Genomic DNA, 70,779 nt, shown 5'->3' with positions numbered 1-70,779 from the left:
TTATGCTCTGCCCAATACATTATTGTGGGTTGATTGACCTTATTTATTATGAGGGTTTTGTAAACTATAGTGGTCCCATGTGTATAGAAAATGCTAAGCTTTATGTTGGGCCAAGTGCTACAAACAGTACTTTAGAATAATTGTGTTTTGTTTGTTTATACTTTTGATGGAATGTTTCTATATGTGATGTTGGATCCATATTTTTATTATTTATACACTAACATTATTTTTTAGTGCATGACATACATATTGCATGACGGATCCATAGATCCCGCTCTGATATGCATGCATGCTTGTGACAAAAGCTTATATAGTTGTGGCTTATGACGGTTTATATTTTATTATTTATACACTAACATTATTTTTTAGTGCATGTAATACCCTTAATTTAAAAAGGGATATAATTGAAATTTTACTGTTTATTTTATTATTTTCATTATTATTATTATTATTTTTAATTATTTTTGGGAGCTTACGTGACTATGTGTTGATGTGTTTATTTAATTTAATTAATTATTGATTTGCATTTATTATTTGCGATTTGAATTAGTTAGATGGATTTAATTGCTTTATGTGAATTATTTGAATTATTTAAATTGTTAATTGTATTGTTCTATTTCTTTTTCCACTATGGTAAGATTAGATTAGGGTTTTAGTGTTATTATCACCCTCAATTATGCAGCCGACGTTGGTATAATATAGGTTGGTCTATGGGCCGGATAAATTATTTAGGGTTTAATGGAACCTAGAATTGGTGGTCTATAAATATACCAGTGATGTTATGCCTAGGGTTGAGGGTTATATTCCCGATATAGAAAAGGCAGAAGTAATTTGGGAGAAGTCTGGGAAGCAACAGAGAGGGAAGAAACAAAGAGGGTTGGCCGGAAACTTTAGGATGATGTCGGTGTAAGGCAAGTTCTAATCCTATCTCTATTTCTTAGACTTGTGTTCTTTGCATTTCTAATTCAACTCCAGGATTAAATAAGAATCAAACTTAAACTGTATTACATGTCTCTATTATATTTCACTGAAGGTAGCCATGAGTTATATTACTTGTTTTATGGTTTTACGTATTTCAACACATAAAATAATTCACAAAACGGGATGTATGATGCATGTGAATTAATATATAAGGAATTAAATTAGCTTGTAACACTGGAAAGTATTAATTTTAAACTGTTTGCATGTTTAGGATCGTTTGCAACTGTATACATTTTTCATGTTTCGTATTGGCTTGTTTTACTTCGTTCTTGAATTTTTCTATCCTACTTAGGATGGATTTAAGATTAAAGGTTTTAACATATCTGGGGCATTGGAACTTAATTTTAATCAGTAGAAATCATTAGAGTTAAGGACTGATCAAACAAGACGTCACCGGAGAAGATATAGTTGACGAGATGAAGTAGAGAGGAGGGGAGAAGTTGGAGGCGGCTCCAAAAGGTTTTGGAGGCGGCTCAAAGTAACTTGGAGGCGGCTCCAAGTGGTTTTGGAGCCGGATCCATCTAGGTTGGAGGCGGCTCCAACTTGTTTGGAGCAGCCTCTTTTCAGTTCTTCAGTTTCCTGAGTTTTTGGGCGACTGTTTGGGCTGTGGTGCTCAGATTTTGGGATTTTTAAGTTCTGGCAAGAGCTATATTGAGGTGTTTTGAGATTATCTAAGTTCATATTATAAATTTCAAGAGTTGATTACTGAGTATTAAAACACCATTGTTTAGGGTGATACAGAACATAAGTCGGAATATGAAAATCCGGATACTTTCATTGGAGATGAAGAGTTTAATCGCTTAAAAAACTAATTTAGCAGATTACTATGGATGGTTACAATATGTTAATCATGGAACAGTGGTAGGAACAAGTATGTTTAAGTTTTAAATTACTGCTAGCTACGGATTAATTGACGTATAGAATTTAACTTGTTTTAGTTTTTTAGCATAAAGACATGTTAAGTCGATTGTTGTTTTGATGTCGTATTTAATTCCAATTGTTGTTTTTAAACCATTGGGATACTATTTAGTATTAATAAAACCCTTAGGATCAGTTTTAGAAATCAACTGAAGGGTAGAAAGTGGCTGGGGTCGAAGCAGATCATCGGAAACGAAGAAGGAACCGGACCAGTGGGCTTCCCCCTCTTGGAGGCGGCTCCAAAATATTTTGGAGGGGGCTCCAAGCACTTTGAGCCTGCTCTAAAAGTTTTTGGAGCCGGCTCAATGTTGGTTTGAGCCTGCTCTATTTTTTTTTAGAGCAGGTTCTTTCCATTTTAATACGTACTGTAGGTTTTCAGTTACTGTTTGGGCACTTGGGATTTCTGAACAGTTTTGAAACTTTAATGGGGTTTTCAATAATTATTTTAGGATGAAATTAAGGTCTTATATTGCATAAAATACCCTCTTTGTATTAATAGAATTAACAGTACGCTATTTAACAACTTTGCGTGTGGTTAACGGCTGGAAGGAGATTTACTGATTAGTTTTAATCTGACAGTTTAGGGTGCTATAAAATGATTCTAAATTTATTTTAAATACACTGTGAAGTCTTTTAATTAATAAATTGGACTTGTGGCATAGTGTATGGTTCTGTGCTAAAAGATAAAACAGAAGATAAATATACAACTTAGTACGCTATTACCGGATGGAAGGAATTAAATTGCTTAAATTAATTTATCGATTTATTGGACTATAATATGATTATAGAACTTATTTTAAATACATGATAGAGTCATTATTATATTAAATTGGAACTATGCATGTTCTGGATGTTAATTGTTAGAATATTAAATTATTTGATGCAATTACATGGATTAATATTGGATTTTAATTGCGAGATTTTTAATCTTCTTTCTGCAATTATTTAGATTTTGGCTTTGGATTGTAAATTTCTAAACTGTTATGTATCGGTTGTAATTTACATGGTTTTGGATTTAAATTGCTGAAATATTAAATACTCTTCTGCAATGGTAGGAATATTTGGTTTTGGACTGTAAATTACTGACTTATTATTTATTATAATTTACACGGATATGGAGGATTGTATGCACCGGTATGAGACGGTGACATACTAGGTATGGTTTAGCTCAAAGCGCTAATTCCTACCTTATGGATGTTAATTGGTGAACAGTTTTACCTGTTCTATCAATTATATGGATTTTGTGGATTGTATGCGCCGGTATGGGACGGTGGCATACTAGGGACCGACTGATTCAAAATACTTAGCCCAACCTATTTTGGAATAAGGGCACGGGTTATTAAATAAAATCCTCCTTATATTTATGAGTCGGTACGGTTGAATACGCCGAATGACTTACTAGATTTATTGTGGATGGTTAGGAACGGAGTTTAAATATATTTTTATGATACCGTGATATGAGCTTGAGTCTCAGCGTCGACGGTTAGGGTGCATATATGCAATAGGATGCGTAGCTGGCTGTGAGGGTTGAGGTATACCCTGTTTAGGGTTAGGTACTCATGCCCACCTATGGGTGCGTTTTCGCATGTTACCTTCTATTCAGGTTGAGACCCTCTTCATAGCCCAGTGAAAGTCCTGTAGTGTGAATATACATACGTACGGACTATTAGTTATGGTTGAGTTGGTTAAAATGTATATGTGTATCGAGTCTCTGCTTGGATTGTAGTAGGTTAGAACTTGTTCGTGGGCCTGACCCACTACTATTTTTCAGGTACTCATCAGTTCCAGACTTAGACTTATTCGTGCTGAGCAGAGACGGTCACTCACTCTATCGACGACGTAGGAGTATTCCTCATGGTTTAACATTGGATTTCTTTTCAGTTATTCATTTTTCAGTATTGGATTTTTAGTAGGGGTCCACGAGTTGGATTCCCGAGTTGTATTAGAAGTGGAGAAGAAGTTGGATGTATCAAACTAGTTCTTATTTATAAAATTTTTATTTCTGAGGATTTTCAATAAAGGATATTCGTTTTAGTTTCTTTTCAGCAAAATTTTTATTCGTTCCTATTATATTAATTGTATTCTGTGTTCGTTAATTGTTAATTGATTTGATGTCTTCGGGTAATCGGGCGTGGGCCTGGCCAACCTGCATCCGGAAATCCGGGGGTATCATAGTGCATGACATGCATATTGCATGATGGGTCCATAGATCCCGCTCTAATATGCATGCATGCTTGTAACAAAAGCTTATATAGTTGTGGCTTGTGGCGATTTATATTTTATTATTTATACACTAACATTATTTTTTAGTGCAGGACATGCATATTGCATAACGGATCCATAGATTTCGCTCTGATATGCATGCATGTTTGTGACAAAAGCTTATATAATTATGGCTTGTGACGGTTTATATTTTATTGTTTATACACTAACATTGTATGGTTGTTTAGTAAATGGGGAAGACATACATACTTTAGTTCCATCATTCGGGAAAGTTGAATCGATGCAACAACTATGTTGGTGGTAGCATAGAGTTAGTTGACAATGTGGACCCTGACATGATGTCTTACTTTGAATTGGAAGACATGGTGGATATGCTGCAGTTGGGTGAGAGTAAAATGTTCTACAGAGATCCTATTGGTGGGCACTTGATGCAGATAATTAATGATGGGAGTGTTATGCAGATGTTTATGGCCTACAACAGCTCATCTTTGATTAAGATTTATGTCACTAATACTGAGAATGAGGATTATAGGTTTAGTGCACAAGTTCAGCATCGGTGGACAGAATATTTAACCCAATCAATGGATGACAGTGACCATGTGCAGCCTAACAGTGACCATGTGCAGCCTAAGAGTGACCATGTGCAATCTGCAAGTGTTGAAGAGAATGTGCATAATGATGCCTTAGTTGATGAAGAGGATGAAATATATGATGGGGAAGATAGTGAAGAGTTAGATGATGTCTCAGTTTATGCACCAAGTGATGAGCTATGGAGTATCCATAGTGACTCAGATGATGAGATACATATTCCTTGCAAAAAATCAGAATTCATTGCTATGAGAGAAATGGGAGAGAAGGAAAAAATATTAATTGTGGGAATGGAGTTTGCTACATTTGCAGAATTCAAAGATGTGTTGAGAGACCATGCTATCAAGAACAAATATAACATCAAGTTTGTTAAAAATGATGGAAAAAGGGTTACATGTATATGTAAAAATGAGTATGGGTGGAGGATACATGCTTCAAAGAGAAAATCAAATGGTGCCATTGTGATTAGTACATTCAATGATGAACATAACTGCTCTGAAGTTCAAACAAGCAGACTAGCAACAACTTCTTATCTTGCAAAGAAGTATGTGCATAAGTTTAGGAGGGACCCTGAGTGGAAAAATTCTAGTTTTATGGGTCAGATTACTGATGATTTGAACCTGGTAGTTAATAGGTTCAAAATTTATAGGGCAAAAAGGAAATGTCAGCTGATGATTGATGGCACACATGAAGATCAATTCTAAAAAATCAGAGAGTATTGTCAGTTGGTATTGGAGACAAATCCTGGAAGTGTTGCTAGGGTTGATGCATTCTTTGAGCCAGATGGGAAGTCTACAAGGTTTGAGAGACTGTTTTTCTTATTGAATGCAATGTGGAGAGGCTTTAAAGAGGGTTGTAGGCCATTCATTGGCTTAGATGGCTGCTTTCTAAAAACTCATTACAATCAACATTTACTAAGTGCTATTGGTAGAGATGGGGACAATAGCTTCTATCCCGTTGCAATTGGTATTGTGGAAGCAGAGACAAAGGAGACTTGGGATTGGTTTCTGGATAACCTCATGGATTTGCTTTGCCCCCACAAAGAAATAACATTCATTTCAGACAGACAAAAGGTATGTTAGAAAATTCTTTTACAGACTTTCAGTTTAAAACTGTATTTACTGATAGTATAAATGCATTTATTGATACTTTAAAATACATTTTCAGATAGTTTAAAATTTCATTTACTGATATTATGATTTTATCATAGGGTTTGGTTGACACACTTGAGAAGCTTGAGGCAGATCACAGATTCTGTGTAAGGCACATGTATGACAACTTCAAAAAGAAGTTCCCAGGCTTGGAGTTGAAGCAAGAGTTATGGGATGCAGCAAATTCTTTCACAATGGTAAACTTTCAGGGACACATACAGAGAATCAGGGAAATTAACACAGATGCATATGATTGGTTGGCCAAGATACCCCCTCACCTATGGGCTAAGTTTAAGTACTCAGAATGGTCAAAGTGTGACCTTAACAGCAATAATATGTATGAATCATGGAATTCACACATACTAAAGGCCAGAGATAAGCCCATCATCACCGTGCTTGAAATGATCAGAAAGTCTTTGTTGAGGAGGTATCAAGAGAAAAAAGAGTACATGGAGGGGAAAATGAGGTTGTTGTGTCCAGCTCCAGCAGCTCAGCTAAAACTGAACAAGAGGAACTCAATGAGTTGTCCTGCTCACCTCTCTGGAAAAGCCATTTACGAGGTTGAAGATGGAGGAGTGAATGAGACTGTTGACTTACATAAAAAAAGCTGTACTTGTAGGGCATGGGATGTCACAGGTATCCTATGCAAGCATGCATGTGCAGCTATACAAAAGAGAAGAGGGGCAGTTCTTGAAGACTTTGTTGATCCATACTTTTATAAAGAAACATTCTTGAAGTCATATGCAGGGATGGTATATCCAATGATATTGAGAAATATGAGAGAAGTAACTAGGGTGGTTCCAATTATTCCTCCTATAGCTAGGAAACCCCTAGGCAGACCAAAGAAATTGAGGAAGAAAGCTTGTGATGAAGGTACATCAAGTGGAAAACGTGTGTACAAACAAAAGGGCACCTTATTTGTGGAATTTGTCAATTAACTGGTCACAACTCAAGGACCTGCAAAAATGAACAAGTGCAGAGAAGACCACCTAAAAGCAAAGGAGGTAGACCCAAAAACCCTCAACTTAGAGTATTGCATGTTCAAAAGGCTACTGAAACTATTCTTAATTGTAGTGGTGGTGTTGGGAGTAGTGAGAGGCAGTGGTGTTAGGAGTAGGAATGGAATTGGTAGAAGTGTTGGGAGTAACAATGTGTTGGGAAGTACTTCACTGAGTGGTGGTGTTGCTACTAACAATGTTATGGGAAGTAGAGGTGTTGAGAGAGGCAGGGGTGGTAGAGGTGTTGTGAGAGGCAGGGGTGGTGGCAGTTATATGGCTGTAAATGTTGATATTGGTGCCGACAACTTGACTGATGTCCCAGTGATGGCTAGTGGGATCAACAATGAGGTATATGCATTGATTTATATTATTATTATTTTTATTTTTTATTTTACAAGTGTTGTCAACTCAACTTTAACTTTAACTTTACCATCTTTATAGGTCATCAATGTTTCTCAGTCTCAGATTGTTGACATGCCACATACACTAGGGAATGGTACCCAAGAAAGCCAAGATTGGTGGTTCCAGGTAAATGAATTTTTAATTTTACTTCTTTTCCGTTCAAAACACATACTTGCTTAGGGCATTTTTAATTATCTTGTACCATTTATTTGTTACAGATTCCACTGTCTAAAATGTTGCCTTTGTTTCATCCAAGTTTCAATTTACCTCAGTCCAAGGTGTTGCCTTTTGCTAGTGGACAATTTGCAACTTGTCTAGTAAATCTGAAGTAATCTTTTGTGTATTTGATTCATGGATTAACAAATGGACAACTATTGTTTTTGTTTTTAACATCTGTTTGACTGGCTGCAATATTTATGTATGTATGGAGCTGCAATATGTATGTATGTATGTGCTGTGTTGTTGGGGAACAATAGAGCTGTAATATATATGCATGTTTTTAATATATGTATGTATGTGTCTCTACATAGAGTAATATCTATGCATGTTGTTTGGGAGCTATGGAACAAATTATGTATGTGTAAATTATGTATGTCTGTGTTGTTGGTGGTTGTGATTATTTAACTTATTGAATGTTGTCATTGAATGGGTGGTGCAGGCTATAGTTGGTCATTTATTGAATGGTTGGTCACCATTGAATGGGTGGTGCAGTAGGTCTGTGTATATGAGTGTTGTTGTGTATAATGTTTATGTATGTGAGTAGTGTTGGGTACAATATGGTGCAGGTTGTAGTTGTATTTAAAAAATAAAAATCAAACAGGTTGTAGTTGCTTTCAAACAGGTTAGACTTGCATTCAGACATGTTAGGCTTGCATTCGAACATGTAACACAAGTAAAGAACCACAAAACATGTTTTTGTTTACAATGTTTCACATTAGTAGCTTGAACAATACAACACAAGTAAAGAACCCCAAAAAGAAAATTGAGAATGGAAAACTGAGGTAAGCATTTTCTTTTAGGTTGGGCATATCCTGTGTGCTTCATCTTTCTTAATTCTGCTATCATGTTTTCCATCTCCAAAAGCCTGTCATCATTCACATTCATGGTTCGAGCTTGACCAATTAATGGAGAATCAGCTCTTTGCAAGTCCCGCTGCTCTCGTATCTCTGTCATAAGATCCCAAATCAATTTACAGTAATAATCAGGCAATTTTTCATCCTCCCACCTCAAAAAAAACCACATGAACCAGTCCTGTAGTTGGCGCACCCGTAAAACCTTCTACCAGGATTTCGTTGGGTAGATGACACATTCAAAGGACTTTTAACTCCACATTTACAATAATATTCTTTCACTGACCTCCCATATGGGTAACAATGGCTTCTTGAGCTTAAAGATGATGGCATGTTTTGGAGTAAATGAAAAAAAATTCTGAGATAATTAATAACATAAATAGTGTGCAGTTATGGATAAAGAAAAAAAATGAAGAAATAGAGAACTAAAAAAATAAACAAAGGAAACAAGAATTGAAGCAGACATGCATGTCGAGAGAGAGAGGGAGAGAGAACAGTGATCATGTCGAGAGAGAGAGAGACGAATTGGTATAAGGTGCTGGGGGCCTTTTATGCACAAATGCTGAGGGGCTTTTCTGCACAAATTGTGAGGGGCAAAATGGGAAAGAAAAGGGTAAAATGGGGTTTTAAGTTTTACTTTTCGTAAAAAGTTGTCAGAGGGACCTGTTATGCACCTTTTTTGAATTTTGAGGACTTGCATGCACTTTTTCAAAAAGTAGGGACTTATTCTGCACAAAGTCTATATATCAGGGGGGTTTTCTGCACTTAACCCTTAAATAAATACCAGGACTATCCTTTTAAAATTAGGGGTATTACAGCCTAGCTACTTTTATTTACCAAAGATATATTAGATTAAGTAAAAATATGTTCTCACATACGCTATAATTTTCCTTTATAAAATTTACATAAAAAGAAATATACAAATTTATTTATATTAAGCCATGGTGGTGGATTCTTTCCTCTGAGATTTTTCCTATCATTTGATCAGAAATTATTTAGTCTTATTTATTTATTTTGTTTTTAGTTCATTATTCAAAAATCATCAAATTGTTTTTAAAGTTTTCTTCCTTAAATTTTGGTTTTGATTTTGAGTTCATGAGTTTAAATCTTGAATGTGTGGTTCGACCTTGCTTATCACTATATAATTTTTAGTTTAGTCTTTTCAGGTTTTTCTTTATGTTTTGCACAAAGTGTAGAGAAGCAACAACAATATCTATAAATCTACACTCGTCAAATTTCTCTACACAACAATATCTATAAATATACACTCGTCAAATTGGCGCCACTAAATTAAAAATTATATAATGATGAGCAGGATCGAACCATACATTAAACTCATGAACTCAAAATCAAAACCAAAATTTAAGGATGGAAGAATAACTTTTAAAACAATTTGATGATTTTTTAATAATGAACTAAAAACAAAATAAATAAATAAATAAGACTCATAAATTAAACTCGTGAACTCAAAATCAAAATCAAAATTTAAGGATGGAAGAATAACTTTTAAAACAATTTGATGATTTTTGAATTATAAACTAAAAACAAAATAAATAAATAAATAAGATTCAATAATTTCTGATCAAATAATAGGAAAAATCTCAAAGAAAAGAATCCACCACCACGACTTATTATAAATAATTTGTATATTTTTTTTATATAAATTTTCCTCTTTCCAATTATAACTTAGAAAGATGAAGAAAAATAATAGCGTGAAATAACACTTGCTTAGAGAACATATTTTACAATCTGATATATATTTGGTAAATAGAAGTAAGTATTCTCCGAATTACCATTAATTGGCAAACACAAAGAATAGAACACAAAGAATCCTCCTACTAATTTTTTTTAATTGGCAAACACAAGGAATAGAACACAAAGAATCCTCCTACTAATTTTTTTTTTATTTTTTTTTATTTTTTTATTTTTTATCAAAATAAGAACACATAATAGAAGAGTAAAATAATATTATAAAGATAAAACTTACCCAATATGAAGGATACAACTATTTATAACATAGAATAGAAGAGTAAAATAATATTATAAAGAGAAAAACTTACACAACATGAAGTATACAACTATTTATATTTCAATCATGGTGGCTTCATCACTCCCTTGAGAAGGGATGTTTAAGCTACCATACTAAAAAAATAAAACATAAAATTAAGAATGCATGAAAGAAATTCAAGACAAAAATTATCAACTTTTATTATTTTATCTCACTAACTTTGTACATCAAACCTCTTCTACATATGTCCCTTTTCAGAGAATTTAAAATGGAACGATTAATTAGGAAGGAAAAATTCTAATTACAGAAGTAAAAATAAAATAAAATCTTCCTAAAATCTTGTTGCATTTCAATTTGGAATTATGCTTGATATCTTTGACTTGATGTTCTTTCCAATTTGGAATTATCTTTGTTGATTTGATAGAAAAGCTAATTTTGAATTTTACTTTGATTTGATCGTATAATTTCACATTTTTGCTATTTTTGTCCCTTTTCTTCTTATTCCGAAATCAGTCCCCTGTCAAACATGAAAAGTTCGATAAGAACATTTATCTAATAAAAAATATTAATTAATTATTTATTATTAAGTATAAAATAACAAGTTTTGTGCGCTTATCACTAATATAACTCAACTCTTCTTCTATTTGTTATAAAAATGTTAATAAAATATACATATATATATATATATATAACATAAATAATTATTACCGTACTTAAATTTATATATATATATATATATATTAAAAACGCTTTGCAACAAAATAATAATAATAATCATAATAAAAACAAATCAATCAAATCAAATAACCAGATCAAAAGAACAATTAGCAATACATTTCGTTGAGATGACAACATGTGTTCTCAAATAAATGTAATCATCTGTAAATTGTTTATTTTTCTGCCTTTTAAAAGTGTATTGTCTCTTTAAAATTCTCTCCTATATATACGTATATATATTCACGATTAGCAAGTACTCTCTTTTCACACATTTTTTGAAGGAGTTAAAAAATTATTTGAGAGGGGATGATCAGTAATAAAATTATTTTGTTTTTCATGCTACCATAGTAGAAGGCTTTACCAACAATTCACTTGAGGCACTGTTAAAATTTTAGTAAAATTATCGAAGTTTGATACATAAATAATTAGTCTTCGCATGGGCCTTAGGAAGCTTTGTCCATATATATATAATTGAGATGTACTGGTGACGGGATTGAACATGTCAAACCAATATTTGTTGTTGTACTTGTTTTTAGTGCAATTGAATCAAACCTTAGAAAACCCCTGGGCTGAGTTTGGTACAATGGAAATGGGGGAAAAAGAAAGGAAAGGAAATGAAAGAAAATAAATAATTGTGTTTGGTATAAAATGTCGGATGAAAAGGGGAGGAAATGGAGGGATTTGGAAGAAAAGACTAAAGTATAAACAGTAACTTTTATTATCCTCTCAAAAATGGGAGGAAATGAAAGAAAAACAAATATTTTTAATGAAATTTTGTTAATATTAAATTTGCCCTTATATCTATAAGAGAAAAATCATAAAAAAAATATATGATTGTAAATTCATTACATTAGTTTTCTTCCCTTTTTTTTTTTCCCCTAAATATGATTACTATCATTTTCTTTCTTTTCCTTTATTAATCAATCAAACACAACAAGTAACTAACACTATCATCTCCTTTCTTTTATTTTCCCTCATAGCTAATGTTATCCTTTCAATGAACACTATGATTAGAGGGGAAATATTGAACATTATGATTAGAAGGGGAAATTGGAAGAGAGAGAGAGAGAGAGAGAGAGAGAGAGAGAGAAAAGAGGAGGAGGAGGACTTCTTGCATGGATCCATACGTGCAAGGCATGCCATGTTAAGCATTCGGCTTGGTGAGGTCGGCTTCAGGTGCCACTTTCGAGTGCCACCATCTTGGGATAATGCAAAACCATGCTAAGCCATGTTGGCATTCCCTAGTGCCTATTGTGTGCAAGGCATGCCAAGTCCTTGCTAAGTGGGCATGGGTGTCGGAGGAGGTATGATATTCCACCTCTTATGTATGCATAATTGAAGGTTGTACTTTAGGAGAAAACAACGCTTATGTTTGAGAGAAGTCATAATGGGAAAATAAATCATTCTAAACTTATGTTTGAGAGAAGTCATAATAAAAAGGGTTAAATGCAATAAACCCCCCTGAACTATTGGCCATTTGCAAGAAACCCCCCCGAACTACAAAAAAACCCCTGAACTATGATTTTGTTGCAATTTACCCCATGACGTCATATTCCGATACCGGAAAATTTTAAAAACCTTTTTATCCTTATAAACACTACGTCGTTTTAACACCCTTCTTAGCCCTTTTTTTTTCTTTTTTCCTACTAAAAGATGTTCACCAAACACAACCGAAACCAGAGAACTAGAGAGAGAGAGAGAGAGAGAGAGGGGGGGGGGGGGGGGGAAGGGAGACCAGAGAGAGAACCAAATAAATCATAGCAAACGAAATAGAAGAAAAAGAACCCAAATAACATTTCTTTCAATACCAGTTTACACAAAGCAGAATCATTGAATTCCATTAACAGCTTTCTGATAAATTCACCAACCCAGATAACATTTCCTTCAATCCTTCTCACTTATGAAGCCCAACTTCTCACCTCTCCACTCTCAATTCTCTCTTCCCAATATACCCCTCTCTCTCTCTCTGTGCAACCCTCCCTTTTTTCAATTAAAAATTACATAAACTAAGCTTCCCGTGTTTTTTAGTTCGGCGAGGATGAACTCGACCGGTGGAGATGATGGGCTGTGAATGAAATGCGGCAGTGCTTGGCCGGTGAAGAGGTCGGCAGTGGTGATGGGCCGGCTGTGATAGAGCTATGGCAGAAAAGACCCACCGATCCCAGCAACAGAGATCGGCCGCCGCCCACGGATCTTGAATGCAGCTCAGTCATAAGCTTTAGCGGCTTCAATGGCGGTGTCAAATGTCCCAAGCCAAACCCTCGACCTGCGACGATTCGGATCTCGGATCTCCGCCGCGAACTTTGCCCCACGGCCTTCGTCGGACCCCTCTGTAATGTAACCTCTCCTCTGTATTCAAAGGTTTCTTTACAGACACAACTCTCGATGGCTGAGTCGACTCAGCGAATTCCAAAACCTCAAATTTCTTTACTGGAGGCAAATCGATCTTCAACGATGGCTTACGATTGTTGAATCTCAACTCGGAATTCGATTCGAAGTCCAAAATTTTCGACTTTGGCCTCGTGAGATCGATTATTTGTTGTTTTGATTTGAATTCAAAGAAATCATTTTCAATTTGCTCGAATAAAATCGAATAAATCACTGGTACTAACTTCGTTACAGCTTAACAAAGTGATTCAGATACAGAGCTCTAAAAAAATCAAAATTTGCGCTCCTGGTGGTAGAATCGATTGAGTCAGACACGAAGCTCAATCTCTCAACGGGAAAGAATTCACCGAGGAGGGTTTTTTTTGTAGTTCAGGGGGTTTTTCTAAGATTATGTTCATCCAAAGAGATGATGTTATTCCCTCATCCCTGAGAAGGCTCGCGGAGAAGATGAACAGTATTTCTATAAATATATATATATATATATATATATATATATGTCTGTATGTGTATATATAGAAATAAGGGTTAAAGGTGTGTTTGGGTGGAAAAGTAAGTTAAAGAGGTGGGGGTGGTATGGGCACAAGAAGGGCAATGAAGTCTTTTCATGCTTATAAAGGACAATATGGTCATAAAGTTAGATATTTTGGGTCACGTGATGGCTCATGATCGTTTTGCCGGTGAGATGCAGCCGGAGCGTCGCCGGATTGGGTAATCTACAACAAAAATTATAATTCAAGGGGTTTCTTGCAACTTTTGTAATTTAGGGGGGCCTGTTGCTAATTTGTCAATAGTTCAAGGGTTTTTTTTTTACATTTAACCCTAATAAAAATAAATAAATCTTTCTAAACCTTCAAATTGAAAACCGTTTTCCCAATTGTCTTCTAAAAATTAAAGGAAGCTAAAAATTATGAACTTAATTTTTTTTGACATATTTACAAAAATACCATTGTACAATCTTGTAGCACGCTGACAGTCCTTTGAACACCCGTGAAGCTGTCAAGGTCTTGCTAACGTCATTTTGGTAAAGCACCCCTGTTTGGAAGAATGTCAAGGTCTTGATAGCATGATCATTTCATATTCATATTATTCTTGTTCAATTAAGAATTATAAAATGACGGTTCAAACACAACATTTCATACAGAATTTTTAATTTAGTTCTGACACTAACCTTGACTTGGGGTGCTTTTACAAGTTTTTGCAAATTTACCTTTTTATCTTAATTTTGACAGTCTTAGAATATGTCAGCATAATTTGTCAAAAGAAAAAAAAAATATTTGTATAAAAGAAGACAAAAAGGTAAAAATGATATTTTGCACCTTCATTTAACAGTTGTTCCATCGCTAACACTACAAGATATATTGATGCAATTTACCTCAACAAAGTTTTTTTATTTTTTATTATTATTATTTGGAATTGGTTATCGTCGTAAACTTATTGATTAAAAAGAAAAAATTCTTCATAAACTTCTTTCCTGTGACATACAGTACAATATTTGTGTCACAGCTATAATATATATATATATATATATATATATATTCTCTTGACAATGATTAAAGATTCGTAATTAGTAAATTCAAACTTAAGAAGATAAAGTGAGACACAAGGGTCTGGCCTTTTTATTATAGATAAAACCATCACACTTATCACTAATTTGGATATGGTGTGATAACTCAACGGTAGTGCATGTGCTGCCTTTGTTGTCAAAGGCCGACTTTCGAATCCCTACTCCATCAACAAGTTACTTTAATTTCTAAAAAAAAACGTTTATTAAAGTATGATCAGGATTCTATTTTATCTCACCTATTTAAAAAATGACATAGGCAAAGTTAAAACGTGCGAGACTAGATAATGCTGATGCAACAAAACAGAAGGAATGCGTATCACGCACAGCGGGACACGGTAGCATTTGCATCGTAATTTTACAGGAATAAAGAGGGACAAATCGAAAAACCCCTATTTTCCTCGTCTCCTTTTTTTGGTTCACAACATTCCAGATTAGGGTTTGCTTTGACTCTCTCTCTCTCTCCCACTCTTTCTCACTTGAAGCTTCGAAATTCCTGGTAAGATCTTATACTTTGTCTCGTATTTGATTCTGTTTCTGCTTTCTTTATTTCCGTAAAATGTTTTCGATTGTTTTTTTTTAAAAAAACACTCTGAACTGAAACGAGTCTTGAGAAAACCCTAACCCTAACCTTAACCTTGGACTCAAGAACTATGGATGAAAACGAAGGCGGTGGTGGCTTTGGTAACGGAGGAGATCCCAACGAACAGTTCCATCGGAACGAAGCGATCTCGGCCGTCGTAGACGAGGGTTTCTTGGGCGAAGAAGATGATGACTATGAAGATCTCTACAATGATGTGAATGTCGGCGAGGGTTTTCTTCAATCTTTGCGTAAAAACGAGGATGTAGGGTTTCGAAATGAGGAGGTTGAGAAGAAGGTTGAGTCGCCAGAGCAGCAGCAGCAGCAGCAGCCGCCTCCTCCTCCTCCTCCTCCGCAGATGGTGGCGGAGACTGGTGCCTCGGTGGTTCCTGGCGTGGGGTTCGGTGGTGGGGGTGGAGATGGTGGCGAGGAGAGGAAGTTTGAGAATGATGCTGGAGGTGTTGATAGTGGGTCTAGGGTTTCTGGTAGAGTAGAGGGGTATCATAGTGCGGGGTTTAGAGGTAATGAGATGGGAGTGAAAGGACTGGCAGGAGGAGCTGTTGTACCGCCTGTAACGTCTGCTGGTGGTGGCGGTGGTGGGATGAGGATTGAATTAGGGCAGGTGTCTGGTAAAGTGACTCAGTTAGAAGAGCAAACCGTGAGTAATAATGTGCCAAATCAAAGGATTGGGCAGCAATCTCATGTTGCAGGCGTAGGGGCTGTAGGGAATGTAGGGACTGTGGGGAATGTGGGGAGAGATGCTTTTCCAAGACAAGGAGGTGGAAATATTAATGTTGCTGGTGGGAGTGGTTTTGGAAATGGCAATGGCGGTGGTGGTGGAGGTACAATTTTATTTGTTGGTGATTTGCACTGGTGGACTACAGATGCTGAGCTTGAGGAGGAGCTCTGCAAGTATGGGGTTGTCAAGGAAGTGAAATTCTTTGATGAGAAAGCTAGTGGGAAGTCAAAAGGATATTGCCAGGTTGAGTTTTATGATCCTGCTGCAGCCGCAGCTTGCAAGGATGGAATGAACGGACATGTTTTTAATGGGCGTCCATGTGTTGTTGCATATGCCTCGCCATTTAGCATTAAAAGAATGGGGGAGGCTCAGTTAAATAGAAACCAACAGACAGGCCAGTCTGCTCCTGCTCAATCAAGGAGGGGTCCTGGAGATGCCCCTGTTAAAAATGGTGGCAACAACATTGCAGCGGGTGGGAATCACCAAGGTGGCAATGACAACTATCGAGGTTATGGGAGAGGAAACTGGGGAAGAGGCAATACTCAGATGGCAAATCGAGGGCCTGTTGGTCAAATGAGAAATAGAGGTGGCGGGATGGGTGGCCGGGGTATCATGGGGAATGGTGGAAATGGTTTTGGGCAGGGTATTGGTGCAACTGCTCCTTTGTTGCCTCCTCAAGCGATGATGGCTCAAGGCTTTGACCCGGGCTTTGGAGCACCTATGGGGAGAATGGGAAATTATGGAGGATTTCCTGGTGCTCCAACTCCACCCTTTTCTGGAATTTTGTCTTCATTTCCTCCTGTAGGAAGTGTTGGTTTGCCTGGTGTAGCTCCTCATGTGAATCCAGCATTTTTTGGGAGAGGGATGCCAATGAATGGAATGGGTATGATGCCCACAACTGGTGTTGAGGGACATAATATGGGAATGTGGTCCGATCCTAATATGGCTGCATGGACCGGTGAGGAGCATGGTGGGAGAGCAGGGGAGTCCAGTTATGGGGAGGAAGCAGTGTCTGACCATCAATATGGAGAAGTAAGTCATGACAGAGGGGGTTGGCCAAATGCCATGAAAGAAAAAGATAGAGGGTCAGAAAGGGACTGGTCTGGGTCTTCAGAGAGAAGGTATCGAGATGACAGAGAACCCGTTTATGACAGGGACGTGCCTAGAGAAAAAGATTTAGGTCATGATCAGGATTTGTCAGAAAGGAGGCATCGTGATGACAGAGGTATTAGTCGAGATAGGGAGAGGGAGCGTGATCGGGATAGGGAACGTTCTCGTGATCGTGACCGTGATAGGGATCGTGATCGGGAAAGGGAAAGAGAACGGGACCGGGATCGTCATAGGGATGACAGAGAAAAATACATGGATCATCATAGGTACAGGGACCGCGAACCAGAATATGACGATGAATGGGAAAGGGGACGATCATCAAGGACTCACAGTAAGTCGCGGTTGTCACAAGAAGAAGAGCAGCGTTCAAGATCAAGGGATGCTGAATATGGAAAGAGGCGAAGACTAACCTCTGAGTAACCTAATGACATTACATCTCTTCGATTTCCTGGAAAAAGAAAAAGAAAAATGAAAACTACCTGAACTGTGGGTTCACCATGTTCACTTTGAGTCTCTTGGAAGTTGTGTTCTTGGGCATCCATTGTAACTGAACAGTGGTATATCTGGTATCTTTCATGATTTCAGATGTCTGGAATCTCCCTCTTGCTTCTTTTTTCAGGAGCATGGTTTCCTAGGCACATGAAAAAAGTAAGTTCTTTTCCTCTGAAATTTTATCTCAACATTCTGTATTTATTCATAGTTTGTGGCATATTGATGCATTATTTTTGTGGTCATGTAACTCTTCAACTCTTTTTATCTTGGTGTTCAAAGTTCTTGTATTTTACTTGGCTACCTCTGAAAATATAGACGAGATTGCTTTGGATTAGTGACTTTTGTGTGCAGGGGATTTAATTTAGTAGTAGCTTTTTGTGCAAGAGTTCATTTTAGTTGCACGTGTTAAATCAAATTGTAATTGTTACCATTTTTCTCCAAATTACGAGGGTACCTATTTTAGTTTCTAAAGGGTTTTTTTTTTTTTTTTTTTTAATTTTTATTTTATCTAAAGTTAATTTATATTATTCTATAGAAATAAGCTAGGCTTGAGTTTGTTCCCCAGTGGGTATAATATTTGTCACTACTATGTTTGTTTAACCAATTAAATGGAAGTTGAATTCTTAAAGACCTTGACCTTCCACTTCTCCACATTTGCTTATACAAGCCTTGGTGATGTTATTAAATTTCCCCCCCTAAAAGTTGCACTCTCTTACTCCATCTTTATCCTGCATCTCTACTGCCAGGTGTGTGTATTATTCTGCACCAAGTAATATGTATAAAGTATATATATATCCACATTAATTGTAGAACATAATGTGTTATTCCTGTTCTGGGCCCCCATGCCTGATCTGAAAAAGTTTATTTGGCCATAAAATGGACCTTTACCCTGCCCATCCAGGCTATACACCAAGAATAAGTCCTGTGATGATCTGGGAGCTTCCAGCAAGTAGATGACTATTCCTACCCAAAGGCATTTTTGTGTGCCTTTGTTATTGATGTTACCATTAAAAGTGTAACGGCCCCCTATAAATTCTTTCTAGAATGCTCCAGTTGAACTACAGTCTTGGGTCAGCTTTTCAGCTCTACAAAGTCACTCAAATTTAGCTTACCTTATTTATTTACTCCCTCCATCCCAAAATAGATGACCGCTTTGGGAACTGTGACTCACGTGAGGTGTCTATTTGTCATAGGATCTCAGCAGATACATTACCCTCTCTCTTGCTGCTCTGAACATTCTCGCCAACCACAATGTTTGCTGATTTATATGCGCATCACCCATGAAATCAAATCATGTTACAAATATGGTGACATATCTGTGTACTTTTCCATACAATAATATGTCGAAGTCATTTCTACTAAAGTGTATAAAAGTTGCTCCTAACAAATGATACTGGTAGCTGACTTGCATACATCAGCTGGGAAAAATTAGCTGTATTTGATTTTGTTTTAGCCAAGGCTGCAATTCTGTGCTTAAACTCATCCTTTGGTACCTCTGTGTGTTTGACAAAAATGTATAGATGTTCCCTGTGTTTCCAAAAAGTACACAGACCTCTCATTATGTATATGTTTTTAGTTACACTTTTGCCCTTCCATTAAAGGTGAAGGTTGGTCTACATTTAAAATTGCTGATTTCAGAAACCGAACCCTTGTTAATTCCTTGTTTGCCCTTGAAAGGATTGGGGAGACTATGTTATCCTCTGATAGCTACTTGAAATCACAATTTTACCCTTACTATATTATAACAAAGATAAAAGAATGTACTTTCCCTTGGCAATCTCTTTTTATTTCTCTCAACATCCTTTACCAATTTGCATCAATTTGTAGCTAAATTTACCTTCAATGGAGCAACTCAGGGCTTCCATTTCACTGTGAATAGAGATGGGGTCTAGCTAGAGGGGGAACACACACGCATATATATATATATATATATATATATATATATCATCCTACAAGACGTAGATGGAAAGTGGATTGGAGTTGATTAATGTGGTGGTGAAGACCTATATATATATATATATATCATCCTACAAGACGTAGATGGAAAGTGGATTGGAGTTGATTAATGTGGTGGTGAAGACCTTTGATGCAACCTCATGGTTAGAAGGATGCATGGGTTACATGAGATATAATTACATAGTTATTACTATCTGCCATTTGCTTAAAGTTCTACTCATTACCAACAATGCCACTACCCGCATCACTGTATCCAACTCACTCTACTAAAAAAGAGGATCTACAAATTGATGAACATGAGACATGATTACAAAGGGTTGAAAAAAATGAGATGGAGAAATAAATTTCATTTGGAATAATCTTCGCACAATTGGCAATTACTCTTTTTTTGCGATTCCATAGTTCAAAGATAAGCAATTACTATAACAATGAATGTGATTAATGTTATTCAAATGAAATGAGTTACGGGCTCCAAGGTTTCTTGAATTTAAACAAGGCAGGAGGTTTAAAAGAATGATAGGAAATAATTGAACCCTACTTCTTGTGACATGGACATGACTTTCAGATTGGGTGGATATCTTGTCCGTAAGAGACTCTAGTTGTTTCAGAGTGGTTGGAGTTGGCACAATTCCCAACCGTGACAACGCAGTAAGCCATTCAAAAACTAGATATGACCTCAAAATTTTAATAAAAAGGGTAACAACCACTGAGACAATGGGAGATGAGTTTAATTGTCGATAAGACAGTCCAGATCATCATCTAGGGCCCCTAAATGACCACTCAGTGATGAAGGATGCTTAAACAGTCAAGAAAGGATTGGAAAGTTGGAATATTACCAATTTACCATCTTTGATGAGCAAGATTAGCACATTTAGGCTTCCTGGAGTTGGTTTGTTTAATATAGGTGATTCTTATAAAGTCTTGGGATGATTGAAATATAGTATTTTAATGCACAAGTTACCTATATACTTCATTAAATTAGTTATGTTGGAAATTATGTAAGAAACATTGGCTGAGTGGATCTTATATGGCATAAGCTGTTGATGTCTGCTCTATGACCCTTTTCCTAGAAAGCCTGCTGAGAATTCTTTTTCGTTTTATCTTATGGAAGAAGGGGGGAAAACGTACAACTTGAGTGGATATAAAGTTTTGGTTTGCTAAATTTACTGTTCTGGAATGGAAGTGTACCATTTTTTTGGCACATGCATTCCAAAACTTAAAATTCAGTGTTAGTAATGGTATCCTGTGGAAATATATCTCTCTTCTACAGTTTTTGTGTCCACGATTTCATTCCATTAATTTACTCAGGTTGGTTTTCGAGTAGTTTGGGGTTTAATTAACCGTATGAGACCATGTACATGTGTTTCTTGAAGCACTGTAGTTTATGTTAGGATTTTGTATTTTATCTGATTAGGAATATTATATTTCTGAAATGCATAATTTCAACAAGATTTTTTATCTGATTCTAGAGTTCTTTATACTCAGCATATAGTGATCTGCAGTAGGAGTAGATTAACTTGTGCTTTTTTATCATCCAAAAGTGTGTTCTTTCGATGACTGATAAGAATGGCTTATTATTGACACTTAGACATTTTCTTTTTGGTTTAGCTTGAAGGATATCTAACAATGGGTGGTGAAGTGAGAGCAAAATTCTGGGCTTCTATCAAAACAAAGCTCCCGAACCTGACAAACAAGAGAAAAATTGCATGGTGTTCCCCCTTTCCTGACATTGAAGTAGAATCGGACCTTTTCATTTATTTGCATTTATGTTTTAGACAAATATCACTTGAACAAACCAATGTTGTGGTTCATTATGGCTTTGAGAATGTTGGAAGTCTGAGATGTGGTGGATTATTTAGAACTTACTGTTGAATGTTATGTAATAGGCTTTAAGACAAGATAGGTATGTTTCAATTTCACTAATCTGCCTTTTTTTTCTTTTTCTTTTTTTTTTTTGGGGTTTTGTTGTATTATTATTTTTTTCCCTTCTCTCAACTGATATTTCAACCTTGCCTTTTTTCCCCTTTAGAAGAATATGTAGAGTTTCAGCCATCCAATTCTTTTGTCGAATATGTACACTTGAGAAATGTGTAATTTGTTGGCTCGTATATATTACATGTTTTATTGTCAAATTTTTACAAGCTGCACTTTGTGTTCTCTCTCAGGTGGAGTTTCATTTTCTTCTTGTTTCTTGTTCTACTTTATTGTGTGTTGTTGTATGTTGGAATTTTTGCCTTTATCTGCAATATAATCCATAAAAAAATGAATTCTTTCTATTTATCTGGAATCTGCTTCATCAATTCTGTTTCGATAATCTGCCCTATTTGGGGTAAATAATTGTAATCAAATCAAATGCCATCATATCACTTCTTTCACATTACTAATAAATAAATCACTTCTTTCACATATCTCTTAATGTGGACAATATATTTTCCTCATGGGTACAATCATTGGTTTTCAATGTTGCAATTATTTGTATCAACTTCGATTATTAAAAGGTTTCCCCTACCTTTGAAAAAGTACTACGTTTATGAATATGCGGATTGTGAAACAAATAATGAGTTACTATTTACCAGTTATATTTATGAATAATATATTATGATATATATCATATTTAAATAGTATTTTTATATAATAAAAAAAATATGCAATTTTTATCCCTTTTTCTTTTATACTTTATAGAAGTCTCGAAATCTTGACCTGAAGTTTGGGAATTAATACTCCAAAGTCACCAAGACAGAGCTAGACCGTAATTTTGTGCACTTGTGTGCGCGTGCATTTCTGTTGGTTTACTAGGATTTGGTGCTCGAACTTGGTGAACAGTGGCACTATCGTTCGATTTTATTATTATTATTACTTTAAAATTTTATCAATATCGAACCTTTGATTTCATTTACTTGATTTTTTGCCACCAAAGTAACCCAATCTTCTTGATCTCTTCCCGTTTATTCCCAAGAAATCCAAGCAATTAGGAGAATGGTTTCTTCTTGTCATTAATTGTTTAATTTTCATAAGAATTCGGATCCTCTCTTCTGACACAGGATGTCTTGCTAACAATTTTATATCACTTATACAATAAATTTGCATGGTTTATGTAATAACAAACTTAGATTATTTACAAAACAATTTTACATCTCTTATTCATAAGCATAGCATAGCTGCATAGGAGTTGATCTTGATTCTTGTTATAAAACCCCTATGAGAATTTGGTGTTAGGACTTGTAAATCTTAGAATTATTATTCAATTTTTTTATTCCAATTCCTTGATTTTTTTATATAGAGCGCGTAAGGTGGTAATGTTGAGCTGAAAAGAAAGCTGGTTTAGGCATTAATAATGTTTTATTATAATTTCAGGATAATTTATTAGATGGTTCAAAACATAGTTAGTGAAAAATTGTACAGAAAAAAAAAATAAAATGAATTTGGAAATGTGCGAGTATAATTCGATTTTTTTTTTTTAAAAATAAGTTATAAAATTTTGGCTGAAAAAAACGAAAATATAAAATTTCAAATATGTATACGTACGAGTATAATACATTGTGTGGATTAAAAATTTGGCTATATATACATACATTATTTATTTTATTATGTATCACATCCTTGTAAAGACATTAAAAGAAAATGCAACAAATAATAAAATAAATAAATAAAATATTAGAAATAATAAAATAAAATTACATTTTATACAAATTGACACGGTCACAATAACCATGAAAGAAATAAACTAATTAAATATAATTAATCAATAATTATGACATCATAAATTCATCACAAATTAATAAAAAAAATTCTAAGAATTTCAAATAATCAATTAAGTTTATCTAAAAGTAAATAAAAAAATTCTCTGTATTTTCCATATTTTCTTGAGAACCTATATATAAATGCATGAGCATAATTTATTAAGATTAAAATTTTAAATTAAACTAGATTAGAATTTCACATAATACATTTATTCATATGCTTAAATCCTAAAAGTGTTCTCGACTCATTTTACCACTAAAAAGTGTATAAACTTTCCAAAACAAAATTTAAAAAATCTTTAAAATAATAAAAAAATATCTACAAAGATCTATTAGAATATACATTGTGTTTCATAAAGCGCGGGTATATATATTTTCCATTACTTAATTGAGGATCACGCCTTGGAGTGCTAAATACATTAAATTTAGTATAAAAAAAAAAAATTGTATTTGAAAAAAATATAAAATTAGAATTGAACTGAGCGTGCTAAATACATTGAATTTAGTAAATATATATTTGAAAAAATATAGAATTAGAAGTGCGGAAAGTAAAATATTTGGGATATGAGATATAAAACAACATATTAAATAGTACCGGCACATATTAGAACGTTTAAAATCATACGGGTTGATGGTGAAATTCACATATTTTATAGTATTTTTGAAATCTGAAAAACAAATGAAAGTATTTTTTAAAAAATCTAATAATTCGGGTATCATTGGCGAATTTACTAAGACTCGTAATCACGATCATGTGATCTGTCTAATGTAATATAAACTAAGTTTCGTAATCACGTGATTTGATAATGATAATGATAATGATGTAAGTTTTTAACGATGGAGGATGATAACTGGGCTTATACTATAGATAGATAATTATCATCATCACTGTTATGGTGTTTACTATGAGTGAAAATTTTATAAAAGAGAGAGGGTTAGGGTGTGATTTTTGTGGGTTAAATGAGTTTAGTGTAGAATATAGTATATTAAATGGAGATGGGAATCTCATACGAGCATACAAGTATATATTTTATATATAAAGGGAAAAACAGCTTAATGGAAGTTGATGCATAAAAAAAAAAATGGTAATGTCGGCCGAGCTAGTTCACGCCCAAAGGGGGCACATGTCCCTAGATTGGCCTCACCCATTATATTATTATTATTATTATTTTTATTTTTTTTTTATTTTTATTTTTTTACATATATATAGAAATTTGTACATAATGCCTCACTAAAATTATTTTAATTTTTAAAATTCTCTTTAATTTTTCCTTATTTTCCTTTTTCTCTCTTTAAATTCTTTTAATTTCCTTAAATAAGTATAATATACCTTCTCAGTTGCCTTCGAATTCTTTTTCTTTCCAAAGTTATGTCATAATATATCTAATACCATCCATATAAACAAGGGATGTATATTGCACTCTGATTTTTATACTCTTTCGATCTTTTCAGTGTTTATTAGATATTTTAATAAAGAGAGTGACACAACTGTTTCTCAATTTGTTTAGTGAGAGAGTATTTCAACTACATCTAATGATCTTTCTTAAGTGTTTTAATTTAGTATTTATTTTTTGCAAGTAAAATCAAATCTCTGTTTTTAATTAGAACTCATCAGTAAAAGATTTAGAAACAAAATGGAGGTATTTTGAAATACCTCTTTCTTCTTCTTTGCTTCTTCTCTTCATACCAATCCTCGAACTCGAGACCTAGAGGTTGGTTTGGCCACACAAACCAACTCCTAAGCCAAGAGGCCACAAGAGGACCGGTGTCTTTGTTGCTTGTACCCTAACCTTTATACGAAAGGAAAAGTTGATGAATAACATAATAAATTCCCAAATAGGTTAGAAGACTATTTTGGATAGTTTTCAGTTGTGAACTTGTCATAGTGTTTCATAAAATGAGAATTGTTTCATTTCCTTGAAATAATAATAATGGACTCTTAATAATATCCCAATAAGGAAAAAAAAATAATAATAATAAATATCATTTATACCCAGTTTCTCTCTCTCTGTCTCGGAGAATCATTCAAATTCCTTACATGTATTTATCAGCCTTACAATGCTGGAAAGGCCACTTAAATTTATTAGTTAATTCTAAATAAATGAAATGATGTCACACATATAAATACATATATTTAGCATATGTATAATGGCACAGTACCAGACTCTGCACTTTTATTCAAAATTTCAAATCTTGATCTCCAACGCTCCATCCGAAAAATATTGAAACTAGACTGGAATATCCATCTCTTTTAGTCAACAAAGGGCCTGCTATATTAAAGAAAAGAAATTCATACAAGTTTGTGTACAAAATATGCTGCAACATTGCAGCCCAGCTCAAGAAGTGTAACTCTATTGATTTCAAGCAAACAGGAGTTCGTCAGCCAGCAAATAAAACACTAACAATAATTTACAGCTGCCAACAATTTAGACACGGACGAAAACGCTACAAGGAACATAGCAGCAATTCAAATTCGGAAAACGGATTGTGAAGATAATGATAAGCTATACCATTTTTTGTGTAGTCGTGATCCATCCTGGCAGTCAGACCTCCACACATCGGTTGGAATGTCGGGTTTCTTCATCTTTCTCAACATCGCCTTCCTCCTCTTCATCATCTCCCTCTTCAGCTAGTTTGGTAAGTTCATCCTGGATCATGAGCTTTATTGAAGATTTTCTGGGTGTCAGATCTGTATTAAACCTCCCAGCTGAAATAGGGCCAAGTTTTGACACAAAAAACCAAAAAAAAAAAAATCTTACGATGGGATTTTCACATTTACTGAGAACAGAACTAGATGCAATACATAGAATTTTAATGAGCTTTATTTAGGAAAAAAAAAAAAAGAATTTTAAAATTAATAATTTCCAACTCAACAAATATCATATTAAAAATGCACGCAAATAATAAGCTGTACCAAGATGCTTCAGAATGTCAGTGAAGGTTGCCTGCAAATGAAACAAAAAAGAAACAATCTCCGTTATAAAAAATAGATAATCACCAATTAATGAATAAAATAAGCAATTACCCTAAAAAAATATTGGTTAGACATTCCCAAGAAGCAGTCCACTGCAAAGGTTTCTTAGAGGAGAAAATTTTGAAAGTAACTATCACAAACACAGCCACAGGCCCACAACCTAATAACAAGTTCAAATTCATAAGGATTTGCAACATTTAAAAAAAAAAGCAAATTTACAAAATGCAACTGGTACCCAGTAACTTTGTGCTTGCAGACTAGAACATAGGTAATAATACTTTTACAGAACTCTGATCCTACTTGCCACTTCAATTACCCACTTAATCACAATTTTGTGTGCAGCATATACAGCAAAGGTTGAAACAACATTTCTGTCACTTTCATAAATTCTTTCATTACCGTTACAACCATTATGGACCAAGAGCTGATGGATATCAGATTCTTACCGTGTTGAAGTCAACTTCTTTAAGAATTTGGCATACTGCATTTCTGAGTTCATCATCACTTGGCCTTCGTTTATCCTCTTTAGGCTTGTCCTTCCCCTTCGCAATCTTTTTTCCTTCATAAAAACGGACAAGATTTTCAGAATGTTGATTCAGGAGAAGACTTTCTTAACAGAAATCCAATTTTTACACTATTTCATGGTAAGTTCTCAATTTGAGATGATCTTTCAAGACAGATTCTGACCCATTCCTCCAGTGATGCACCATTTCATGGAAAGAAATTCTCAGTTCGAGATGATTTGAAATGACGAAGTCGAACCACTGATTAACACCTCTTCAGATCTTTAAAAGTACCAAGAAAACTAACATAGATTGAATATATTGCAAGCAGATTAATCTCAAAGTACAAGGGGAAAAAAGAAAAGAAAAAAACTGATTCTTACCATTTTTATTTTTCGAAGCAGATCGCTTTGGAGTCGAGGACTTCTCCTTGACTACTTCCTCATTTTTCTTTTTCCTTGATAACAACTTTGAACTTGTATCAGTGCTATGATCAACCTTAGAGCGACTTGAAGATGAATTTGTAGGTGTTCCTTTGGGCAGCAGACTAGCTTTTTTAGGAGTCTTAATTTTCACATTTTTAGCTTTTCCAGCAGATCTCCTATTTGCAGACGATTTTTTCAAACCTCGTTTCTGTTTTCTACCGTCATCTTGAGACTCATCTTCAGAGTTATTTTCTTTCGCCTCACTATCAGAATGCTCAGGCATCTCATCCTTGGTTCTTTCAGGAACAATATTCACATTCTTCTCTTCTTCATCGTCTTCTTCTTCTGATTCACTTGCCACTTCAGGTGTACTCCTTTTCACCTCCCTTGTAGATGTACTTTCAATCTTTCTTCTTCTCTGCAAAATACATCAGACAAAAAGGAAAAACAAAAAGTAAAGAGAAATCCTTTTAATGGAAAAAAAAATGGCAATTTACTATTATGCTCCATACTTCTTTCACCTTAAATCTGTTTGTTTTCTTTGCTTTATTGTCTTCCCAAAACTTCAGCAAAAGAGCTTTAGGAAAAACTATTTATATTTCCATCAGGTTAAAAATACATAATTGCAAGTGGCACACATACAGAATTAGGAAGCACAAGCTGCAATATGAAACATCCCTTGAGTTCAGATCAGCTACATGAATCCTATTTTTCCATTTTGCTCTTTCTAAAACCATAGCCTTGTTATCATATCTTTTCCCCTGAGAGATTCAATATGCCTAAATTAAACCCCAAAACAACCCCAGATTAGAGATGTCCGTTTCCCCTACTTTATTGCTTCAAACCAGAAAAAGAAAAATACGGAATCACAGTAATGCAACTAATTCAGTATATAATGGTTTGAAATCATGAAATGGTGCAATTTCTAACACATTACATGGACCCCCCACCTACAACTTCAATTTTGTACATTATCACATGAAATACCTCTAATTTGACAAAATGACCAACACCCATCACATGGCCACGGAAATGACACCACAGTAGTGGTAACATAGGTCATGGACCATGTAAACAAAAACCCAATTCCTTCTTAAGGAGAAACTGAGTGGGGCTACATTTTGCACCTCATTACCTATCATGCATACCGATCATTTGCTCGGAAAAATTCTTTCAACTATTGTATCATAATACTACTCTTAATGTAAGGAAAGAATGATACCTTAGCTGAGCTTTGTGACGGTGTATTTCCAGACAATGATGCACTTTCTTTGACCACTCTCCTACGCTTTTTGCCCACCCTCGTCTGATTAATATGGAGAACAAAGGTGATATCAGAAGTCAAGTCTAGGTAGCTAGACTGCTGATTCTGAAAGGTCTTTGATTAAAAAATATTGTAATTAATGCCAAGGGATTGGCTCAAGTGGGTAAGAACTTGGCCCTGGTGCCTCAAGAAGCATCAGGTCTAAGGTTCGAATCCTCTTGGGTGCAAGCAATTCCTTGATAACAAACTAGGATATATATATATATATATTATATTAAAATTAAACTAAACCAACCTGCTCTTTGTCAGCAAGTAACTCGTTAGTTGTAGCATGAGGAGCCACTAAAAAGTCTATCAGCTTCATAACAATATCTTCCTGCGTACACAATTTAATTCATCATATCCACATCCCTCGACAAGCTCACCATTTAAGAGAATCTAATCTTGCATTAATTACCAAAACACGCTTATGCTACTAAAAGAATAAATTATTAGATTATTTTTCCTTGAAGCTGTACCGTGCAGATCCACTCATCACTAAATTGGAAGATTCATTCATGATTAAAGATGGTGTATGTGTGAGCGACCTGCATAAGTATTTAAATGACCTAAAAAGCATCCAGGAAGTTTAAACAATTAACCAGTTGATATCTCCCATCACAGATGAATAATTACATCATAGAATTGACAAAATTAAGTAATTTACACATGATTTTCAGACCTAAAATTCAGCAGTAGAAGATCACCAAACCTTCCTTATATTAGCTTTGGCAGTCGGAATGTCAAGCACATCACAGAATTCCAACAATTTCTCTTTAATACACTTGTCAAATTTTTCCTTCACCTTTGTCTTTTGCTTTTCCTGCAGTGATAGTGAAAGTAAAAAAATGACATCCCAAAGTTGCTATTAATAGTGCACCTCAACATTCTAGGTCAGACCAAGGTTCAACATTCAGATGGTGTACAAATTATTTAAATGACCTAAACAAAAGGGAGAGGGGGAAGATCTTATAAGCCAAATGCATTATGGATCCTTCTTTGATATGGATTTTTTACCTCATTTTGATTCCACACAAAGCCAGAAAATTGGGAGATATTACTCTTGACCTGCAATGCCTGCAAAAGTAAAGGAATACAGTCAGATAAAGGAAAGTCAGAATACACAAGAAAAGCATATAGCTGGAAGCCTGGAACCAACTAAAAAAAAGGGCTAGCCCATTGCACGAGGCTCCTGCCATTGCGGGGGAGAGGTTGTTTAGCATTTCAAACCCATGACCTCTAGGTCAAAATGGAGCAACCTTGCCATTGCGCCAAGGCCAAACTACAGTGTACTAAATAACTACTGCAATTACTATTCATGGAGAAATCAACCCAAGAGAAAATTAATGGGGATTCAGCTGAAAATTCCCTGCTTCACTGTGTTTACAATCTGCTGTAAACTTCACTTTACACAAATCCCTTTTAGTATATTTTAGGGTATCCATATCATCATCAAGAAAATAAGATTTAAAGTTATTCATCAGGGTTTTTCAGAAGAGTGCTGCGAAACAATATCAAAAACATCGGGCTCTTAATTGCTTATTCAACTTCTTTTTTTTTTTCTTTCAGAAATTGTTTATTCAACATTTCCATCCATAGAAACATTGCACATTCTGCGTTCCCATGAATCATCAAGCTGATGCTTGATTGGCAGTTCAATCTGTAACTCTGAAACCCAGTTACATAGAGCAGAGTAATGGAGAAGGACCAGTACAGTGTCCAGCAGACATACTCGAATTGACCATATCACACAACTGCAATTGCACCCTAGTTACTACTATTATCTATTATTACATTAAATAAAAAATAAAAAATTCAAATACTAGAAATTGAAGAAAATGAAATAGCCTTTTTTTCCAGGTAAAAAATTAATAAATAAATAAAGGAAAGAGCTTTGCTCTTATACATTTTCAATTCTGAAATTAGTAACAATTTCTGCATAAAATTTGTAGTAACAGAACCAAATCAGTCACAGATAATGTCAGAAGATTGACAGAAAAAGGATAGAGCTTATTTCAAAATATATTATTAATATAATATTTTTAAATCATTCCTATCCAGTTTTTCTGGTATTTAATAGAAAAAACAAAAAGAAAACCTACACTAGGAAAAAACAAAAAACAAAATCCTATAAATCAACTGAAACATAGACTTGGCCAGAACAAATTTCTGTCATTCCATTAGCACATCAATGAATGTAATATCAAACTACATAGTGCAGCAAATTGCAAGTATTCTTCATCTGCAACTCACAACACTACTGAGTAGAAACATGAATGCGGAAGAGTTGTAGGGCTAAATTAATTTAGTTTTATAAGAACAAAATTCTATTGTGAAAGAACTGAAACAGAAAAGAATATGAAAATTCATCTGCCTGACAGTTTTTCTCTACTTTCAGTAATTTTAGAGAAGATTTTTTTGTAGTTCTATAGAAAACTGTTTTCACCTTTCCAGAATTCTTGATAACTGTTTTCAAAGAACTAAACCAAACAGGCGCATACATTTTTTTAGGAGAAAACAATCTTCGAAGTCCCTGCCACTTTTCTTGTTTTAAAAAAAATGAGACAATAGCAGCCAAAAACAGTGATTCAATACAAATCTGTGTATAAATACAAATCCCTAAAGTTGACTCGGTCATAGAAGGTATATATCTTAAAAAACGCATAACATATTTTATTAAGCCTAGGATTAGAAAAAACCAACCAAAATGCATCTTCCCTTTTACAGGATTTCAGTACATTTTACACCACAGCAATGTATTGTAAGAGAACATCACATGAACACGTCAAGATACAGACACATGTGAATGGACACGGAGGCGGACTTGGTGTAACAGACAATATCGGGGGTAACATAACAGAATCGATTATTGCCCTCTCTCTAAGTTGCACATAATCACATTTCTGAAATTTTTTGGCAAAAAGATTACAATTGAATCACTGCTAATAAAATCATTCTTCCAACTACATAAAAATAAAAAAGAATAAAGAGAGCAACAAGGCCATTATATTGGAGAATTACGCCATCCACATAGCTAGTTCAGACACTTCAGACCGTGCTTCAATAAATTAATTAGATATGTTGTTACAATGATGATTACAAGTTTAGAAGGCAAGGATTCAGAATACATCAAGGAATCTTGCAGCCAGAAGAATTTGGCTATTGTTTTAGTAGAATGACTATGGATAAAATTTTCAAATGAAGAAGAAAATTTCGCTCACAATTTAAGTTCTCTCTGTCATAGAAGCTATTACGAGTGCAAGCAAACAGACTAACAATTAGTTGATGTCATTCTAAATGCCTAATTAGATGATTTAAGTTTTTGAAATTTCTTCAACATCAAGGTAAGAATCCCTTTATGCAAAAGAATGAACAACAGGACATCAGAAGATGCACCTTACTCCAGAATGATAACTGCATTTCAAAAGACCTTCAAGGCAGCAGCTGTGTGTGTGTTGTTTGCATGTGTCTTCAAAAAAATTCCTCATAAACAATTAGAATGGTGGCAGCAAGCTGAAGGGAAAATAAAATTTAAGAACTATAAATTAGGAAAATGTAAAATTCAAATTACCTTTGCTCTCCTTCCAAATAGAATTGTATGGAGCAACTTAAGAGTGTCATCAGTCTTTTTCTTTGATAACTTATATGCCACTGAAACAGAAAACATGGTCCATAAAATGACAATTAGTTAATCTATCAGCTGCTTATAGATATCACAATATCACATACAAAACAAAATGAAAACTCAGTAAAGTTGAAATAGATTATGATAACTTGTCAACACCTAAGAGGCATTAATAAGGAAACTGACTAGAGACACAGACGACACAAATAAGACAAATATTTGAAAATCAGGACACGCACACGGCAGTAAAATATATTTCTATACACGAATAACGAAAAACATTATTCATGGCTTTTAAATCCAATATTCTATTACTAGATGAATTTTATAACTTACTATTAAAAATAAATTCGTACTTATCCCTGTCATAATGAGAAAGTCAAAACAAGGACACAGCAAATGTGTGCATGTGCATGTATGTAGATATGTGCATGTTTGTGGATGCGTGAATGTGTGTGTTTTGATGACTCCTTTGTCCTCTCCTACTCTCGTGCCTATTCCTCTACTAAAACCTTTCTAAACATTTTTTCAATACGATCAACCTTGTCATAGATTTTATATAAACGTACAATTTTGATTCTTCTTACCATTATTCTTTTTTATCCATACTAAAAGAAGTCATATGATCATATCTAACGTATAAGGTTTATTGCTCACATATTGACGGGTGCTGAGAAGTGCGAGTCCATGTGTCAGCAATTAATAAATTTATCTTTAAATTATAGCCGCGTCGACCATATACCTTGAAGTGTAGTTCAACACAGACATAACAACTTAAAAGGGTTTCGGCTTCTTAGCATATAATTAGCACTGAGTATGGTAAACTCCGAGGCCTACCTATAATACCACAAAGGAGGAAAAAATGAAAAATAAACTTTCAAGACAACTTGCAAAGATACAAAGTGATGCAGGACAGATGAGAGAATGAGAGAGGAAGAAGAAGAAGAGAGACAGAGAGAGGAGAAGAAGAAGAAACAGAGGGCAAAGAAATCTCTCAATAATAATCTTTGTAATTAATCAATAATCATCAAAGGTGACTTCTCAATTTATCAACCCACGTGTATAGAAGCATAAGAATGGAATCCTAATAAAACTCTAAGAGCCCCCCAAAAAAAAAAAACTTAAATAAATTAGGAAAGTAAAATATAAAAATAAAATAAATCATAATTCATCCACTAAGTCTAGGCCTATAATAAGTGCGTCGACCACGTGGCTCATCAGGATTTCCATCACGTTCTCATAATTTATGTGGATGATGTTGTGAAAACTGGAAATGATGTGCAAGAAATTGATGTTAGGTATTGCTTCGCCGTGGAGTTTGAGATAAAGGGTTTAGGGAAGCTTAAGCTTAAGTATTTCCTTCATATAGAACTCGTGAAGTCAAGTAGGGATATCTCCATTTCCAAATGAAAGTAAAAAAATTACTTCTTAGAATAAACCAGTATGTTAGACTATATGCACCAATTGATTAAATAACAGATTTGGGAAAGACACTGATCCTACTCCAGTAGACGCTGTAGGTACTTGAGTAAAAAGGTTGGTAGGAATGCTAGAGTTGAATCCACCAATTCAACTAGGTATTTCATGGTCCCAGTAGGCCAGTACAGCCAGTACAGCACCATCATTGCAAGATTAAAAAATAGTGAGATAGGCCGGATCGTGACTTTCAATCACCTGACTCGGCTGATATTGGCCCTAGATGCAGTAAAGTAGAATGTTCATACAATCCAACTGTATTTGCATAACTGACAATAGCATCAATAGAAACAAGAAGAAATATTCAATTGGTTTGATAAAATCCAAGTCATTAATTATCTATTTATCTTCCAAATCAAAATACAAAATAATATTTAGTAATGGGGGGATGGGACAGTGGAACTCATATCAGTTTAACCTATATAGATAAAATATGATGTATAAAAACATAATATGATTATGAATACCAAGAAAAAGGAAAAGTTAAAACTGTACCATTGGGTATATCTTTCAATGCCGTACCACGGCCCTGCAAATTTCCAAGGTAAATTAGGAAATCAACACCACCAAAACTGGCAATCTGAACTCTATTCTAGAAAGGTGAGAATGAAAAAATGTAAAACCAAAGGAACACCTTTTCAATATTAAAATCCTTGACAGCTTCTTTTTCAATGGATTCCACCAGCCTTTCCACAGATTTACGCTCGCGTACAGGGCGTTCAATTGCATAAATCACAGGAGTTTTTGGATCCTTTTTCTTCTCCTTCACTACTTTTTTCTTATTATTGACTTTTACCCCAGCATTTTTCCCTTTTCTGTGCCTCTTTGAACCCTTCTTCTGTCTACTCTCCTCTGCCTTCTCTTCCTTCCCGCCCACCTCCTCCTTGGTATCATCATTGGTTTCTCCCTTTTCTTCCTCTTCTTCTACTTCTTCTTTACTATACTTTTCTTCTTTTCCCTCTTTTTCTTTGGTTTCCTTGCTTACCTTGCCCTCTTGATCTACATCCATTTCTTCTTCCTCCCCTGATACATCCACTTTCTTCTTGCTCTCCCCGTTTCCTTTCATCATGATTTCCTCTTCCATCGTCTCGCTTTTGGTTTCTTCTTTCTCTTCTTGATTGGTTTCCTTGCCCTCTTGGTCTACATCCATTTTATGGTTCTCCACTTTATCACCATCTCTGCCATCTTCTTCGTTCTCTTTTACTTCATCCTTTTCCTCCACTTTCTTCTGAGTCACAAGTTCGCCTATTTTCTCTAGCGAGGAAGTCCCATATGCTGCTACCTCAGCGACTGTGTCTTCCATACCCATAATTGATCAAACTCAAAATAACACCTCAACCCAAAATCCTTTATTTATTACCCATCAAGCCTGGTCAAGATTTAGACCAACAAAAAACTGCATAAAAAATATCATCTTCAACTTGAGAACAAATTACCAAACAACAAAATTTCAGAGAAGCAAACATATACACACACAGACATCAAGAAGAAAAAAAATTTATTTAAAAAAATGATAAATAACAAAGAAATTTGGCATTGATTGAATAAAACATTGAACATGGAGAGGCAATAAAACCAATTCGAGAAAACAAATAGAAAACTAAAATTTTATCATGAAAACAAAAATGTACATAAATGGAACAGTTTTCAATCCCTAACAAGACCTGCAATAGACCAACACGCTTACAAGCTGAAACAAAACAAATAATTTCAACCAAAGTAACTAAAAGAGGGTATTTTTTAAAAGCATATCAAAACCCTAGTCTGCAAAATACAATCTTGTTTACAAAGAAGTACCAGAATTGCGAAGGGAAAACAACAAATTGTGAAATTATTCGAGATTTATAACTTACAGATATTTGAGCGCTCTGTTTGGCGATTCGGAGCTCTCTTTAGTTCTACTCTCTCTCTCTCTCTAGGAATAAGCAATTGTTTTCAACAAATTTTTGACACTCGAAGCTCGGAGTTGTAGTTCGGACTTTAAAAACATGGATATCATATGTAAATTTAAAGATACATATGATATCCATGTTTTTAAAGTAATTTAATTGTACAATGTTTTAAAGCAAAATGAAAAAAAACAAAAAAAAAAAATAATTATAAGAAAACAATTGGATGATTTGTAAAGATTTTTTTTTTTTTTCTTTAACGTGATTTTTCAAAACTTACAACAACTTAAAAAAAATTTGACCAAGAAAGTTATTATTAATCTATATCTATTTTTGACGCAATTTATCAATAGATAGATATATATACAAAAATAATGTCTTGCACGTTTATGAGCAACAAATTTATTCACACCAAATACAATGATTGTCTAAGGATAAAAATAAAATTGGCAAAAAAAATAAAATTAGAAATACTAATTAATTACATCCAACTGTCTCGTTTTTGTTATATAGGAAGGTAGGTACACCTTGCCAAATCAAATGACAAGACTTGTTTGAGGGCCCAAAGAAATAAAGTAATAACACTATTCTTATTTTTGTTTCATGAAATATGTGTCTTTCACATATAATATTTGAACATAAGTATGGGATGTGTCCATGTTTTTTTATTGGACACACTTAAAATCATAATTGATAGCTAAATGTGTTATTATATTATTGTTATAAGCCACCATATTTTATGTTTGCACTCTCATTATTATAAAAGTGACACTTATAACCCTAATTTTATAAGTGAGTGATTATTAGTATTATTATTATTTTCATATTATGCAATTACTCTTTCATATATCCCCTCTTTGTCTTCAATCTTTTATTTTTCTCTTTGTGATTGAATTTTTTTTTTTAAAAAAGAAAAAAATGTATGCTAAATAAACTATCTCTTTTAAACGGGCATAAAAAAATAATTATCCATGTAAATTATCTCTTTTGATAGGACTTAAGAACCAAAAAAAAGGTTATCTCTATTAAATAAATTATTTCTCTTTGACAGAACCATTAACAAAGTACACTATAAATATATATATACATATGCATATATATATATATATATATATATATATATCTTTTGAGTAAATTATTTTTTTGACAAGATCCCCAAAAAAGTAACTCATGTTAGAATAAATTTTCTATTTTGACATGACCAAAAAAATAAAAGTATCTAAAAAAAATCCAAATAAAGTTATTTTTGTTGAAAAATTACGGAAAAAAAAAAGGTATTAAAGGAAGCAAAGAAAGTTAAAAAAAACAAAGAAAAGATTGACAATCCATACTATTGTCTGTCCTAAGAAGGAACGACAATTAAATTTCACCAGCTTCCGGACAAAGACAATTGAATTTCACCACCATTGATGACCGTTGATCTGAGTATTCTGATTAGAGCGATTGGTTCTAAGAGTGCCACGTGAAATGATATATACGCATTACCTTTATGGCTTTACGTTCACATCAGACCACGATAAAGCCATCTGGGACCACTATCTGTGATTGTCAAACTCTCTTTCAGCGGTTTACCTCCACCACTCATCATGCATGATGCATGTGCTTTGCATTATAGTCAAATCCAACCCTCATCTGTTGACAAAATTACCCTCAACCCATGCCCGCGCCAGATTTTTTTATTTTTATTTTTATTTCTAGTTAAAATTAATTTATAAAAGGAGAAGTCCACACCAGAAATGAAATATAGTATATTCTTGTAAATTTGAGTCCATTTTTATAACAGTGTTTTATTTATTTATTTATTTTTATATATAAGGGTTAAATTTTATATTCGACTCTTTTAATAGACTCTTAAATTTAAGGTCACAACAAAATAATCTTATAATTGTGCCAATATTTACTTTTCTAAGTCATTAATAATAATAATAATTAATCATTTGCAAAGATATGTCGTCATTTTGAACTTATTTTCTGAAAAGATATCAAAATTATATTTTATATCCAACTTAATCTGAAATTGTTTGTTTATTTTGAAGTTATTGTCCAAAAAATATCAAAATCATTATGCATGTATAATTTTATTCGATGTTATTTGTTTGTTTTTAACTTAGGCTTCGTTTGTTTCGGCGTAAAATATTATTTTTAGAAAATATATATATATATATATTTTTTTTTCTCTGTCGTCGGTGTTTGACAAAAGTCTACGTCAAATAACTTATCGAAAATTAATGAATAAGTTATTTTTTAGTTAAATTTTAATATATTTTTTTTTCGTAAATATTTTATGACAACTAAATACTAAAAAAATAAAAATAAAAAATATTTTTTAAAAAATATTTTACATCCAAACAAATAGAGTCTTGTTTTATTTAAACTTTAGATTCGGATTCGCGCTATAGACTTTTCCAAAAGATTCATACATTTTTTTTTTCTTTCAAAAATTAAAATTAAAATTTAAAAGCATTAAAATTTGCTTTGAATGGAATTTCGGATTCATGCCCTACTTACATAGGGATGATTTAGTAATTTCGATTGACCAGCCACAGAACCGCCACGTTTCGTTCGAACAGTGAGGGGCGAGACTTCTAGGGTTAGGGTTTTTCACTGCGTAACCTTCCCTTTCTGGATTCGGAGATTCTTCTATTTGGGATTTTTATTTTTGAAGATCCGGGCATTGATTTTTTTCGGTTCTTTGATCTCTTAATTTCAGAGTCGACTCGGTTTTTCCTTGTTGGAGACTCAGTCCAAGTTCTGGGCTTTAGCGCCCTGTGGAGGGTTAAAATCCATGATCATCTGTGTCCCATGGACCCGTCTTCAGTTCAAACCAATCCTTCCATCGAAGAAGATGAGTGGGGTTAGCCATATTTTCCATCTTTTTTTATTCGGCAATCTGTTTGGTTGCTTAGAAAGTAAAGAAAAATAATAGAAGAGCAAAATAAATTCCTGATTTTTTTTATTTATTTATGTTATTTTGTTTTCAAAGAATTCAATGCCAATTTTATGGGTTTATATATTTATCGGCTATCATTCCATTATGGGTTTGTGCATTCATTGGACCTGGGTATAAATTTCATGTTTTGGGAACTCATGGTCTATTTTAATTTAACTGTGGCCTCTTTAGGATTGAACCTGCTGATTACTTGGCTATCGCTGTATAAAACACTAGTTTTATTTTATGTTTCTGGTGTTATTGTGTAAATTGATTTGTGTTGTGTAGGATAAAGAATTTTCATTTTATCTTGTGAATCCTACTGTGATTTTTGTTTGATTTGTGATTGTGTTCTGTTCATATTGTCTACCAAACGTACGCTGTATAAGGCAATTAGTTGAAGTCCCTGGCTCATGGTGAGATCAAAATAAAGTTGCCTTTACACATTGGGCTTGTTGGGTTTTAGTTTGTATTTTTTTTTTGATTTGTTCGATCAAATATTTTGTTTTAAAATATGTTACGGCAGTTGGTTAGAAGTGGCTATGATATTGAATTTCAGAAGGAAGTCAATGGGGCTTAATGTGTTATAATATTAGTAAACTTAATCCCTGGAGTCTGTAAGGAGACTGAACCTAAATTATATTTTCCCATTTTATATTCTTAAGATCTATGTTTATATTGGTTATGAAAAAAGCTTTACACTGGTTTTCATGCCACCCTCCTCCTTTTTTCAGACTTGAGATTGGCTCCATAAAGATAAGGCACTATGCCTAGGACATGGGAAAAAAAACCATAATAACTTGAGAGGGCGTAAAGGATAAAATAAGTAAAATATTAAGAGACCATGCCAGAAAAAATGACATCGGAATCTATATTTAATGGTGGGACATACAAAATGAAGGCTAAAATCCACAACCTGAATGCATGAGACATAGTTCCTTTGAACATAAACTCCTCCAGAAATACACAAACTTTGTTTCATATAAACCATACTTGCACTTATCAGAACTATCAACATCAATGCAATGTTGATAGTCTAGAAACACATATTTTGAATGCCATGGTACTTCTTGTTTTGCTCTTTTGCCAAAATAATTATTGAAGGTTCATACTTTGTGTGGCCCCCTTATAATCGAGGGTGCTGGGAGGGGTGGAGATGATACGGACCTAACCCTTAACCTTTGGCATTAGTTGAACAAAATGGCTGCTCTCAAGATTCGAACTTGCATTCTTCTCACGCTTGACAGCCCGAAAGCAAAGGCCCTTTACCATAATTATTATTATTTAATCTATATTTTTTTCGTATGATAATTATTTGCTTTTTCGAGTGAGATAGTTGATTAAGGCTAGTAAGTTAGAAGGCTAAGACAAAGTTCAAACCTTTCAACAGACATGAACTTAAGTATCAAGTATTACTTCCAAATTCCAATATCCTCTACCAGTGAACCAGTTGAGATCATCTTTTTTTTTCCTAGTTGGTACTCACACACACACGTCTCTTCTGAGACTTGAACCCCTGACCTCCCTTTGGGAAGTAAAAGGCCAATACCGCAATCATCTTCTTTTAATTCGGCACTAAATTGATATGTTGTTTACACCTGCTTTAGCGATTATGATTCCCTCAAATACATGCTATTTTTTTTTATAAAAAAAATTTGGCATTCTAACTTCTTGCTTTTGCTTTTGTTTTCTTAGTGTCTAAGGCTACTGGTCATGCATTTATTAATTTTGTTGAGGAAACTTTAACAAGGCAAAAGATGAATCTGGAAGCATTATTCTTTCATTTAAGATTAAGTTGTAAAGGAAAAAAATTGAGATGAGACTTGCAAATGATTATTATTTGCTGATGGTTTCTTTAAACTGCACATCTGATACTTCAAATTTTATATTGCGCATGAATATTAAATGAGAAAATGGGAAAATTAAGGGGCTTTTTGGAATTTGATATTTCTATAAGAAAAGTGGGGACTTTGCCAAAAAAATTTGGGTAAATGTATTTTTAGGTTTTTTCTTGAAATGACAACATTTAAAACTTGTCAATTTTTAAATTATTCCATTCAAAAAGATAGATTCTTACCCTAGAATACTATATAAAGAGTGAATGAGCCCCCTGTTAGCTGAGTGATATTTCTTGCAACTTCTGAAGGTGGAGGATTCAAGTCCTGGTTTGCTACGTGTTGGAGAAGTGAATAGAACCATTTAAATATAAGGGTTGTCCATGCAGTCTGAAAATGGAATTTTGTTTTCCCATTGTTCTGGTCTTGGTTGACCTTTGATGATGCGAGGAAAGATTTCAGGAAACTTGATCTCATTGTTTAGAGTTATTGAGGGATGACCCTCGCTTCTAAAATGAATTTATAAACATGTCCTACACTGTCAGATGCGCAGGAATCAGGCTGTGGTTGTTGTAGCTCATGAGAGTATACATTTAAAAAATGTGGTTGTTAACGCTGCAATGATTAGTCATTGCTTGATTATCTCTACTAAGACTGCAGATTGAGGCTAGAAATTATTCCACAAAATCCTTTTTTCGTTTCTGTTGTTTGATTCTTCTTCCTTAAATATCTGCCCTTTGTCGCATTCTCAATTGAACCTGGACTGGACTTCCATAGTCATTTGGTTCGTAAAGTACAGTAATTAATTTACTCGTATAATATAATACTCCCTCTGTCCCAAAATTCTTGGTTTGTTTGGGAATCCAACTTTTTATGGTTGTGGGTTTTTTATACTTTTTTATTGTATTGATAAGAGTAAAATTTCAAATTTATCCTTATTAAAAGACAAATTTGTATTTCGTAATTAGTGCACTTGTATAATTAAAAGGATAGTTTGGGAATGTTATAAAAAAATAGTACTTCGATTTTTGGAGTGGGATATGTATTTTGGGACATCCCAAAATAGAAAGATGGACAAGAATTTTGGGATGGAAAGAGTACATGTTTATGTGATTGGGAAAATGCATGATATTTACTATTTAGTGATTGGGAATAGTTATTACAAAGAACCTGGTTTTGAGTCCCAATGGGGTTTATTCAGAACTGTTTTGATTGCCAAGTGCAATTGGTTGCACTGAACTTCGGTCGTTTGTATCAGTCAGAGCCATATTAATTGGTTTCATGGCCTAAATGGTCCCATTAAAGAATTGAATGGGCCAAATGACTAGGAAACCATTTCAACTGGCTGATCAGGTCCAGTGCTAATATCAGTGCCCAAACTCCATATACTCTTTACTTTCTTGAAATAACACTAGGATCTGGTTATGGCAGGTTGGGGTGTCTATTGATATTTTCAATGCATGAACTTTCTTACTTTTCTCAGGCACAGTTTACTTTGTCTTGTGTTAATTTTGTGCTGCATCAGTAATGCTTTTATTATTTTATAATCAGCAAATAGAGCATCAATTGTCTGGCATCTCTACATCATTATATCAACTTAAAAAATTTCCTTTGAACCCCCATCACCTTCTCTGACTCACTCACAATACAATGGAACTCTATTGCATTGTGTTTTGTTTCCTGTCCTCTGGTTACACCAGCTTTGATTAAGTTTGGGAAAAAATTATAAGATTTGAAATTAAATGTCCTCTTGCTTGAAGTTTACCAATGATTGACTCAGTGTGGGGCAACTCCATGGCTATAAAGAGATGCTATTGAGCAGTTGTTGCATAGTGAGATTTGCCCATATTCTATAAATGGGTGTAGGGAGTTGGGGTAAGAGAGTCCCAATACTTTTGTTTCATAGTATTCTATCTTAAAATTTTCTTGGTGGATTTAGTATATAGCCGCTTCTTTTTCTAGATTGATATATGTGTAATACCTCTTCCGAAGAGTTGAGGCTACGACAAAATCACAAGAGAAAGTTAGAAATATTACTACCATAAATAATTGTGCTGGACCAAGATTAATCTGTGTGTGTGTGTGAGAGAGAGAGATATATATATACTACTTGCACAAAAGCAGGTTAATTTAAGCATAATTAAACTTTTTGGAATGATCATTGAAGTACTCATTCTGAAATCGGTGTAGTGACATCTACAGGATACCATCAATGACCTCCCATAATCTCTTGGTAGTTCTTTTTTATAATTAAGTAATTGTAACATGTTCATACCATAGTATTTGATTAATGTGAGGATTAATTTTTGAAAAGTTTTTCTGAAATTCAACTAGGTATATATGATCATTTGCACAGCTTTGACAATATTGTAAAAGTTGCAGACATACTGACATTCTTATTGTGGATTTACGATTTGTATTTAGACAATGATGGATTTGTGATTCCAAGCTTGGGAATAGGAGAGCCTGATCTAAGTAAAAGTGCAGCTCCAGAATTAGAAGACTTGAAAGTATCTTCTCCAAAGGTGGGCTGGAAGAGTTTTATATTATTGATTGGAAAAGCATGATTAAAATTCAGTAACTGTTGAGACCCTCATGCCTTGAAGATTATATCTAATTCCTATCTTGGTAACTCAATCACTTGTTAAAATCTTTTTAGTTGTTTATTGCCTTGGGACAGGAAAAAAAAGAAGAGAATATATACCTGGGACCCCACGGAGCTCCTCCCTCACAATCAAAGCAACAAGAGCAGAACTCCTCTGGCCGTAAGCAGCGGTTCAAGCAGAAGCTGAAGGAGGCAGATCGGAAAAACAGTGGAACTGGGCGGGAGAATAAATTGGAGAATCTGCGAGAGCTTGTGGGTAGCGGAAAAGGGCTTAACAACATGTCGAAGGGCTCCACCAGGGAATGGTTAGATCCACATTGCCACGAGTCTCAGTTTGAGAGGCAGTATCCTCAATAAGTGTGAGTTCGGTCTAATAACTTGAGATAATTTCTGTGAGCTTTGAGATAATTTTTCTGTGAGAGCTTTTCTCTGGGCAACAAGACAAGACAATATTTAAGGTCATGCGGTTTGAAAATAATCGGCGGGTTGGATGTACTGGGCAAGCTAATATTATAAATGTGATATTTTTGTTACGTATTTTATTATACTTTCCTGTATTATTTTTGTTGATGACAAAAGGGTATTTTCTTGATTGGATAAGTCAATCCCATTTTTTGTTCATCGCAATAATATGATGATGGATAGTATTTTCCAGCACCTCTGATATTTAAGAATATAAAGCTGTTCTATGAGGATTTTTCCGTGTGTGTGTGCACAGCCGCCCCATTTTAGGAGAGGAATTTTCAACTTCCTGCATATTCAAACGCTTTTCAGCAATTAGACCAGAAGCTTGTGCTGGGGGATGTTTAAGAGGCACCATCGTCCCTTTTGTTTCCTGTTCCAATGGCAGCAGATAGATATTCAGAGGAGTGGAGTTTGTATGTTTTCTTGTACTGATCTGGTTCACTTGAGGATGTTGATTTATGGAAAAACAGTGTTGATTCACATACACGAATAATGAATAAATAAATTTGTATTCTCTGTTTTATCCTTTCTTATGTAGCATGGATATATTCTTTTTAATCCTGTAACATGTAAAGCCTTCACACCAGGATCATAGATAAGTTGAAGCTTTTGTCGTTTGCTAAATATCACATCTGAACCTTAAGCTAATCAGGGGAACGCTGTTGATCTTGTGCTGCTTGAAAACGCATTCATTTATATATATATATATATAAGGCCAAATATCATGACTGAGTGAATAGCACAGCGTAACAAAAGATTTTAGCTGATTTCTTTTTCTCTTTTGATGGACTTGAATCTTTTGAAGTAGAGAATGGAAAAGAGGTGGAGACAGGAGCATTTTGTGATCCCTCTGGGATTCTTGTTACCGACCACATGGACAAAAAGATATTCATGGCTCTCTTTGGTGGATTTAAATTCTCTAGAAAGTTAGAAAAAGGACGAAGAAAATGGCAACCAGCGTCAATGCCCTTGATTATTGAGGCTACGATTTTTAATCGAGTCGGACTTTTTATCATTTTCCTTTTTGCTCATTTGTTCTTGCTCAATGTTCTTGCATGGACTTGAACTCTCACCTCTCATATTTTTTTTTTAGCTTTTTTCTTTGAAAGGAAAAAGGAAAAAGAAAATGCTTTTTATTGTTGTGGATTAATGCTAGTTGGTCATTACATTACTCACTCTAAAAAATTTATTTGCACTCAAGAGAAATTGAACCTTAAATCTATATTCACTGAGAGATCAGAACTAAGTCACTTACTCATTTAATCCAACTTTTTGAGCCTTGGGGTTAATGATCCTCGTACAAAGTAACCGGTGAAACCTCCAACTTTTTAAAAGTCATCAAATTACCCCCATTTTCCTGCTTTTGAATTAAAATTAAAATTTGTTAGTATTGGGGTTATTTGATACTATTGGGATTATATGATTATTTAGAATAGTGCAGGGGTTTTATACTTTACCCCTAATGTAATAATATATCTAACCCTGTGTTTGTTATCCCAAAAAAAAAAAAACAAGAAGAAGAAGAAATTTTAGTCCACTGAATTAGTTTCCTTTTTATCTTTTTCAATTTTAGTTTCCAAAAGAAATTCAGGCTTAATTAGTTTAATTCCAAATTTAGTTTCTGAAATTTTTGGCATTATTTTGATTTATTTCCCTCAATAAATCCCTAAATAATATAAAGCCTTATTTAGTATGATATATTTACATATCATTTCATAATGAGAACTTTTTAGGAATTTATTTTAGCCATTCACCTCATGCGTTTTGAAACTGCCCAACTTATAATTTTCTTGCCAAATATATATATCTATATATATATATATATAAACGAAATACTTTACTATTTAGTTACTTTAGTACCATGAGATGTCTATACAGAGATGGGTATTTTGGGAAACAAACTTTCCGGTTCTAAAATAAAATGATGAGAAAAGTTACCAAATCCAAAAAAACATTACAGTCCTCAAAGCATAACGTCCCCGACACAGAGAATCTCTGCAAGAGAAACTCCAACCACTCTCTCTCTATATATACAACTTTCTCTGTCTAGAAACCTTTCAGTAGCCATGGAGATCCCAGAAAAGCTTATGAAATTTAAGCTCCACATCGCTTTTGCTTCCGCTTTCTCTCTCATCAGTTTCTCTCTCGTCTATCTAGCCCCCAGATTCGTCGACGTTCTGGCCTACTTCTGGCCTCTCCTGGTCTCTACGGCTATGTTTCTCGTCGCCGTCGTCCTCTTCGGCCGGACATCGCCGCCGGTGAGTGAAGATTCCGGTGAGAAAACCGGTGCAGTGCTCTTGGATTTCGTGGCGGGGCAACCGGAAGTAGTACTAGAAAGCGAGGGAAGTTACAACTCTGAGGAGTAAAGCTTGTGGCTATATATGTAATTTCACTTTCTCTTTCTACAGTCTACTCTACGTTCTTTCTCTATCTTCGTCTTCAGTTTGGTTTGTCGACGTGAATTGTAAATTACGGTAATAATAATAGAGGTAGTTATCATTGTGAATGAGAGTAGAGCATATTTAAGTAGAGTAGGGTCATCTTTCAATTTTGTTTGAATCTGGAATTTTGGATTTGGTTGATGTGGGGTCGTGTTCGCTTACATTACACACCTATATAATATATATATATATATATATATATAGTATCATTTGGCTGATGTGAGATCACGTCTCACTGCATATATATGTATATTAAATTCAAAATTGTCATTTAATTGTATGTGCTTGCATATGGGAAGTTCAAAATTATTACTCGTATTACCCAAAAAAAAGTTCAAAGAAATTGAATTAATTATTTACGATTGGGTTCAATTCATTCTAATATTTTTTATTCTAATTGGTTCCAACTGTCCTCAACACGAGTTAAAAATCTAGTACCATCTCGTGAGTTACCTGTCCCATGCTAATGACCGACCAGGGCCAGACTTATAAGAGACAAGGGCAGTTGTTGCTTACAAAATTTTGTAGAATCCTAAGAATATGGCCTCACTTCCCTACTAATATAAATGGTGTAACAAATTCTAATATTATCTCTCGTCTGATATTATCTTTTCAAAAAATCTGATATTATCTTTTCAAAAAAGCTGGAGAAGGGCAAATCATTTTTTGAGTTTATTTAACCAATATCTTTAGGCGCACCATCCTACTCCAAAATTCTTGTTTCTTATATTTTTAATTTCATATTTGCCCTTCTATGTTAAAAACATAACTCTTGAATTTCACCAACTCCTCTCCATTTTTTGATCAATTTTGGTAAAGTGTGTCGGACACGCATATAAATGTTCGATACGGGTACGATTTCTTCATAAAAGTATCCGATGATATCATGAGATTTTCGTAGAAGTGTCCGTGTTTCATAAGTATAAATATAAAAAAATATATACATATTAGAATTGAATAAAAATATAAATTATATGAAAAAGATGTCAAGACAATTTTCAATTGCTTGCTTATGACTACATGAACACAAAATGGATAATATATATATATATATATATATATTGGTTTGGATAATATTACAATAAATAACTTCGAGTCGCTCATGAGTCACGATCACAACCACCATGTATGTGATTATATAAGTGAGTACTTTTCACTAATTATGTTTAAAACCACGTATATGAGCTATTTTATAATTTTAATAAAATAGTGAACTTGAATTATTATTATTATTAGTATTAGTATTATTATTATTTTAAAAAAAAGGTTAACATTTTGAATCACCATAGTAGGAAAGGGTCTAAAAATTCCACGTATTAAACATTTCATTCTTCTCACTTTATGCACTTAATTAGTTTTGAATTTTATTTTGTTTCTTCTTCTATATCAATAATATATATAAAAAAAATGTATTACTTTTTATAAAAAAAAAATTCAAAATTTCTTACACATCTAGTTTGGTCCCTCCAAATAAAATTTTTGCTGGTAAAGACTACTTTATTTTATCATAAAAATGTAATAACTTGGTACTCATGCTTGTTTTCTATCAATCAATCAAATTCGAATGGAATTACATTTTATGTTATTTTTGGGAGCACTAAATTTAAAGTTTGAAAAAATTTTACAATGGAGCTTTGACAAAACACATAGATGAAAAACATTCAAAATTAGTAGAAATATTCAAAATTTTATCTTCCTTTTATATTTGCTTATCAATATATACTATATTTTGAATTTTTTTAGTTAAATGATATAAATGCCAGTTATACTTAATTCATATATGAATTAAATCAATAATAAATCATTTTATAATCCTTTCATTTCTTTATTCTATGGATAATTGTGGGAACAATAAAATAATAATTGTACTGTAGGTAGATTCCTGGAAATCTAGAACCCATAATCCACTGCCCACTCATGTGTACGGTCAATATTCTTTACTGGAAAAGTGGGTCCCAAAATCCAATGGCCTCGAACTTTGTGGGCTCCACGGTTCTCCTCCTTCTCTCACTGCATGTACACGTGGATCCCACTCCAGCTCAGCTTAACTTCACATCTAATGTCCTGATCTGAAAAGATGTCTCGTATTCCTGCCAATCGGATTGACTTTTCGACCCTGATTTGACTACATTAGGCTCTTGTCAAAATCATGTGACTCCCCTCTTTCCAATTTAAATTACTGAAAGTATGTGCACTGGTTTTAATTTTTTTAAAAGAAAATAAAAAATAATAAAAATCAATTCTTGTAATTTATCTTTGATAAATTTAAATAATTTCATATTGACTCGGACCACCTGCATTACTCCACACTCGTGTGATATCGGCTAAGTCTAAGTATGATAATTTGTAATACACCAAATTTTAGAGTTGTGAGTTAATCAAGTCCAAATCCAAAATAAGAAAATATCAAAATAATTAAATAATAAATAATTAAGTAATAAATAAATATAAAAAGATAACAAAAAACAAATAAATAAAGTTGAAAGAAAATTAAATAATAATTAATCAAAAATAAAATTCAAATAATTATCTCTGATACCAATAATATAACTCGAAAATTCATACCACGTGAACTCATAATAAATCCCAACTGAAAGTAAATAAATGTCTGAAACAAATACTAAAACATAAAATAGAATTCTAAGTAAATAATTGAAATAGCGATTAAGTCTGGTTACTTTGCACGAATAATCTTTAAACCCGATATTGACAAATACTTGAAAAATAATAGTGAGCCTGCTCCCTTGAAAAGGAGCCCACCCCCCTTGAAAAGAAAAACAATGAAGTTTAGGAATTTAGTTGACGTTGGAATTTTTTTGAAAGAAATAAGCGTATTTTGGAACATTAAAAAGTTTAAATAGTGTTTTTCTATATTTTTATAATTAGTTTGATAAAATTGACTATCAAACTTAATAATTTAAACAAGTTGACATATTTTAAAATATGTATAATTAAGTAGAGTTTTTTGAAAATTTTCTTTTTTTAAATTACTATATGAGATGGCCTACAATTAATAAATACAAGTCCCAATCCAATAGAATTTGAAAATAACGCAACTTGAGATGGAGGGAAAGCAGTCCGGTTCACAGCCCCGCGAATTGTTGGCGAAGATCAGAGGTAATAACTCGCTCCAAATTAATTCATCGTCCATCCAACTTCATTTCTAACCATTCCGATTAGATTCGATTTTTTTAGGGTTTTTCCCGATTGATTTCGCAGAAATTACACGATCAATTCTTCAAGATCTCTGTAACGGACGATCGCTTCTGGTTTACATCGATCGCTTCAGAAATTATTGCACAGACTCTACTGGAAACTGGTTCGATTCCTTTTAAGTCTCTTAAAACTTTTAAAATTCAAGCCATTGTTAGGTAAAGCATTTTGGAAGTGTTTTTGTTGATTCCGAACGCAAATTTGCTTTGAGTTTTGCTCGAAATGGCAGAGAAATAGGATTTTAAGTTTTTTTTTGCTGATATAGATAAGCTTGGGCGAATTGATTGAATCAGTTAACTACTCAGCTGGAAGTGTTATTGCTTTTGTTGTGGAATTGCTTTGGTGGATTTGGGGAATTCAAATTCAATTATAAGTTCACTTGCACATCAAAGAATTTGGGAATTGGAATTGTGTACTTTTGTTTCTAGTTTCACGCTATCAGACAATGTATAAGTTGATTTGTGGAACTCAATTGATTGATATGATATCAGAAATCTCTAATCAAATCCATACAAGTTCTTTACTTCAATGCTGCGTTTCTGATGATTATATTTCTCAGATCAAGAATCTGACTTCTAATATATATATTTTTTGGTAGGTAAGAATTTGATTTGAGCTTTATTTAGAGCACTTTAAGATGATAATATCAGTATGTGTCTCATTTATGTGTAATTTGTGATTGAAGGGTTCCGATATTATTTATTTCTCAAATGAGATAGACTGTATTGTGTCAAAATATTAAGGATTTTCAATGAAAAGTGACTATTATATTCACATAATGACATATTGTTGGAGTTCTTTATTATATTGCGTATGTGCAGCTGTTGCAGCTCTGATTTGTCCAAAGGAAAGGAAATTCTTACTTTAAAGAGAGAATGCCATGCATATCGGTTGGGTGGGTAATGTTAGATATAGAATCACATTTGCATTTATAATTTTTCAAAGGAGATACTTGGCAAATGTGAAACCCCACGGAATAAAAGTCAGTACATCCATCCCCCATTCCCCCCCTCCCAAAAAAAAAACAAAAAAAAAAAAAAAAAAATTGAGGAAGAAGAAGAAGAAGAAGAAGAGAGGAGAAGGTTTAGTGTCAATTCTAAGACATTCTCTTCATTTTCAGATGTCTTGCTAAGAGTGCTACTGATTGTTCAGCAACTTCTGCAAGAAAGCAAACATGGATCAAAAAGAGATATATTTTACATGCATCCTTCTGTTTTTAAAGGTGAAACAAATTTGGCTTTAACTATCCGTATCTTCATATTCATCTTTGTTTACCACCACGATGACTTGGATGCTTGAAAATATATGCATGAAGGTTTGTATTTCAACATGCCATTTTGATTCAAACTTTGTACAAAATGCACTTTTGCTATAAGAATCAGCATGCATTATCATTTCCCATCTTTGTAGTGGATAATATAATCTGCGTCAAAATGGACTGAAGTTTGTAGTCTGTCTGCAGCTTTGCCTGGTATACCACAGTCTATAGTTCTGTTCTTTAAGAATTGAGGAAACACAGAGTCTCAATTTTATGCCAACTATTATATTCACATAATGACATATTGTTGGAGTTCAAAGCTTTATTCTGCATAAATTCTTCTTTTCTCACTACGATTCTCTCTCTTTTATTATGCAAAGCAGAACAGTCAGTTGTAGATCGAGCAATCAATGACATTTGCATTCTTCTCCAATGCAGTCGACATAACCTAAATGTAGTATGTATTGCTACCATCCTGTCAAAATTTATTTTCATGTTTTCCAGTTCAGCTATATATTTTAATGGAGGATATGGTCTGCATCAAATGCAATCTTAAAGCTTGGCTTGTCCATTAACTTTTAGACAACATGGACAAAGCTTTGATAATAATTTGAACTCATTTATGTAATCTGTTATAGAGTTAAAACTTCAATTTAGGATGATTACAGTGTTTTGATGTTGTGCAACTTTTTGATGATTATGAAATACATAGCCACAGTCTTCTCTAGTTTTATACAAAGTTTTATAAATTTTTAATGGCTGGTTTACTTGCATCCTATTAGCAGCAAAAATTCAACACAACCAACGTTTTTTAAACATGAGTTTTAAGACAAGGAAGTAAGTCTGCACCAACATATGCACTGCAACTTACCAAATAAATGCCTATGTATCTTCCAATGCTAGTAGCACACGTGCATGGTGGTTTATCAGGTATCACATAACCTAGCGTGGAACCATCACTCATGTATAAGTCTTGCATGGCTTTGTCTTCATATAGACCATGTGTGCATAAGGACGAGTATTTAAGAATTTAGCTCTTTACCATATAAGAAGACTCATATGAAAAAGATAACTAATACAAGATTTTTGTGTGTGAGAGAGAGGAGGGAGGGGGTGGGGGTGGGGGTGCACATTAAGAGAAATAAACTCATGCCAGATGGAGAAGACATTCGGATAGAAGACCACAGAAGAGCAAAGAGAGTGGACAAGGTTGGAGAGAGAGAGAGAGAAGATCCACCTAAGGCTAGCGATGGCTAGGTGAGGGAAGTGAAAAAGAAGAAAGGAAAAAGAACACATTTTAAGGACCACGTGCTATTATGCAGCTTTCTTGCAGGTTTCTCTCCTTTACACAAAGAATAATTCTGCTTGATTAATTAAATACATTTAGATTTTTTTCTTTCTTCAATTCATTGTGATACAAAAAAAGTTAGCTTGATATATGAAGTCCACTCTGTGTTTTGGGATCCATCAATTAGTAAAGAAATGTCCTATTTAGTATCTACTGATTTATATTTTAACTCTTCTTTTAATCGGAAGTGGTTCTCTTTGGCTTTGTGGTGTTGATTAAGAACATAATCAATGGTTGGCTCATGAACCAATTGAGAAAATGAGCCCAAAAAAGAGAACCACCTCAACTATAAAGGGCTTAAAATTTGTATCATCAAACATCCTCGTGTGTTGAACTATTGGAACTGTTTCATCGACTGATTTTGATGTAAATAATGTTTCATTAACACATTAAGTGGAAGTTAAGAAAATTTACTTAAGGACCAAAACAGTTTCCCTGTTGCTTGGACTATTGTCTTGTTATAGGCTGCATTATTGAAAGGATACTTGTTTTCTAGATACTCAGTCTGTCAAATTTTTTTTTTTCCCAATAAGTAATGTAAATTGGTATTTGGAAGATATTTACTTCGTTTTTTTCTTTGCAGGTATCTGTTGGAAAAGGGTGAGTACCTAGTTAAAGTTCAAAATGGATCTATGGAAGATCAGACTGTAATTGTATTGTTGATGTTTAGATTCTCTTTAATTGATGAATTTCTATCATTTTCTTTTAATATTTACGTGCTCTTCTTGGTGAACACCCCTCTTTCATCCAGCGTCTTTATATTTATATAAAGTAGAACTAGGTCAATGTTCATATGAGCAGTTCTGAACTTTTTGAGTATTAAAACTTTAGGGAAGCATCTGTCTATTATTTTTGGCAACTTTAGGTTGTCTGATAAAAATTAAAATTAAGTACTGATTTTTAATTTGTTTATTTAATTAATTAATTTATTTTTTGTCCTTAGGACTTTTAAGAAACTGGATTTTTATAGAACTGAAAATTCAAGGAATTGGATTAAAGCTTAAAATCACCTTTCACCTAGTACATTCTATATTCAAAGTCTAGTCTCTACGACTTAAGTAAATTAAAATTAAGTACTTATTTTTAATTTGTTTATTTTATTATTATTATTATTATTTTTTGTCCTTAGGACTTTTAAGAAACTGGATTTTTTAGAACTGAAAATTCAAGGAATTGGATTAAAACTTTAAATCACCTTTCACCTAGTACATTCTATATTCAAAGTCTAGTCTCTATGACTTAAAATTAGGGCTTTTTAAAGTGGTATTTTCTTATTAAGTGATGTGCACTAATAAACTCACTTAATATAAGGCAATGAGACTTTTTAGTTTTAAATACTCATTTGTTTTTAAATTTTTTTTATTTATCAAAGAACAACTTATTCCAAGTTATTACATTGAAGAACAAATATCTTTAGTTAACAAACAGAGCTTTGTCCTACTTATCCCGGATGAACCTGTAAGGTGAACCAACTTGAAATGTACTTCATCAAAGTCGGGGCTTTAAACGAGAATGATTGTTGCCTGTTAAGATACTACATGCCACTTCTGGGAACACAAAATGGTATAGAAATTATTATATGTAATTCTCCATGTTTCTAATAGCCACAAATCCTTTTTATTTTCTCGATTTGTTTTGTGGATATCATGGTTGACATTTGCTCATCATTTCTATCTTCATTGTACTTAGAATATTGTTGACTTAATATTTATTGGTGATTTGTTCCTGTTTTAGATTGGTGATGGGCTGGTTGAGATTCTCAGAAGCTGGAAGGAAATTTGATTGCATAAATAGCCCAAACAATGTAAGAGATGGTATTTTGATCTCTTGGCATCACAATCTGAAGTAAATGTATATACCTGGTTCACTTGCAGGCTCATCCCGTTCCCGTCCATGTGGAAGAAGTCAAAGGTATCTAGAAGATGAATATGACAATATAAAAACAGTCAGATAATCTGTTTCTCAGCAAAATGAATCTCAAAGATTTTTTACCATCTGAATTGAAAAATATGTTGTAGTAGAAGGTTGATATACTGGAACGAGGACGATATATTTTTGTTTATCAACACGACCGATGCTTGACACACAAGATTAAGTTCCCGATTCAAATATTTGAAGACAATATATTCAGGCATGAATTGATTTTTCTCTTAATTCTTTCATATAGATATAGTAAGTGTTGCTCAGTATATATTAGTTGTGGAGAAGGAATCAGGTAATTTTTTTTAGCAAGGTTCATAGTTTGGCTTCGTTTCTTTTTTCTTTTTCTTTGACTTTTCATTGATCAAACCACTGTTTTTGAGTTTTTATCATGCAGTATTCCAGCGATTGGCAAACGATAAGTTTTGCAACAGAAATCGCTGCATTGTCATCACAGTAAGTATGCCATTTCTTCAACCTATCCTCAAAAATCAGTTTTAACTATTTTCTTCTCCCCTAACAGGGAAGAGGCTATCCAGATGTCCCAACAAGAAGGTAGTGGCTCGTTTATCCTACCTATTGTAAACTGAGACTAAATATTTGAGTTTAGCCAAATATGCCCCTTTTTCATTCTGGTTCTATAATCTATACTTGTTTGGCCTTGTAATATTATATGCATTTTATATCTTAAATCAGGTTTTTGCGGCTCCTAGTGAAAAAATTGCATCTGCCTACCTATTGCTTGGTAGATTGTGATCCCCATGGCTTTGACATCTTGACTACATACCGGTTTGGTTCTATGGTAACGTTAAATATTATCTCTTTCTTTGTCTACTTATGCAAGTTGTGTTGTATTTACACTAGCTAATTGGAATCCAAATATAATAAGTAAATAACATTCATAATTTGTCTATTTCTGTTAGATACGAGGATATAACCAACTTAACTTTTCTTTTTTCCTTTTTATGTTTCACTCTTATTCTTTTGAACCCCATGGCTTTGACATCTTGACTACATACCGGTTTGGTTCTATGGTAACGTTAAATATTATCTCTTTCTTTGTCTACATAGGCAAGTTGTGTTGTATTTACACTAGCTAATTGGAATCCAAATATAATAAGTAAATAACATTCATAATTTGCCTATTTTTGTTAGATACGAGTGTATAACCAACTTAACTTTTCTTTTTTCCTTTTTATGTTTCACTCTTATTCTTTTGAAAGCAAATGGCATACGATGCAAAATTCCTACGTGTCCCAGAGATACAGTGGCTTGGAGCTTTTCCTTCGGATTCCGAGAAATTTGGTCTTCCACAACAGTGTCTACTTCCTTTGACAGCAGAAGGTGAGATGCGAGTCGAATGTAGTGATTTCTGAATAGGCAATAGGCTTCATCTCAGTACGGTTGCCCTTTTTGTTGTGTGCAATGAGTGCCTTTCATTTCTTGTCAGATAAGATAAAAATTGATGCAATGTTACTTCGGTGTTACCTGCTAAGAGAAGTGCCAAACTGGAGGTTGCATTCTTTGGCTTCTCTCTCTTTTATGATATTTCACTATTATTCTCAAATATTTGTTTGATATTTGATCATGATATGTGTTTATTTATTTTTCCTGCCTTGTAAGGTTGGAACTAGAAATGCTGCTGCAAGGAGGAGTGAAATTCGAGATTGAAGCATTGTCTACACATTCACTTTCCTTCTTATCAGAGGAGTATATACCTTCTAAGGTTCAAGGTGGAGTGTACATCTAAAAGGGTCGCTATTTCAAGTGAAGTAACAGTCATAATGTAGCATATGATAGGATTTCTATAATGTTTGAGACACATAGTTTGAATAATAATAATAATAATAATAATAATACAGTAGTAAAAAGTAAAAACCTTATGTACAGATATGGCTTTGTCACTCGCATTTTGTGAGAAAAATGTACAAATAACTCTCATTGGTGGTTGGGCAGTGTTTGGATGGCGCATAATATTCATATATTTGGAAGAATCTGTTATTGTATCCTAATATCTCTCATTCCAAGTTATTTGCTGATTTTTGAAATTTGCTCTACAGCCATGGGATTGATCACACAAGCTGAAAGCATGGCTTTTCTTTGTCCCTTTACAATTTGTGAATTTTCTCTTAGAATTTACTAGTCTGTTCAAAGGAATTTTCACTGGTATTGAATTGTTTGCAAGTTACCATACAATGAGGAATGCTAATGGGGAACAAGTTCGTCATTGAGAATTTTTAAATGAAAGACGAAAATTTAAATCCTTCATTGCTTTGCTCAGTGATGCTGTTATTTTGAAAAGCATCACACACACACACACACACACACATGCTGTAATGAAGGGACTTTCATTGAACTTGCGCCCTCAGAAACATTAGAACAAGAAACTGCGCTCGCATTTTCAGAACCATTGGATCGACTCATACCCTTATAGCCGTTGGGTTGAAGACCAACTTCACAGCCTCTTAATCAAAGGATTACCTGGGTGTTTGCACAGAGCATCCACGAAATATACTTGCTCCATTCATAGATGCACGACACGAGAAGATAACATAAATTGAAACAAAGGGGTTGCTTGATTCAAAATTTTAATAGTAGAAAATGACAGTTTCTTTGAAAACTATATTTTGAAAGCTCAATTTAAAAAAATTAATTGGTTCCTAGTAACTACAAAACGTACTGTATTTCTTAAGAATAAGATAAACTTTTTTTCCCACAAAATTTTTCTCAGTTATCTAATAAGGATAAATGCCACAAATGTGGGATTGACTACTGGAATTTTGAGCTATCAAAATAATCATTCAACTGATTTTTTTTGCACCTGGAGTTAATTAAGACATGAAATTGTACAAAACTACTTTTTTTATTTCTAAAATATGAATATAAATAAAAGCACATAAAAACTGTTTCCATACTCCATGTTATATAAACACAACACATTATTTGCCATAAAGTAAATAAATAAGCACAACGCATTGTTTACCAACCCAATGTAACCTTAACAACTCATTTTAATAAACTAGGAAAAAAAAAAAAAAACCTCATTTCAACATTATCTGTATTGTTCGCAGATTCACTTGTAAGCAGAGGGGAGGAAAAATTTCGACGAATGACAAATGCAGTGGCTTCAGCAACACCAGCTTCAGTAACCTCCATGCATAAACATAGCATCAAATTTTAAAATCTGTTAACTCTCCTTATTTGAATGTCGATGTTACATTGGAATCTAACCTGGATGCCCTAAAGGTCCGCGTGAAGAACTTTTTCGTAACAAAAGGCCACAATAATGGGGCCTGCTAAATCCCCTAGAGCACAGCCTGCAGAAAATGCATTACAGTAAAAATAAGTCCTAGAAGTCTTGCACAAAAATTTGAAGATGATAGTTTTGAAGAGATTGAAATTCCCCTCTGAAAAGCTTCAATAAATTAAGTGCCAGGGTGACGTTCTTACCAATCCATTGACCAGCTGATGGGCGAAAGAGGGTTGCACCAATCCCTGCCCCAATAGAAGCGAAAACCAGTGATGCACTACACCGAACGGTGGTACCATAAACCTTCTTGCCAAGAAGCTGAACTAGTTCTGCTTTATCAACCTTATCAGGCTCTTCATTAGATTTGAACGTAGCAGAAAAGAACCGGTAAACTTCAATGCCAACTTGGATGAGCCATGATGCTGCGACTCCTAGAAAATGCCCTGTTTAGACAGCAAAAGATGGGACAAAAAACAGTGAGGTTGAATAGAAACCAACAAGAAGTCCACAATAAAGAGAACCAAACTTGAATGTTTTGACCTCTGAAAGTTGTTTTGCTAACACTGTAGAAGTAAACTAAAGTTGGCATGCCTCTTCCAGCCTTACGCACGGCTGATTTTGGAACATCTGCATATGTTGATCAGAACACTCAGTTATTAACCATAAGCATCGAAATCGGAACACTGTAAAATTAGATCAATTATCTCTATTAGCCACATTTCTAGTTTATGGAGTGTACCTTTAAGAAGTTTCCATGCCACACGCTGTGATAAATAATGCACAGCAAGTCTTTCCAGAACCCGTCTAGTAGTTACAACAGTGGTCTGATACATGATGCAGAACATAGTTTAGTTAATTCTACTCCTGAATGACTAAGGAAGAATTTAACAAAGCTTAAAGGAATTTCCAAGCATAGCTTTCATCAAGCAAGAAAAAGAGGTCAGCAGCTGAGTCTAATGCCTTACCAGATCAAATGTTACAATGAGAAAATGGCAGTTTAAGAAAATGGCAGAGTTTCGATAAACTGACAGAACAAATATTCAAAAAGACAGATAACTCCTGGGTGCAGGGTCTTCTGAATAAGGAATTGTAAATAGGAGAACTGAATAAGACGACAACAGTGGTCATGGGAATAAGATTTTTACAAACTTTGAATAAGGAGCATCAACATGGCAAGAATATGGATAATGGAGTGGCAATCATTGAGATAACTGGATGAGATAGAAGTGAGTATACAAACACAACAAGGTTAGAAGAAAGGTCCATGTTGAACATTGAGAGTCTGTCTTTCTGCAGTAGCCATGATGTGCTACTTGATATATTCAAGTTGACTCATGGAGTATGTTTGTTTGGTTACGGTATAGTGTTGCTTAAAGTATACTATCTCAGCAGCAAGGTATATGGTATCTGGTGAGTAGATTTCATGAATTAATACTTTCTCAGCAGAGAACAACTAAACTTGGGTGTTGGCAGACGTCATGCTTTAGAAACAGTCAGAACCAGATTGTTGCACATGTCTTGAGCATCCAATGATCAAGTTCATTTTTCTTATTTGAAATTATCTACTAGCTAAAGGACTGTGTCATCACATATCGGGTATATTGTGTCCATACTAGAGGAAGTTCTGAACTAACATCGTGTAGTAATTAATTTTTCTGGGGTCAATATACCGTAATTACTTAATCAGGTACTAGCTACACACTCAACCCAAAGAACGAATAGTTCTAGTTTCTTAAAAAACTTAACAATTTTACAGTTTAGAACGGTTGGAATCCTCTAATATATTAGGCACTCACATGCACGGCTGATATTGGACAAAGCTATGGATTCTCCGAAGAGAATAGCACGATAAGACTAGCATTGAAATGCATAAAATACCACAACAATGCAAAAGAAAAAATGGAGAATTAGTGAGGAAAAGAAAAATTTGGGGAAAAAAAAATGGATTCTCCAATGTTGACGGTCACATTTAGGCTCCATTCCATTTGAGGATTAGCGTGGAAAAAGAAAAAAACAATGCAAAAGAAATTATTTTCCTCATTTGGTTACCATGAAAAAAAAAAATGGAGTAAAAGAAATAATGTGGGAAAATAAAATAGACAAGCAATGACAAGGATTAATTGAGATGAGTAGAGTTAAGTTGGTTTTCTAAACCAAATTACTTTCTATTTATTCCTTGAGGCTTTTTATGACTCACAATCTAACTTCTACTTTTAAACTTTTTGAGATAAGCACAATTGTTTAATTGAATATTAAGATAGGGAAAATAGGTATAAAGTAAAGCAAATACTAATAATCTCAGTACAATAATTATACCCAATCATTTCAAGGATATAAACAGGCAGTGAATTTATTATTACCATTTTTCTAAATGTCTAGTTCTACAGTAAGTTTCTTTGCAGTCAGAGAACATTAGAGTTCCAATGAACTGATTGGAACTTCTGAACAAAGATTGTTGTTGATCTAATCACATAGTCACTGCAAATACATAGAATTAAACATTCTTCGGTCCAATCAATCATAAACGTAAAAGTGCACACTTTATCATTCTCAAAATTGGTGGAGGATACTAATGATGCTATTAACTGAAATAAACCCCTTGTGCAACATTTAATTGACCTAAAATTAGTGATGAAAGTGGCCATTTATAGACTATTACCAACGCATTGTTTCTGTTTGACTCTCACATTTAGTACAATATTGCGATGGGAGAACCACAAGGTCATTCAAGATCCAAGTTATAATTAATGATCATTTTACATACTTCAAAATAGGACATGCTATCTAGTCAAAAGAAAAAAGTTCTTTGCAATCATAAAATTCTTAACTGCTCTTAAAACTCATGACTCACCAAGCCACCTTGTAAGGCTTTATAATCATAAAGTGCTAAAAGAGAAAATATGGGAGAATTTGTGAAACACACCTCGCGAAATATTTGCTTCACTGATTTCTTGAAGGGAACGACCAAATCTGTATGGTGCTCATCCGGAGTGTCCTGTAGGAAGTCATCATCATCCTCGTCCATGTTAGTGCGAGGCTCCAAAAGAGGCAGATAAAACAATAGGAAGGACCTCAATGATGTTAATGCGAAGGACTTCAAACCAAAAGCCGAGAATAGAGGTTTCAGCTCGAAGTAGTACTCTTTGGTACCATATTTCAGAGAATCATGCTGAAAGATATTTCCAGATACACTTCGTATGTTAGATATATAATCGTCGGTTATATCTGCGCCAGCATCAGCATTAGCAACTGATATGCCTGCATTACTGTACCATGAACATTACCAGTCAACAACAGAAGATTGTTACAATGTATTACAACTCCAAGCTATCTGCAAAACAGACTATTACTTCAAATACCATGTCAATTCCTAAAATAGCACCAAGCAGATCAAGAATGAGCTAAAATTCAGTTAGTGTAACATATGATCAATAATTTTTTTTCACTAAATAGATTTCTCCTTACATCAAACCACTGTATATTACCCAAGAAAACGAACAAATTTTTACACAAAGCCAATGCACAGCATCAGTTCCCTTCTCGACTGAATTAGGAAATGATGACAAAATCGTTCCTCTAAAAAAAAAAAAACCATGTTCAACCAAGAAAAAAATCAACAGCAAGATGATATTTTTTTGTCACACTTTTCACTAACACTAACTGAAATATAGCCTTAAAATGTTGATTATATGCAGTTGCTTGAAACATGATAATAGCAGCCTGCCATAACTCAGCACCAAATCAAGATAAAACCAATAATATCTAATACGAACCACATGATCCACATTTTTTTATCTCACCCACCTCAGCAGTGCCTGCTATAGCCCAAACAAACAATAAGGTATGTATACCAATCAATACAAATACAAGTGCATCTTTAAAATATCATTGTTTGCATGCAGTTGCCTCACATATGGTGGTACCCCCAGTAAAAATTTCATAACAAATTAATGCTGAAATACCTAACAGTAACTAACTGTCTTTGAATTACTGTTTCAATGGGTTATAGAGCTTGATTTGACACATCTGCCAGTCCCGGCATATTGGTGACACTTGGTATAAGATCAGCTACAAAATCTCAGATTCAAGTTGCAACCTATATTAAAAAATTGAATTTTATTGATAAACCAACTTGAATTGCAACGAATCCTTAAATTGAATCATATAGGGGATTCATGTGACAAACAAGAAAACTAGACATCACATAAATGGAGACAAGATTGGCTATGTATATTATCTCTAAAATTATAAATATAATTAAGTCAAAAATCTTTTGAATCTTTTCCATGAAATTACTCTTGCACTTTCTTTGATCCCCTCAATCTTCCCCACAATTGAATCTTTTAACTTCCTTCCGCCTCCCTTCCACTTGATCTCTCTGATTTTTTGTTCCTTTTAAACTTGGATCCACAACAAGCTCCCTCGAACTTATTGTAACTAAAATCTTCATGAGTTTGATTCAAAATGATGATAAAACTGTTACCATTCGTATAAATTTCTTGATGGCCACTACTGATATAATATAGGTCTCTGATGGGTTAACAATAATCGGGAAAAAGAAATGAGGCCTCCATAGAACAAAATCCTTTATCCGTGGGCTATGTGGTTCAGGGCAGCCTGCAGATCTGAACCTTTATGATATGAAAATATTTTACGGGCCAAACTCCCAATCAAAGTCAACCCATTACACAAGATTAAAAAATTAGACTTGCTTTCTTACACTTTTCAACATGAAAAGTGGTAGTTTGGTGGTGACAAGTGACTGATTTAATTCAGACGTGATTATGAAGGTAAAATAAAAGGCCAAATCTTCTCTAGGCCTACAGCTTTGGACCTTTATAAGGTGAAAAACTTTTTCGCGCCAAACTCCTGGTCCTCATGGACAAAACCTAAGAATCTAAGCAAACCCATTGTAACCTTAGACTTGAGTTCTTAAACTTCCCCAAAATGAAATTATGAAAAGTAGTTGTTTGGTGATAATACAATCTGTTCAAGTGATTAATTTGACTCCAACGTGGTTATGAGGTTTATAAAAGATGTCAAGATTTTAGGATTGCTTGTACCAAGTTTTAGGAACAAGGGAAAATTCAGCATAACCAAAAGATCATTGATTCTTTTACCATGTCAAAAATCTAAATTCTATTAAATAAAATAACTTGAGTTAACAGTCTCTAAGTTGATTATATAGGAAATTCAAGACATAAACAGGAAACTAAATAATGAATAGATAGATGAAACTAAACAAATATAATAACATATTAAATATAACCAAGTCAAAATCTTTTCCATAAATCACTCTGGCAATAGTATCAATGTTATCACAGTGAACAGTGAACTCTTTTAAAGTACTTCAGTTTTCATCCATTTAATCCCCTGATTTGAAGAGTTCAATTACTTTTGAATTCAACCTATATTTTGAGATTTTAGACAAATAACAGCCTAAAATTAACATGAACATAAACAGTATATATACTGATATATGTATGAAAAGGGTTTTGTGTGTTTACGCATACATATACACACACTAATCCATATATATATAGAATCCATATATATATATATATATAAAGAGAGAGTAAGTACCCGAACAAAGCCCTTGAAGCAAAAGGGTAACCGGCCGCGAAGGAAGCGGCTGCAGTGGAAGCTGCGAGTGACGCTGAGAAAGGACCATAAGAATGTAGGGTTTGGGCACCGAAGCTTGAATTTTTCCTCAGTAGATCTAAAATTATAGCAATTCCCGCCATTCTTCGAAGTTGTGAATATCAAATCCAATCACAGAGAAGCCTCTCTCTCTTAAATCAATACTGTTGTCAAGCAAATAAATTCACGAAACTGTTGAATACTCTTCCTCACTTTTACTCTCTCTAGTTTGTGATATGTATGTACATGTGTGTATATATTTTATAGAAACTGTTGGGGACGTTGCAAAAATCAATTTGAGAGAGAGGGAGAGAGAGGGGTGCCTGAGTCGCAGGGTTGGGGAAATTTCGCAGGCTTATGAAGGGACTGTCGTCTTGTGGCGAAGTGACAACCCAATCATAGTCTCTCAATTTGCAATTTAAAATTAGGGGTAATCTGAATTGGAAAACCTTTCCGGGCAAGGAAATTAAATAAATAAATATCAGAAATTTTATTTTTTCTAATAAATCTGAATTGGAAAAGAAGAAAGGGAATTGAATTGTATTTGAAATAAATTTTCATTGTGTGTTTGAAATAAATTGCAATTTATATCTTAGGCTAGTTAAGGCAATTATTTATCAAAAGAGTCGTGTTGTGATATGGACTATGTAGTTGTGTTAAGTCCTAATACACAAATATAGTTTTTAGATAAGCTATTTACAAAAGTGAGAATTTTTTTTTTTTAATTTTATGTATCTTGGTAGGATTTAGTAATATTGCATTATATATTTATTTTTTGTGTGGATGATTTAAGATAAATTAACTGAATGTACAGTGCTGTGACATCTCTTTTATTTCTCAAAGTGAGATTTGAGGATTTAAGTCTTATTATAATTGTATATAGAAAAAAAAAATTTTAAAAAAAAAATTTGTACAAAAAAAATTGTGTTCGGTTCAACTTTCTAAAAACTATTTATTTAAAATTCATTTATAAAAAAATCTGTTTTCAGATAATTATCTTTTATTATTATCTCAAAACTGTTTTATATTATCTGAATTATTGAGAATTATTTTCAAGGTTACAAATCAAGTACACCCTGTGTTATTATTAGGTCTAATGATTAATCTCCCAAGCAGGAGAATGTGGGTTCAACTTCTAATAACTATGTTATATAAATAATGACAATCAATTTGTAACGTGGCATTGACTTTTCTCTACTCTTACAAATATTAGATTGAGAGTTCAAGTTGTAGGGAAAAATAAAATTTGTGTGAATTATTTATCTGGATAAGAAATAAAAAAAATTCAATTATCATAAATTCAATTGGCTAATGCCATTTCATTTGTTTGGTAAATTATCTTATAAAAAAAAAAAGAAAAAAAAAAAGGGTACAAATTGACTATTGGAACAGTCCAAAAAAATAAATTCCGAAAAAAGTAGGGAAGAAGTCGTAATTTTGAATGAATCACACGGGTTTATAAATTGCAAAAAGGGCCTTTGTGACAAAGACTGCAATGTTCAGAGTTTGAAAGTTGAACCCCATAAGGCGCCAATCAGCCCTCCACATTGAATCGATAATCGTCCATTTGATTTGTTTATGCAAAATGATAATCTGAATCTGTATATGTAGTCATCAATTGGGTTTTACTCGAATCAGTTCGACGAGGGAGGGTTTTAGGGTTTTGATCGTGTTTGATTCAACAAGTATGAATTCGGGCGATCTCCACAAGGTTTGGGAAATCAAAGCCCTCAAGAAGAAGGATGGAGAGGACGAGGCTAAGAAGTTTCTCGAGAGAATTGCTAATCAGGTCCAGCCCATCATGCGGAAACACAAATGGAGGGTCAAGGTTCTATCTGAATTCTGGTAATTTTCCATCTTCTAGTGTTCTTTTTGGTTGCCAAGAAAATGTAGGAAAATAAAGGAAAAGTCGGAAACTTTAAATGGAAACTCTAGTGGTGTACTGCTTCGAAATTCCCAGATTTATATATTGATTTTACAAAATTTGGTATGATTTTAATGCTTTGTTTAACAACCGTGAAACAGTAGGAAAAGTTATCAGTTCACTTGTTTTCACTTTGTTCTATGTTTTCTTTCTCTGTTTTGTTTTTGATTTTCAAAGATGAAAAAATTAATTGAGCTAAATAATGGGATGGAAAATTCTTTTCAGAGTGAGAAACTTGGCCCACAAATTACTGCAAATGGGAAGGTGACCAATGAATGAATATTGCGAAGATGACATCATGTAGACTCCCCATGAATATATGTATTGGTCATTTTCTTTTGACATTGTTTAGTCGGCTTATATTTTAGGCTTGAATAGAATTGCTCTAGTGTAATTTGGCTGAGTACAATAGAGGATTTTTTATTTATTTTTCCCTTCAGGTCCCAAAGAAGGAAAAGCCCATGATTCAATTTTCACCATCTTCAAATTTCAAAAAAATTATCACCATCTGAATGGAACCTTTTTTTTTAGTTGTATGGGTGAAGCTTCTCTTTGAATTATTGTGACATTTCTTCTAGCTTTACTTATGCCTGAATAACAAAAAGAGAAAGAACTGGGAATCCATGATTGCATCTCTGACCTTTTAGTTGTATGCTTATTTTTCATGTTTATATTTTTGTCTTGTTCTGTTTTCTGATACGACACTGAACAAATAAAATAAAATTTCAGCCCTAAGAATCCAGCACTTCTGGGGTTGAATGTGGGAGGTGGTGTCCATGTAAAGTTGAGGCTTCGAAGGGCAAACAGGGACTGGGATTTCTTTCCTTTTGATCAAGTTCTTGATACAATGCTTCATGAGCTCTGCCACAATGTTCACGGTCCTCACAATGCCAATTTCTACAAGCTTTGGGATGAACTAAGAAAGGTAACTTTAAATTTTATAATCTGAAATGTTCTTTATTTATTTATTTATTTATTTTTTTAAAAAAAACAGAAAAAGAAAAAAATGACGTGCAAAAGAGAAGAAATGAAAATGACCACAAGTTGAAGCATTTTGATACGTCAGAGTACGCTATGTTCCAATTAGACCTGGAGGGAGGGTGAACGTGTCTTAAAATTTTATCAATGCATTTGAGCAGAAATTTGAATTTTAACTAATTAGGTCAAACTGAAATACGGATACCAGCTAATAAATACCATACTAAAAGTGAGCGTAGTGTACAGAAATATAAAGCAAATAGCAATCCGCCAGTCCACACAAAGCCACAATGGAAAAATCATATAAACCCTAGAAACGTTTAGTTGTCTCAGATCTAAACTCACGCAAGTTAAATTATTTTCCTCAGGCAATATTGCTGTCGGTCTATGAATCCGCTCACAAAATTTGCACTTCCTCTTGTGATTGATCTCCTCCATTAACTAACTGACCTTCGATTTCTGGTTTTGTATGGATTGTTGGTGTTGAACTCCTTAAAACACTATGATTGTAAGTGGCCAACGCTCAGAAGAAAGACTCACCATCTATATGCAATTGATATTGTCATCAATGGCATTGTTCCCAAAGATTGAGATAATGCTGATGACCATTTCTCTTTTATTTTGAAGTTTATTTAATTTGCAAAGCTTGATATTGTATTCTTGTGAAGTTCTGAATACAACCGGAAGATATTAGGCTTGCTTTTCTTATGCTTTGTCAATTTAGATTTTGCTAATTACTGCACTTGATTCACACTGATCTCATTTACTGGTTCATCATATCAAATCGTAAATCGTTTCTCTTCCCCTTGTTCACCTGGTCTAAGTTACTGCAGCCATATTCAAGGGTGCGATGCTGAGCTGGTTTTTTATACGCAAAATACTTTTTGTTCTCTCTCTCTTCCTTCTAAAATAACATAAACTTCTTTTCTGACATAATTTATAAACTTCCAATTTGTATCTCAATAGAGGTGACAAATGGACTATTATGGAAGCAGCATGCATAATTTATAAACTTCCAATTTGTATCTCAATAGAGATGACAAATGGACTATTATGGAAGCAACATGTGGAGTTGTGAAATGTCATCCAAAAACTTCGAATATGAAATGGGCATGGTTGGGTAAGAGGAGAGAATGTAAGAGAAGAGAATCCTTAAATGGCTTTTCTATTTTATTTAAAGCGTTTTTAGGCATTTTGTTTTATTTTGTCTCAGTATTTCCATGAATCAAATATGAGTTAATGGCAAACAGGAAAATTGAAAGAGTAGTTCCTAGATTTTTATGAAAGCTGCACCATCTTCTATATTTGAGCTTCATTTGAAATTTAATTTGTTCTCTATACTAAAATTATCTTTCAACTTCCATGGTGATTAGCCGTAACAACATATTCTTTTTGTTGACCTTCTGTTATGGGATAAGTTATGTCAAAATCTTCTGTTTGTAAAATTTTAACATGAACTTACACTGTCTGGTCAAAGTCCTTAGTTTTTGGGTCTCAGGATCTTTCCTGTTTGGATGATTTTTTCAAATATTATATCTTTTTTAATTGATTGATGAGTGCGTGCAGTGCAGCATAATAGGTCATTTTGCTGTTAATTTTTGGTTCTTCGAAGTTGCCTTTTCTATCCATATGGCACAAGGATTTGATGTATAAATTCTCTTGTGCTTCTATATGCAATTTAAAGGCTGGTAAAGTACTCTTGATACTGGTTTATCATGGCTGAATGTGATCTAATTGGGTTATTTGTCATTAACCAGAGTGAGTGAGATAACCAATTAGTTTTTTTGTTTAATAAAGTGCTTACGTTATTGCCTTGCTTATTTTGGTCTATGTCCATATATATGTGTGTGTGTGTGATATAATTGCCGCCAAATTAAGGAATGTGAGGAGCTGATAAACAAGGGAATAGCTGGCACTGGAGAGGGATTCGATCTTCCTGGGAGACGCTTGGGTGGTTTCTCTCGTCAACCTCCTCTTTCATATCTTCGCCAAACTGCACTAGCAGCTGCAGAAAAGAGAGCAAGTCTGGGATCTTTACTACCATCAGGGCCTAAACGCGTTGGTGGTGATAAGTCTATTATGGTTGCACTTAGTCCAATACAAGCTGCTGCAATGGCTGCAGAAAGGAGATTGCAGGATGACATATGGTGTGGTTCTGAGCATTGTGAATTATCTGGCGAAGGAGAAAATTGTACTGATATCCTGCAGAAACCCGCATATACCGATCAAAATGCTAGAAGCACCAAGCTTTATAGTGGTTCTGATGCACATTCTTCAGATGCAATATCTCGAAAAAGAAGTCGAGAATCAAATAACAGTTCATTATCTCAGTCTTCTAATGGTCATTTAGAAACCAGTTTCGTGGATTTGACCATGGTTGGTTCTACTACTGGGTCTATGTCTCGTAATGATCAGATACCTCAAAAAAGAAGTCGTGACACTGATAATAGGTCACTTTCTCAGTCATCAAATGGCCATCCAAAATCTGGTTTTGTGGATTTAACTATGGATACTTTGACTTCTGGATCCATGATTAATCATGATGCAACACACAATGCAGAGGAATCCAATATGTGGGAGTGTGCAACTTGCACTTTATTGAATCCGGTAAGTGTGCAGTCAAAAGATTTTCATTTTATTCAACTGTATTCATTCTTTCACTTAAATATCTTTTCTCGTCTCCTGTTGAAACATGTAATAAACATAATTAGTATTTGTTTTTGAAGCAGCATACTAAATTTTGTGTACTAATAGTATCTTATTGGTTCAGTAGGTTTTTTTATTGTTGAATATCGTGAGTGTTATTAACATAATTCTTGTTACTTTCAGAGTAGCATGCGTTATTTGTTTATGGCCTTAGATAGAGGATATGGTTACCCTTGGGTTGAGAATGAATATGTGCCAAATAAAAGACAATGTTAGGCCTATCTTTAGTTGTCCCTTGCAGCAACGCCATATAGGCAGGAATCAACTTTGACTATTGGTTTTAGATAGAGAAAAATGAAGAAAAGGGGTTCATGAAGATTAATATATAATTTTATTATGGTAGATTATTTGATTGAGACAACAGTATAAGCAATGTTTGGCTGTGAAGCATGAAAGCAATTTGAACTACTTTGTGTCATTATTAGTTAGGAAGGGAAGGGCGAACTTACATTATTGAATTCCATGGCGAAAGGTTTTGTTGGAAGATTGAAACTTTATGAGAAGCTTCTCTTTTTTTCCCTGATGCCAATGGATTAGAATGTGGCTTTATTTCTTATTTTACTTTTCCCCTTTCATTCTCTCTTTCATCCATTTTGCCCCATCTTTGCTTTACTTCTGTACTCTGCCCAGTGGTATTATAAATAGTTAGGATGGGAGATACTTATTCTGAAAATTTGATCACTTGGCTCTTTTCACTTGACATAGCTTAGGTGGAGAGCACTCTGATTTTATTACTGGTTTGAAATTATGAAAATCTCTAACATAAAAGATTAATATTTTGTTTTGATTTTCTGTTGTACATATTGAACCATAGTTTAGATGTTCTGTTAAGACTTAGCCTGTGGCATGCTGCATAAAGTTTGTATTTGGGAAATAGTTTCTTCAGCCAGTAGAAGAGTTTTTATAGTAGTTCACTTCACTTTTTACCTATAATTCGTGCTATTTAATTACATATTATAAGAACAAAGAAACTCACCCGAGTCTTCTCCATGTGAATGATGGTTGATTGTTGCAGCCATTAGCTCCAATATGCGAGCTTTGCAGCACTCAAAAGCCCAAAGATGCCAAAGGCAAGTACAGTATCTGGTCATGTAAATTCTGTACTCTAGAAAACAGTGCGGAGTTAGAGAAATGCACAGCATGCGGGCAGTGGAGATATTCACACGGCCAGCCAGTGGCAACCCCCGCGCCAAATCTTGGCACTTAAGGTATAACTCAAACTGCCTGAGAAGTCCATTCATTTTTTCAGTTACTGAAATTCTGTCATTTTGCTAATGAGCATTTTGCTTTGCCTTTTTGGTTGTTTTGTCCATTTCAGCAGAACCAAGATATTTATAGGAATTTTGGTTGAAATCCCAAATTTTGTTTGGATTTTCTTTATAAGAAATTTGCCCTTTAGAACACCTCAAGGGAACATGTTATGGTTTGAGAGTATTTATGAGCAAATGTCTTGTGGTTCTCAAGCACGAGAGCTGGGATTGACGTCTCTTAATTGGGCCTTTTGGGTACTCTATTGATTTAAGAATTTGGGGTTTTAGCTTTTATTAAAATTTCCTGGTCTTTTGGTTGGATTCTTTTTTGGTGAATTTCCAGGAAAAGTCCTTTTAATTACAGATCAATATCGGTTAAATTTATTTATCACTTCCATCTGTGTACCTAACGATAGTGGTGGTTAACCATTTTTAATCCTTATGTAAACTTGTTCTGTTCATTAATATTTTCCACTTATCCTTTTTGTCTGCTGAATCGAACTGAATTTAAAATTTTGTGCTTCTTCGTGCGCCAATAATCGACTTTTGTGATGGTATCTTCGGTCATTTTTTATGTTCTTATTTCAAATGTGTGGTTGTTTGGTTATTCATATGAGTGACATTGTTTTGTAAATTATAATTTATTGATTAGATCTCAGCTGAGTAGAGAGAGTTGATTGTTGACTTCAATTTACACTAAGATGGCATAATCAAATAATTTGGCAACATTATGGTTGCTCACGAGACAGAAGGCTCAATTTTTTTTTATATTATTTTTTTCACACCCCACCATTTAAACGCACACACTTGTGTAAAACTGCTGCCTTGAGGATATAAACGCACAAGATAGACCAAGGACCAAAAAGACACCAGGTGAACATGATTCATACCGTATATTTACCAAAGAGTGGGAAGGTGGAGGGCTCAAATTTCCACAGGGGTAAGTTTTATATCTATATGTGTATATGTGTGTGTGTATGTGTGTATATTAGTCTGACCTAAGTGGACATTGAATCGGTTTGGATGAATTTGATGGTTAAAGTTTGCATCATGAGATATCTCTGTATGATGATCCTCTATATATTTTTCTGTATGGATAAATATGCTTTCTTTTGAGAATTATATTATAAGCCCTAGGAATTTGTGAGTCATATATTTCAAGGTAACCAACACATCGCATGTTATGGATATTATTTTAAG

General features: G+C 33.9%; 7 protein-coding genes across 13 annotated transcripts; 5 read left to right on the top strand and 2 right to left on the bottom strand.

Annotated features, from left to right (window-relative positions):
• Window positions 1-15,333: 15,333 nt before the first annotated feature.
• LOC132312272 (uncharacterized) lies at window positions 15,334-22,023 on the top strand. 2 transcript variants are annotated; one of them, XM_059810574.1, is made up of 3 exons: window positions 15,334-15,504; window positions 15,655-18,082; window positions 21,491-22,023. In XM_059810574.1, the coding sequence occupies exon 2, from the start codon at window positions 15,659-15,661 to the stop codon at window positions 17,852-17,854; it is 2,196 nt and encodes a 731-aa protein (XP_059666557.1). In that variant the 5' UTR covers window positions 15,334-15,504; window positions 15,655-15,658; the 3' UTR covers window positions 17,855-18,082; window positions 21,491-22,023. The 2 variants fall into 2 exon arrangements, with proteins under 2 accessions (XP_059666557.1, XP_059666556.1); XM_059810573.1 differs by having other exon boundaries at window positions 15,334-18,082.
• A 3,230-nt stretch (window positions 22,024-25,253) lies between these two features.
• LOC132312271 (DEK domain-containing chromatin-associated protein 4-like) lies at window positions 25,254-35,935 on the bottom strand. Of its 4 annotated transcripts, none has more exons than XM_059810571.1 (13): window positions 35,782-35,935; window positions 34,563-35,324; window positions 34,424-34,457; window positions 32,399-32,478; window positions 29,845-29,904; window positions 29,540-29,650; window positions 29,084-29,164; window positions 28,747-28,830; window positions 27,483-27,942; window positions 27,043-27,155; window positions 26,537-26,567; window positions 26,133-26,329; window positions 25,254-25,892 (listed from the first exon to the last, which is right to left on the bottom strand). In XM_059810571.1, exons 2-12 carry the CDS (start codon window positions 35,235-35,237, stop codon window positions 26,166-26,168), a joined length of 1,893 nt encoding a protein of 630 aa, XP_059666554.1. In that variant the 5' UTR covers window positions 35,238-35,324; window positions 35,782-35,935; the 3' UTR covers window positions 25,254-25,892; window positions 26,133-26,165. The 4 variants fall into 4 exon arrangements, with proteins under 4 accessions (XP_059666554.1, XP_059666553.1, XP_059666552.1 ...); XM_059810570.1 differs by having other exon boundaries at window positions 25,254-25,889; XM_059810569.1 differs by having other exon boundaries at window positions 25,254-26,329.
• A 2,426-nt stretch (window positions 35,936-38,361) lies between these two features.
• LOC132312270 (uncharacterized) lies at window positions 38,362-44,174 on the top strand. Of its 2 annotated transcripts, none has more exons than XM_059810567.1 (3): window positions 38,362-38,671; window positions 43,006-43,106; window positions 43,241-44,174. In XM_059810567.1, the coding sequence occupies exons 1-3, from the start codon at window positions 38,620-38,622 to the stop codon at window positions 43,541-43,543; spliced, it is 456 nt and encodes a 151-aa protein (XP_059666550.1). In that variant the 5' UTR covers window positions 38,362-38,619; the 3' UTR covers window positions 43,544-44,174. The 2 variants fall into 2 exon arrangements, with proteins under 2 accessions (XP_059666550.1, XP_059666551.1); XM_059810568.1 differs by having other exon boundaries at window positions 38,368-38,671; window positions 43,262-44,174.
• Window positions 44,175-45,550: 1,376 nt separating this feature from the next.
• Window positions 45,551-46,233, top strand: LOC132314959 (uncharacterized). Its single transcript, XM_059813724.1, has one exon. The coding sequence runs from the start codon at window positions 45,718-45,720 to the stop codon at window positions 46,015-46,017; it is 300 nt and encodes a 99-aa protein (XP_059669707.1). The 5' UTR covers window positions 45,551-45,717; the 3' UTR covers window positions 46,018-46,233.
• A 2,898-nt stretch (window positions 46,234-49,131) lies between these two features.
• On the top strand, window positions 49,132-55,825 carry LOC132312269 (meiotic recombination protein SPO11-1). Its single transcript, XM_059810566.1, has 15 exons — window positions 49,132-49,209; window positions 49,312-49,411; window positions 50,127-50,200; window positions 50,426-50,527; window positions 50,947-51,020; window positions 52,495-52,511; window positions 53,646-53,715; window positions 53,786-53,822; window positions 54,079-54,126; window positions 54,229-54,287; window positions 54,355-54,386; window positions 54,528-54,633; window positions 55,055-55,175; window positions 55,282-55,345; window positions 55,455-55,825. Exons 1-15 carry the CDS (start codon window positions 49,155-49,157, stop codon window positions 55,579-55,581), a joined length of 1,086 nt encoding a protein of 361 aa, XP_059666549.1. The 5' UTR covers window positions 49,132-49,154; the 3' UTR covers window positions 55,582-55,825.
• A 927-nt stretch (window positions 55,826-56,752) lies between these two features.
• LOC132312268 (uncharacterized) lies at window positions 56,753-63,125 on the bottom strand. Its single transcript, XM_059810565.1, has 7 exons — window positions 62,665-63,125; window positions 60,005-60,347; window positions 57,821-57,905; window positions 57,622-57,708; window positions 57,282-57,524; window positions 57,063-57,148; window positions 56,753-56,981 (listed from the first exon to the last, which is right to left on the bottom strand). Exons 1-6 carry the CDS (start codon window positions 62,823-62,825, stop codon window positions 57,072-57,074), a joined length of 996 nt encoding a protein of 331 aa, XP_059666548.1. The 5' UTR covers window positions 62,826-63,125; the 3' UTR covers window positions 56,753-56,981; window positions 57,063-57,071.
• An 874-nt stretch (window positions 63,126-63,999) lies between these two features.
• On the top strand, window positions 64,000-70,101 carry LOC132312267 (uncharacterized). Of its 2 annotated transcripts, none has more exons than XM_059810564.1 (5): window positions 64,000-64,566; window positions 65,375-65,570; window positions 67,502-68,230; window positions 69,345-69,537; window positions 69,651-70,101. In XM_059810564.1, the coding sequence occupies exons 1-4, from the start codon at window positions 64,409-64,411 to the stop codon at window positions 69,534-69,536; spliced, it is 1,275 nt and encodes a 424-aa protein (XP_059666547.1). In that variant the 5' UTR covers window positions 64,000-64,408; the 3' UTR covers window position 69,537; window positions 69,651-70,101. The 2 variants fall into 2 exon arrangements, with proteins under 2 accessions (XP_059666547.1, XP_059666546.1); XM_059810563.1 differs by having other exon boundaries at window positions 64,001-64,566; window positions 69,648-70,101.
• Window positions 70,102-70,779: the final 678 nt, after the last annotated feature.

The sequence above is a fragment of the Cornus florida genome, unplaced genomic scaffold (genome assembly GCF_030987335.1).
Source record: "Cornus florida cultivar Cherokee Brave unplaced genomic scaffold, ASM3098733v1 CherokeeBrave_3.0.0_Hap2_Chr06, whole genome shotgun sequence".
NCBI lineage: Eukaryota > Viridiplantae > Streptophyta > Magnoliopsida > Cornales > Cornaceae > Cornus > Cornus florida.
Note: the sequence above shows the minus strand (reverse complement) of the source record. Positions and strands in the feature narration are given on the sequence as shown.

Coding starts and splice junctions, on each gene's coding strand:
- LOC132312272 (XM_059810574.1), top strand. CDS start 15,659: ATGGATGAAAACGAAGGCGGTGGTGGCTTTGGTAACGGAGGAGATCCC.
- LOC132312271 (XM_059810569.1), bottom strand. CDS start 35,237: ATGGGTATGGAAGACACAGTCGCTGAGGTAGCAGCATATGGGACTTCC. Junction 34,458..34,562: donor AGGATTTTAATATTGAAAAG/GTGTTCCTTTGG, acceptor GGAAATTTGCAG/GGCCGTGGTACGGCATTGAA. Junction 26,330..26,536: donor TGACATTCTGAAGCATCTTG/GTACAGCTTATT, acceptor GCCCTATTTCAG/CTGGGAGGTTTAATACAGAT.
- LOC132312270 (XM_059810567.1), top strand. CDS start 38,620: ATGGACCCGTCTTCAGTTCAAACCAATCCTTCCATCGAAGAAGATGAG. Junction 38,672..43,005: donor CATCGAAGAAGATGAGTGGG/GTTAGCCATATT, acceptor ATTTGTATTTAG/ACAATGATGGATTTGTGATT. Junction 43,107..43,240: donor TGAAAGTATCTTCTCCAAAG/GTGGGCTGGAAG, acceptor AAATCTTTTTAG/TTGTTTATTGCCTTGGGACA.
- LOC132314959 (XM_059813724.1), top strand. CDS start 45,718: ATGGAGATCCCAGAAAAGCTTATGAAATTTAAGCTCCACATCGCTTTT.
- LOC132312269 (XM_059810566.1), top strand. CDS start 49,155: ATGGAGGGAAAGCAGTCCGGTTCACAGCCCCGCGAATTGTTGGCGAAG. Junction 50,528..50,946: donor GCATCCTTCTGTTTTTAAAG/GTGAAACAAATT, acceptor TATGCAAAGCAG/AACAGTCAGTTGTAGATCGA. Junction 54,387..54,527: donor CCAGATGTCCCAACAAGAAG/GTAGTGGCTCGT, acceptor ATCTTAAATCAG/GTTTTTGCGGCTCCTAGTGA.
- LOC132312268 (XM_059810565.1), bottom strand. CDS start 62,825: ATGGCGGGAATTGCTATAATTTTAGATCTACTGAGGAAAAATTCAAGC. Junction 57,709..57,820: donor GGCATGGAAACTTCTTAAAG/GTACACTCCATA, acceptor CAACATATGCAG/ATGTTCCAAAATCAGCCGTG. Junction 57,525..57,621: donor TAGCAAAACAACTTTCAGAG/GTCAAAACATTC, acceptor CTGTCTAAACAG/GGCATTTTCTAGGAGTCGCA.
- LOC132312267 (XM_059810564.1), top strand. CDS start 64,409: ATGAATTCGGGCGATCTCCACAAGGTTTGGGAAATCAAAGCCCTCAAG. Junction 64,567..65,374: donor AAGGTTCTATCTGAATTCTG/GTAATTTTCCAT, acceptor ATAAAATTTCAG/CCCTAAGAATCCAGCACTTC. Junction 65,571..67,501: donor TTTGGGATGAACTAAGAAAG/GTAACTTTAAAT, acceptor CGCCAAATTAAG/GAATGTGAGGAGCTGATAAA.